Below are 71,658 nucleotides of genomic sequence, written 5' to 3' on the forward strand. Positions count from 1 at the left end.
TGTTTAGTATGATCAGGGCGTGAGTTAGGTGGGTTGTCTATGTTCCTTTTTCTATGATTTGGGATTTCTGTGTTTGGACTGGTATGATTCTCAATCAGAGGCAGCTGTCAATCGTTGTCCCTGATTGAGAACCATACTTAGGTAGCCTGTTTGCACCATACGGGAGGACTGTTTCGTTTGTTTCATTCTTTCACTTTGTTATTTTGTAGTGTTCAGTTTAATAAACTAAAATGGACACTTACCACGCTGCATATTGGTCCGATCTCTCCTACTCCTCCTTGTCAGAAGAAGAGGACGAGCGTTACAGATTCTAGTAATTTCTTATGAATGTTGAAAATTCTTGAAGAAAGAAAATCTTAAGCATAGTGTACGGAGCGCCGGCTCATTCCATCCCCTGGATGCTGCTACTGTCTGGAAGGTGAGTTATCATGGTCCAGTCGTACTGACAAAGTTGTTGTGAAGATGGGGAGAGGTATATATGTTATTTAAAATAAAAAAAAGGTTATTTGTTTTTGACACAAAGATCAACTGTATTAGTTGTTCAGGCTCTGATCTTGTCCCATCTTGGTACCTGTCCAGTAATGTGTTCAGGTCTGGTCACCCTGCCATAGTTGGAATAGGTGCCCACCGCCCTCTATGCCCTCCAGTGGATGATCGAAGATACCTCTGAACAGAGCCATGAACCCCTCATCCGAAGCCAGCTCCTCCTCTCCTCTTTCCCAGACAGCCGTAGCCCACTCCAATGCCCGCCTAGTCAGCAGAGAAATAACCGTGGCAACCTTGGACCTCTTGGTGGTGGGAGCTCCCATCTGGTGCGCAAATTTGAGGGAGCACTAGAGTAGGAAGCCACGGCATTTAGATGGAGTTCCGTCATATTTGTCTGGTAGGGACATCACTGACATAGGCAGACGGCTGAATGGACTGGTGTGCTAGCTCGCTGGATCGAATGGTGGTAGAGTATCCTCCGCCAGTTGAAGGCAACGCCTCTCGGTATGTTCGAGACGTTGAAGAATGCGTAGGACCTCCTCCATAGCCGTCCCCAGTTGCGCCAGCTGGTCATGGTGCTGACGAAGTAGGTATCCCTGTTTGTTGACCATCTGGGAGATGTCCTGATTCAATGCTGCTTCCATTTGGTGAGGCAGTATTCTGTAACGGAGTCGCTGGGAGTCAAGAAGCAGGTGCAGGGGGTGAGTGTTAATAATACAAGAAACATGGAACGATACATATCAAGAGTAGTGTTTGGACAGGAAACACATAACCAGTACTGCCTGGGGAATGAACATAGTGACAGACATAGGGGAGGTAATCAGTGAAGTGATGGAGTTCAGGTGAGTCTCATGAGGTGCGCATAATGATGGTGCTAGGTGTGCGTAATGATGGTCGATGTTGAGCGCCGGAGAGGGGGAGTAGACGTGACAGTATACCAGGACTCATTTGTTGAAGATGTTAAAAAAATGTATGTTGGTCTGATTTGTATTAAAATTGAGAAATGTGACTAAACTGAAATTATATTACCAAAACAAGAAAAATGACATATAAAAAAACTTTGGAACACCTTAAATTATATTATGGGATGAAAACCCAATTCATCTCCATCGTTTAATGAAGTTGATGAGTCATTCATAACGAAACCTTTTGATATAGACAATCATTTCTATGACTATTTCACCCGGTAAAGTGGGCAAACCGAGAAGTGAAATGACATCATATGTGTGTAATGAAGATCTAATAATGAAAGTTTGTGTGGAAGAGGTGGAAAAACAGTTGTTATCCATCAATAATGATAAGCCACCAGGTATAGACAACCTAGATGGGAAACGGTGTTGCCACCCGCATTTGCCATGTCTTGAACCAAAGCCTGTGTGTCCACAGGCGTGGAAGGACGCTAAAGTAATTCCACAGCCTAAAAATAGTAAAGCACTCTTTGCTGGCTCTAACAGCTAATTGCTTCTTAGTAAATTGATGGAGCGAATTGTGTTTAACTTTGAACAAATACAATTATATTTTTTTAAAGAACTAGTTAACTACTGACCTTCAGCATGCATGTACAGAAGGGGACTTTAACTGCACTTAACTCAGACGACTGATGATTGGCTAAAAGAAGTGGATCATATGATTACAGTTGGAGCTGTATTGTTCGATTTCCGTGCAGCCTTTGATGTTATTGATCATAATTTGTTATTGACAAAACAAGTTGAAGAAGCTGAGGTCCTGGGAGGAACATTGGATGGTCAGTTATCCTGGTCCAGTCGTACTGACAAAGTTGTTGTGAAGATGGGGAGAGGTATGTCTGTTATTTAAAAGAAGAAACAAAAAAAGGTTATTTATTTTTGACACAAAGATCAACTATACTAGTTGTTCAGGCTCTGATCTTGTCCCATCTTGATGCCTGTCCAGTAATGTGTTCAGGTGCAGAAAAGACACACCTAGCTAAGATGGAACTGGCTCAAAACCAAGCAGCACGCCTTCCCATTAACTGCACACACAGAACTGGCATCAACAACATGCATCATAGTCTTTCATGGCTGAGGGTTGAGGAGAAATGGACTACTTCCCTTCTAGTCTTTTTAAGAAACATTTGTCTGTTGAAAATGCCTAACCACTTGTCTAATCTATTTGCATACACTTCAAACAGACATACATACCCCACCAGCCATACCACTGTGTGTCTCTTCACGGTAACCAATAAAAAAAAACAGATTTAATGCGTCGCTCAGTTATGTATAGAACCATGTCATCATGGAATGCTCTGCCACCAGAGGTTACTCAGGCAACAAAATAAGCTTTAAAAAAAACAGATAAGAAACTATTGTATCACCAACGCCTCTCCTCTTTCTAAATATCTACTTTAACTGTACTGTACATAAGAATATGAAGATGTATATGAATCGTGTGTAAATAGTATTTTTGTTGTCTCTTGGTGTCTTTGCTACATATCTCTTATTAACATTTGTATTTTGAATTGAATGTAATGTAATATCTTATGTAGTTCTTGTCTATTACTGTTCTGTACTTTGTCATGTATTTGTACATTTTATGTGGACCCCAGGAAGTGTATCTGCTGCATGTGTGGTAGCTAATGGGGATCCTAATAAACTAAACATGTCATGCTAATTTAAACAAGCAAAGCAGGTTTAGCTCCTCACCCTCGCATACAGTGTTGGAACAAACTGAAACATCAGAATCACATTTAATCCTTTCATCACTAGAGCTCTAAGCACTCAGAACAAAGAACAAGTTGCATAACCTGGACGAATGATTTCTTAAAATAGCCTTCAGCGAGGTTGTGTCCCAAAATGGCACCCTATTCCTTATGTGCCCGGGTCAAAAATAGTGCACTATATAGGGAATAGGGTGCCATTTGGCATGCCTGCTCTCTGTTGAGAGGGGCAGACGAGAAGTATCACCTACACTTTAAAAAAATGCTCATTTAAAAACAATGTGGGTTATTAGGTAACCCAGCGCTGGGTAAATATTGGAAAGATCACACGCTGAGTTTTTTTGACCCAGCCAGTTGGGTTGTTTGGATTAACCAAACATGGGTTAATTTAACCATCAGTTGGGCCTTTATTCACTTTCATACTGGGTTGATCCAGCAGCTGGGTATTATTAAATATAATCCACAGGTTATTTTCAAGATGCTTGGCATATTAGGACTGTGGCTTTCAGATAGTTATTTTTGGCCACTCGTGAGAGTTAATGTCATTGCTGCTCATGTTAAGATTGTACATTGCAATGTTCCATTTTCCATGAATATTTTTGCACGTTACATGTTTTAATATAAAATTCATAACATTATTTACATATTGTAACAAAGTGGTAACTTTCCCAACATTTGGGAAATGCATAGGCTCTTGAGGAATCCATACACTTGTGTAAGCCTCATTAAAGCCTCATTCAACCTTAACATGTGATGACAATACAACTGAACAGATGAACCGGAATGACATTTACTTATCAATGACCCAGGATGAACAACTCAACCTTGCTATATTTTAAGAAAACAACCCAACTAAGTGACCCAATGTCTGCAACTCAGCAGTTGGGTCTTCCAAACAACCCAGCATTTTTTAGAGTGTAGTAGGTCTTATTTACAGTGACTGCACACTGACACACACACACACACTCACACACACATAAACACACACACACATACGCACCCCTTGACTTATTCCAGATTTTGTTGTGTTCCAGCCTGAATTCAAAATGGATTAAATAGATTTTTATTTTCTAACCCATCTACACACAATATCCCATAACGAAAAAGTGAAGACATGTTTTAAAAAACATTTATTGAAAATGAAATAAAGAAATATCTTATTTACATAATTATTCACACCCCTGAGTGAATACTTGGTAGCAGCACCTTTAACAGCGATTACAGCAGTGAATCTGTCTGGGTATGTCTCTACAAGCTTTCCACACCTGGATTGTGCAACATTTGCCCATTATTATTTTCTAATTTCTTCGAGCTCTGTCAAATTGGTTGTTGATTATTGCTAGACAACCACTGACATATATTTTCAAGCAGATGTAAGTCACAACTGTAGCTTGGCCACTCAGGAACATTCACTGTCTTCTGGGTAAGCAACTCCAGTGGCCTTGCTTTTTTAGGTTATTGTCCTACTGAAAGGTGAATTAATCTGCCAGTGTCTGGGATTTTGCCTGTGCTTAGCTCCATTCAGTTTCTTTTTGATCCTGAAAAACTCCCAAGTCCTTAACAATTACAAGCATATCGATAACATGATGCAGCCACCACTATGCTTGAAAATATGGAGAGTGGTACTCAGTAATGTGTTGTATTGGATTTGCCCCAAACATAACATTTGTATTCAGGGCAAAAAGTGAAGTGCAGAGCTTCTTTAGTGCCTTATTCCAAACAGGATGCATGTTTTCAAATAGTTGTATTCGGTACAGGCTTCCTTCTTTTCCCTCTATCAATTAGGTTAGTATTGTGGAGTAACTACAATGTTGCTGATCCATCTTCAGTTTTATCCTATCACAGCCATTTAACTCTGCAACTGTTTTAAAGACACCATTGGCCTCATGGTGAAATGCCTGAGCGGTTTTGTTCCTCTCCGGCAACTGAGTAAGGAAGGACGCTTTTATCGTTGTAGTCACTCGGTGTATTGATACACCATCCAAAGGGTATTACGGGGTATTGTGTGTAGATGGGTGAGAGAAAAAATATAACACAATATGGAATCGTTTAAAAAAAAACATGATTTTTTTCAGAATCTCTCACCATCTCTTACTCAAGACATACAGTACATAGTAGACATACAGTACACACATCCGACCTGGGTTAACTATAGGTTTAACTATGCTTTATGGAAAAGTAACTATTTTACCCGGGGAACAAATAGCTACTTTGGAGGTGACTACAACTATACAGATCCCCAGAAATGATTACTTTTTAAAACTATTTGAATACAGATCCCCAAAAAGGATTACTTTTTAAAAACTATTTGAATACAGATCTCAGAAAGTAACTACTTTTCAAAACTATTTGAATACAGATCTCAGAAAGTAACTACATCTTCCTGAGGACATGCAAACTAACGTGATTTTTCACCTTGGCTGTAGTTGATTCAAGAAGGCAGTTTTGGAATATTTAGTTTCTATTTGACACTTAATATCCATATTTTGGTACTGTTTGCATTCTCAGTAACAATAATTATTTTTTTTATCCCAGGCCCCCGTCCCCGCAGGAGGCCTTTTGCCTTTTGGTAGGCAACTGACTTGCCTAGTTAAACAAAGGTTAAATTAAAAATCATAAATAAAAAAACATTAAACTGTTATTGTGCCTGTAATAAAACTGTAAATAGTTTTGAACCAAGGTTTTATTAGCATGTTGTTACATGATACTTTGGAAATTGCATTTTAATTGCATAACAATGAGCGGGGCGATTTTGTAACTTCTGTACACAATAGGAATAATGACTGTTCCTTAATCCACTTATGTAATAACTTGGTTGTTATGCAATTACAAAGTCCTCTATAACTACAATGTTGTTATTGTAATAATCACAAAGTTGCTATACATGTACAGTATAAGAACTTTATGTCAAGCGTTACTGTATATTACCTTATGTCTCACTCATTATGAAAATATATTTGTTAGTCATTTTGAAGCTGCGTAAATGGTCTACTCTAATGTCGAGGGGATTCCATGACCCTCATGTATTTAATTCTAGGCTATAGGCTATATTAAGACTCACATCTTAAAGCCCTCAAAACCATGTGCTTACGCTCATATATTTAGACTAATTCAACTAACTGTTGTAGTTTTTGGTTCTTCATAAAATATTTGGCAGCCATCAAATAAATATAGCGATTTTTATTTCTTATACTTGTTCCTGTCATCAGCCGTAGCTGATGGTAGCCCAGTATATAAACTATATTCGACAACCTCAAGGATTTGAAACGTTTTTTTTTTTTTCAAATAAACTGAAAAAGACAACTATTTTCTGCTCAGATCTGATAGACAAACACACACACACACACACACAGCGTATAATCAAGGATACAAAGAGCAGCACGTCAGCAAATCCAAAGATACCAGCTGGAAACATAAGAAATGCATTCAAAGTGTGCATGGTGTGTTGTGTGTCTGCGTGTGCATGGTGTGTGTAGTCTGTGTGTGCAATGACAAGGTCATAGTGGAATTTCATCACCCTGAAGTCAGAAAAATTCACTCCACAAGAGGTGCAAGTGAACATGCTACACTTAGACTCAGGTTGCACCTTGAGGAAGACCTATGAGTGAGAGGGAGAGACAGTGTAGTACTACGTTTGCTGTGTGTTTTGGGGGGATATGGTGGTGTACTGTACGGAGCAGAGGTGGGTCGAGGAACAGCTGATTGCTTGAATATGGGGGAGGAGGGTTTGGGTATATGGAACAGGCTGAACTGAAGGAAGAAAAAACAAGCTCAGGAAATAGTGGTGGAGAGAAGAGGAGAAGGCTAGTGCGGTAAAGGGGCGGTCCTACTGTACTCAAATGAAGGGATATGTATATGTACCCAATATCTTGCTCACTGCTGAGTCAAACCAAAGCAGCAAGGATACAGCTCGTGTCTGAAGACCAGAAAGGACATTTTTATTGAGGGTCGATTTTGGGATAGGAAGACACAGCCGTGTGGTTTTCAACCAGTTTTGTTTGTGAGTAAAAAAAAAAGAAGGATGCTTTAGTCGGGTCTCTCGAGCTCTCGCCTGGAAACAAGGAAGCAGTGAACGCTATTGTTTTGTGACAGGAGGTTTCTTTCGCAGTATGTCACTGGAACACGCAATTCTTGTTCACTAAATGTACTATTGAATACGTGTAACTTGTTTGCTTAGACGTCAAATAGTGAAAATATATCATAGCACAATGAAATCACAAATGTGCTAGTCGCATTACCGGTCAAACGAGATAGAAAGCTATCTCATCTAATGTTTTGTTGTGGTTGCCCGCAGCGCAAACTAGGCATATGTGTTTTTATTTTACAAAATTCGTTAGTGCGCAAGCAGCGCACGAGTGCCACATTATAACAACAAATACATTGGTATTCTGGACAACAGAAACATGATGATGATACAGAGCTAAAAACAAAGTTTACATAAAGTGTAAGTGCACTGACTTTTTGTATATATAAATTAACCATTTGTGTAGTGCGGTGCCCATAACATCTGAAATCTCCATTCGATTTTTTAAGGGTTGAATAGCTATATCAGTATACAGCAACAAGTCAAAATAACGTGTATCCGATCATCTACGACAACTTTGGGTGAAGTGTGTTGTGCTGTCTTACCAAAGCTCAAATTGAGCCCCTGCGTCCAAGCGCTCTTTAGCTGTCAACTGAGAGCGACCGCAGGCACAGCTGCAGCAGCAAGTGCCAACGAGGACTGAACAACTCTTATCGACAAAATGACTGACGGACCAAGGCAACGAGGATGTTCAGCGGCGTCTGGCGGGGATGCTGGCCCCGAGTCCGGGAAAGAGTCCGGAGAAGGAGGGGTGACTCTGAAGAAAGAGATCGGTCTTGTGAGCGCGTGCGGAATTATTGTTGGTAAGTAAAAATAAAAAAAATGGGTATAGATAATGTCCTAATTTTGATGTATATTTGCAAAGGTTTGATTGTGTGTGAATTATGAATAGGCCTAGTATAAAATGTAACTGACCACTGCTGCTCAGGTTTGCTGAGAGTTGGTTTGCAGTCGGGTTTATATAGTGAGTTCACAAAGACTAGAACAAGGTTTGGGTTAAGTAGCATAAGGTCACCTACTCTATTACTAGTTATGGATCACTTTCAACTTAAAATGTAGGCTTTTAAGCTTCTAATTAAGGCTAATTATCATTGATGCCTATTGCATCACTTCAGCAGTTGACAGTCATTCTTAATCTCTCTGTGAGGTGGTTTGAAAATCTCTTTGATCTTCAGCGCAAACCGAAACTGTCATGACATTATCCCCATCATTACTGTAAATGAAGATGACTGAACTGACCTTTTTTGTAAATGCAAGTTATTTACACCCATGTTACCAGTAGAATTGGAAACCCGATGTAACCAGCGAACTACTCTATGTATAATTTCTAAATCTGAACACTAAATCTGATCACCAGAGCTACAGTGCTACGGAAAGTATTAAGACACCTTGGCTTTTTTCCACATTTTGTTAGGTTACAGCCTTATTCTAAAATCTATTTAACATATTTTCCTCATCAATCTACACACACTACCCCATAATGACAACGTTTTTTTTTAGAAATGTTTGCTAATTAATTTATTTTTTTTAATTAAAAAACGGAAACATTACATTTACATACAGTACAGTCAACAGTTTGGACACACCTACTCATTCAAGGGTTTTTCTTTATTTGTAATTTACTACATTGTAGAATACTAGTGAAGACATCAACACTATGAAATAACACATATGGAATCATGTAGTAACCAAAAAAGTGTTAAATTATTCAAAATGAATCTTCAAAGTAGGTACCCTTTCTCCTTGATGACAGCTTTGGACACTCTTGGCATTCTCTCAACCAGCTTCACCTGGAATGCTTTTCCAATAGTCTTGAAGAAGTTCCCACATATGCTGAGGACTTGTTGGCTGCATTTCCTTCACTCTGGGAATCCAACTCATCCCAAACCATCTCAATTGGTTTGAGGTCAGGTGATTCTGGAGGCCAGGTCATCTGATGCAGCACTCCATCACTCTCCTTCTTGGTCAAATAGCCCTTAAACAGCCAGGAGGTGTGTTGGTTCATTGTCCTGTTGAAAATCACATGATAGTCCCACTGAGTGCAAACCAGATGGGATGGCGTATCGCTGCAGAATGCTGTGGTAGCCATGCTGGTTAAGTGTGCCTTGAATTCAAAATAAATCACAGACAGTGTCACCAGCAAAGCACCCCGCACACCATCACACCTCCTCCTTCATGCTTCACGGTGGGAACCACACATGCAGAGATCATCCATTCACCTACTCAGCATCTCACATAGACACGGCGGTTGGAACCAAAAATCTCAAATTTAGACTGTTCAGACCAAAGGACAGATTTCCACCTGTCTAATGTCCATTGCTCGTGTTTCTTGGCCCAAGCAAGTATCTTCTTCTTATTGGTGTCCTTTAGTAGTGGCTTCTTTTCAGCAATTCAACCATGTTTCACGCAGTCTCCTCTAAACAGTTGATGTTGAGATGTGTCTGTTACTTAAACTCCGTGAAGTATTTACTTCGGCTGCAATTTCTGAGGCTGGCAACTCTAATGAACTTATTCTCTGCAGCAGAGGTAACTCTGGGTCTTCCTTTTCTGTGGCGGTCCTCATGAGAGCCAGTTTCATCATAGAGCATAATGGGTTTTGCGACTGCACTTGAAGAAACTTTAAAAGTTCTTGACATTTTGACTGACCTTCATATCTTAAAGTAATGATGGACTGTCATTTCTCTTTGCTTAGTTGAGCTCTTCTTGCCATAATATGGACTTGGTCTTTTACCAAATAGGGCTATCTTCTGTATACCACCCCTACCTTGTCACAACACAACTGATTGGCTCAAACGCTTTAAGAAGGAAAAAAATTCCACAAATTAACTTATAACAAGGCACACCTGTTAATTGAAATGCATTCCAGGTGACTACCTCATGAAGGTTCAATTCTTGGGCCGACTCTTTTCTCTGTATATATCAATGATGTCGCTCTTGCTGCTGGTGATTCTCTGATCCACCTCTACGCAGACAACACCATTCTGTAGACATCTGGCCCTTCTTTGGACATTGTGCTAAAAACCTCTAAATGAGCTTCAACGCCTTACAACACTCCTTCCGTGGCCTCCAACTGCTTTTAAATGCAAGTAAAACTAAGTGCAGGCTCTTCAACCGATTGCTGCCCGCACCCTCCCGCCCGACTAGCATCACTACTTTACGCTACTGCTACTCTCTGTTCATCATATAGGCATAGTCACTTTACCATATCTACATGTACATACTACCTCAGTCACCCCGACTAACCGGTGTCTGAATGTAGCTTCGCTACTTTTATAGCCTCGCTACTGTATATAGCCTCGCTACTGTTATTTTTCACTGTCTTTTTACTGTTGTTTTTATTTCTTTAAATCAAATCAAATCAAATGTATTTATATAGCCCTTCGTAAATCATCTGATATCTCAAAGTGCTGTACAGAAACCCAGCCTAAAACCTCAAACAGCAAGCAATGCAGGTGTAGAAACATGGTGGCTAGGAAAAACTCCCTAGAAAGGCCAAAACCTAGGAAGAAACCTAGAGAGGAACCAGGCTATGTGGGGTGGCCAGTCCTCTTCTGGCTGTGCCGGGTGGAGATTATAACAGAACATGGCCAAGATGTTCAAATGTTCATAAATGACCAGCATGGTCAAATAATAATAATCACAGGCAGAACAGTTGAAACTGGAGCAGCAGCACGGCCAGGTGGACTGGGGACCGCAAGGAGTCATCATGCCCTGTAGTCTTGAGGCATGGTCCTAGGGCTCAGGTCCCCCGAGAGAGAGAAAAAAAGAGAGAAAGAGAGAATTAGAGAGAGCATACTTAAATTCACACAGGACACCGGATAGGACAGGAGAAGTACTCCAGATATAACAAACTGACCCTAGCCCCCCGACACATAAACTACTGCAGCATAAATACTGGAGGCTGAGACAGGAGGGGTCAGGAGACACTGTCTCCAAAAGCTTTCAATTAGGATTTTAGCTGCAGATTTGAATACAACATTCTAGGTATTGGGAGGCACAGTAACTGTACACTAGTGGAAAGGTATTAATTATGGCCAACTTGTTTGAACATTAACAAAATAATTGTGTTAATTAAGACTTACCTATTGTTCACATAATACCTTTTTTGCACTATTGGTTAGAGCCTGTAAGTAAGCATTTCACTGTAAGGTCTACACCTGTTGTATTCGGCGCAAGTGACAAATAAACTTTGATTTGATTTGACTACCCTGGACGGTTCTGACCTAGAGTATGTGGACTATAAATATCTATAATATGTGAACTATAAATATCTAGGTGTCTGGTTAGACTGTAAACTCTCCTTCCAGACTCATATTAAGCATCTCCAATCCAAAATGTAATCTAGAATCGGCTTCCTATTCCGCAACAAAGCCTCCTTCACTCATGCCGCCAAACATACCCTCGTAATACTGACTACCCTACCGATCCTTGACTTCGGCGATGTCATTTACAAAATATCCCCCAACACTATACTCAGCAAACTGGATGTAATCTATCACAGTGCCATCCGTTTTATCACCAAGCCCCATATACTACCCACCACTGCGACCTCTATGCTCTCGTTGGCTGGCCCTCACTACATATCCGTCGCCAAACCCACTGGCTCCAGGTCATCTATAAGTCTTTGCTAGGTAAAGCTTCGCCTTATCTCAGCTCACTGGTCACCATAGCAACACCCACCTGTAGCAAGCACTCCAGCAGGTATATTGCACTGGTCGTCTTTTGCACCCCAGTATCTCTACTTGCACATCATTATCTGCACATATATCACTCCAGTATTAATGCTACATTTGAATTATTTTCGCCTCTATGGCCTATTTGTTGCCTTACCTCCCTACTCTTCTACATTTTTACACACTGCACATAGATATTTATTTTTTTCTTTTATTTTGTGTTATTGACTGTACGTTTGTTGATGTGTAACTCTGTGTTGTAGTTTTTGTAGCTTTGCTTTATCTTGGGCAGGTCGCAGTTGTAAATGAGAACTTGTTCTCAACTGGCCTACCTGGTTAAATAAAGGTGAAATCATTTTATTTTTTATTTTTATTTACACCATAGCAAAAGGTTTTGCAACATAATACAAAAAGGGCCGTTTCTTATTGGATAGGTTCAGACAGTGCCCTCCCTGTTTTCGTCTGTTCGTTTGGTGCCAAATGAAAATGACCCTGATCTCTCCTCCTATCTCACGTGAGAGGCCTTATCGTCAGATCACTGAACTCAAACTGCCATGTTCAAACTCTTCCCTTTGTTCTCTGTCTGCTTCGCTGAGTTTCCTCAAAGTGGGCTGAGGGAGTTCTTTATGACTTTAAGGTACACCTATTTTCCTTCAAGTCCACCTCCACCCCCTTCTTCAGCACCCCCTCTCCCATCCTCCACGCAAAGCTGGGATCAGAAGTGAACTTTTGCAGATTTGGAGGAACTAAGATTCCCAAGGTGATACTGCTGTTTCATTAGCTGAGCTGGCTTAGCTTTTGTAGCCTGTGAGGCCTCTATGGCTTCTATTCATAGCGTTTATGGTAGTGCGCTATATGGTTGGTTATAAGTAGTGCACTATATCAGTATAGGTAGTGCACTGTGGGTGTCATTTCAGACATAGTTAGGGTGACAGTAAGGGAAATCATCATCATCTCTATGGTGAGGTTGGTGTGTTTTGGACTGGGATGAAAGGGGAAGGAAACGGGCAGGTGGGTGAGGACTGAGGAGAGTGAGGTGGGTGAGGTGGGTGAGGAGGGTGAAGACTGGGGTGGGTGAGGAGGGTGTGTGTGTGTGTGTGTGTGTGTCCTCGGAGAGGTTGGACAGTGTCCAAGCAGTAGTTGGCCCCGATCCTAAACTCAACCATTAATGGGGAAAATGCAAAACTACCAACAAGCTCTCACTACAGAACTAGACGTTCATCCATGTTCTCCAAACGTAAAATTTGAAAGCGTTTTTTGTTGTTGTTCCTGCTGCTCTGATTGTTCTATTTCTCCGAACATCAAATGTAGAAGTTAAGGGTAAAGTTCAGGCAGTCATTCCAAATGTTTAAAGCAAGGGTTAAGGTTTTGGATAGGGTAAAATAAAAATAGAGAACAGTGTCCACGACCGAACACGCAACCTTCTGATCCAGAGTCATGGGATGACGCGACGCCCGTCCACAACACCCTAGCAAAACCCAAGCCCAATTGATGGTGATAGTGCTCACTGTTGCCACTAGTGGCCGATTTCGAAGGCATTTCCTGAAGTCCTCATGGTTAGACATCCAACTTTGACACCAATCATCAGCGATCTCCCCGAAACTACACTGTAGTAGTACACTGCTGCTGACACTCAATGTATCATTACATTTCATGTGCAAAAGCCTGAGTAGGCACTACACTACACAGCACATTGTTCCTGAAAAGGGGATCAGAAAGCTGAAGTAGTCAATGGTTGCATCCCAAATGGGACCCTATTCCAAATGAAGTAGTGCACTATGTAGGGAATAGGGTGCATTTGGGATGCAACCATTGTCCGAGTAAGTAAGCCTCGTCCATGACTTGAACGGCTTTGTCTGAGCTTTAGGCCTACTACCGTAGCTTCGTTTTAAGGCCAGTGATGTTTTGGCTATATTCTCCTGGAGATTCCACACGTTGGGTTTGGCTCTTACCTGCTCTGGTGCTTCCAGAGATGATCCACCCTTTTCAAAACGTGTGCGGTTGCACACTCCCCGTCATAGATTTAACAATGGCGGAAACTACCTCCAGACAACGTTTGCACCAATCCTACACTTTTAAATCCATCACTGGAGTGTGCAAGTGCCCACTTTGGAGAAGGGTGGAGAATCGCAGCCCTGGCATCAGAGGTAGGACGAGAGGAGGGAAAGAGGGAAGAGGAGAGAGGAAAAACCACCCGTTCTGAAGCATTGTGTCAGAGTTTGTTTCTTTCTCGTACAGTTCACACAAAGGGGACCAGGGGGAAAGTGAGAACAGGAAGCAGGAAGTGGAAGCAGGTAGACAGAGAGAACAAGAAATGTGTGTGGGTGCGTATGTGTGTGAGTGAGTGTGTGTGTGCATGGTTGTGTGTGCATCAGGGGTGTTCCTTTCCGGTACAATTCACACAAAGGGGAAGCAGGGCGAAAGTGAGAACAGGAAGCGTAAGTGTCCGTGCGCGTGTGTGAATCGTTGTGTGTGTGTAAGCGTGTATGCATGTGTGTTCCACTTCAGTCAGCACCCTTCACGCTCACACACATACACACACACAGTCTGAATAAGGAAACTAGAAGCTCATCCCACAGATAAGGTGTACCATAGTTTAGCCAGTCTAAACCAGTCTCTTTTACACTGCTCTCACCAGCTCACCAGTGACAATACAACCTAACCCAGTCTCCTCATTGTCTTGTCATCAGTGTTACACACAAAGTTGCTGAACTGATGCATTATAAAGCAGACACAGTCACTGCTCATACAGCAGAGTACCAAAGACCACGGGAGTCAGCTTTCTTGGAGCAGTCACTAGCTTTTGTCGAGGTTGAGATTTATTGTGCTTTTACCTTTCACCCACTAAGGTAACCTTGCTAAGGAATAATACAGGAGAGGGGTTTAGGCTAGACGCTGCACATGTGATATGTACATACAGTACCAGTCAAAAGTTTGGACACACCTACTCATTCAAGGGTTTTTCTTCATTTTGACTATTTTCTACATTGTAGAATAGTAGTGAAGACGCCAACACTATGAAATAACACATAAGGAATCATGTAGTAACCAAAAAAAGTGTTAAACATATCAAAATATATTTTATATTTGTGATTCTTTAATGTAGCCACCTTGATGAAAGCTTTGGTCAAAGCTTTGGCATTCTCTCAACCAGCTTCACCTGGAATGCTTTTCCAGTTCCAATGAGTTCCCACATATGCTGAGCAATTGTTGGCTACTTTTCTGTCACTGCTGTCTAACTCATCCCAAACCTTCTCAGTTGGGTTGCGGTCAGGTGATTGTGGAGGCCAGGTCATCTGATGCAGCACTCCAACACTCTCCTTCTTGGTCAAATAGCCCTTACACAACCTGGAGGTGTGTTGGGTCATTGTCCTGTTGAAAAATAAATGATAGTCCCACAAACACGCAAAACAGATGGGATGGCGTAGTGCTGCAGAATGCTGTGGTAGCCATTCTGGTTAAGTGTGCCTTGAATTCTAAATAAATCACAGACAGTGTCACCAGCAAAGCACCATTACACCATCACACCTCCTCAATGCTTCACGGTGGGAACCACAAATACAGAGATCATCCGTTCACTTGCTCTGCGTCTCACAAAGACTCGGCGGGGTCGGAATCAAAAATCTCAAATTTGGACTCATCATACCAAAGGACAGATTTACAACGATCTAATGTCCACTGCTCGTGTTTCTTGGCCCAAGCAAGTCTCTTCTTCTTATTGGTGTCATGAAGGCCTGATTCACGCTGTCTCCTCTGAACAGTTGATGTTGAGATGTGTCTGTTACTGGAACTCTGTGAAGCATTTATTTGGTTTGCAATTTCTGAGGCTGGTAACTTTAATGAACTTGTCCTCTGCAGCAGAGGTAACTCTGGGTCTTCCTTTCCTGTGGCGGTCCTCATGAGGGACAGTTTCATCACAGCTCTTGATGGTTTTTGTGACTGCAATTTAACCTTTATTTTAATTGAACCTTTATTTAACTAGGCAAATCAGTTAAGAAGACATTCTTATTTACAATGACGGGCTACTCCGGCCAAACCCTAACGCTGCTGGGAAAATTGTGCACCACCCTATGGAACTCCCAATCAAGGACAATTGTCATACAGCCTGGAATCAAACCAGGGTCTGTAGTGACGCCGCTAGCACTGAGATGCAGTGCCTTTAGACCGCTGCAACACTCGGGAGCCCACTTGAAGAAACTTTCAAAGTTCTTGACATTTTCTAGATTGACTGAATTTCATGTCATAAACTGCTGTTTCTCTTTGCTTATTTGAGCTGTTCTTGCCGTAATATGGACTTGGTCTTTTACCAAATAGGGCTATATTCTGTATACCACCCCAACCATGTCACAGCACAACTGACTGGCTCAAACGCTTTAAGAAGGTAAGAAATTCCACAAATTAACTTTTAACAAGGCACAATCAATCAAATGTATTTATAAAGCCCTCATGACTACCTCATGAAGCTGGTTGAGAGAATGACAAGAGTGTGCAAAGCTTTCATCAAGGCAAAAGGGTGGCTACATTGAAGAATCTAAAATCTTAAATACATTTAGATTTGTTTAACACTTTTTTTGGTTACTACATGATTCCATGTGTGTTATTTCAAAGTTTGTAGAAAATAGTAAAAAAATCTATAAAAACCCTTGAATGAGTAGGTGTGTCCAAACTTTTGACTGGTACTGCACGTGTAGAGAAATGTTGAAGTGAAAGAGAACATATGTGTGTTAAAACACGCGCGCGTACACACACACACACACACAGAGACACGCAACCCCTTGTCAAACTACACCACTAGCACATTTAAATCTCAAACAGATCTGTATCAATATCTTTGACTTTGAACTTTAAATTCTCCACACTCAGATCCGACTGCAAGCTCTAACATATAACCTTTGGCCCTGAAGCCCTATTGGCTGTCAATGTTTATGAGCCAATCAGTCAGCTTTCTGATTCACAACCCCTGACCTCTGATCCCTACTGCTTTGTCAGATCTTTGATGGGGCGCGAGTAGTGAACCTGTCTGAACCAGAAACACACATGCATACAGGCACACACGCAGTCTCTTTCATGTTTCCTTGCTCTATAAACTGACTGACAGTCTGATGCTTATAGAGGTTGTCAGGGCATTGTTCTGATGTTCAGATGTAGTGTTGGCTCCTCCCTAGTACACACTCATACACACGGGCCTCTCGTTCCTCATTGTACTCTGTAACCCCCCCCTCTCTCTCTCTCTCTCTCTCTCTCTCTCTCTCTCTCTCTCCCTCAGTCTCTCTCTCCATGACTCCTCATCCTCAGTGCTAACTCAGCACATTGCGTTCCCACTCTGTCTGCTGGAGGGTCTGCTCATTGCTTTTAAAACAAAATTTTCTCTCTCTCTGTCTCTCTGTTTATCTCTCTATGTCTCGCTGTCTCTCTCTCGCTCTCTGTCTGTCTCTCTCCTTCGTCCAATTTTCTCTCTGACACCATTCTTTTTCCCTCTCATCCATTTTGCACTACACCAATGTTAATCTCCCATTGTTCTGTTTTTCTCTCCTCCTCTTTCCACACACTCTCATTAGAACTGAGAGGCGGAGCAATGAGGGGCCTTAACGGCCTCTGGTGCAAAGCTTATTCTTCCCCATGGGTATGGTAACACAGTATTCCCACTGGGCACAGATGTCAATTCAATGTATATTCCACATTGGTTTAACAATGTTGATTCAACCAGTGTGTGCCCAGTGGGTGGTCTCTCAGTGATATAGGAATACCTTCCTAATATTTAGTTGCACCCCCAGAGTTCTTGGCACAAACCAGTGCGCCTGACACCTACTACCACACCCCATTCAAAGGCACTTAAATCTTTTGTCTTGCCCATTCACCCTCTGAATGGCACACCTATATAATCCATTTCTCAACTGTCTCATGGCTTAAAAATCATTCTTTAACCGGTCTCCTCCCCTTTGTCTACACTGATTGAAGTGGATTTATCAAATCAAATCAAATTTTATTTGTCACACGCGCCGAATACAAGTGTAGACCTTACCATGAACTCCTTACTTACAAGCCCTTAACCAACAGTGCAGTTCAAGAAGAGTTAAGAAAATATTGACCAAATAAACTAAAGTTAAAAATAATAAAAGGTAACACAAAGGGGTCTCCCGTGTGGCGCAGTGGTTAAGGGCGCTGTACTGCAGCGCCAGCTGTGCCATCAGAGACTCTGGGTTCACGCCCAGGCTCCGTCGAAACCGGCCGCAACCGGGAGGTCCGTGGGGCGACACACAATTGGCCTAGCGTCGCCCGGGTTAGGGAGGGCTTGGCCAGTAGGGATGTCACTGTCTCATCGCGACTCCTGTGGCGGGCCGGGCGCAGTGCGCACTAACCAACAGTGTTTCCTCCAACACATTGGTGCGGCTGGCTTCCGGGTTGGCTGCGCGCTGTGTTAAGAAGCAGTGCGGCTTGGTTGGGTCATTAACAGCGAGGACGCATGACTTTCAACCTTCGTCTCTCCCAAGCTCGTACGGGAATTGTAGCGATGAGACAAGATAGTAGCTACTAAAACAACTGAAAAAGGGGTAAAAAAAAATTAAAACATATATTTTTTTATTTTAAAGTAACACAATAATATAACAATAACGAGGCTATATACATTAACAGCGAGTAGCAGCAGTAATTAACAGCGAGTAGCAGCAGTGATTTATTGTTCAGCAGTCTTATGGTTTGGGGGTAGAAGCTGTTCAGAAGCCTCTAGGTCCACCTAGACTTGGCACTCCGGTACTGCTTACCATGCGGTGGCAGAGAGAACAGTCTATGACTTGGGTGACTGGAGTCTCTGACAATTTTATGGGCTTTCCTCTGACACCGCCTATTATATAGGTCCTGGATGGCAGGAAGCTTGGCCCCAGTGATGTACTGGGCCGTACCTCTGTAGCGTCTTAAGGTCAGATGCCAAGCAGTTGCCATACCAGGCGGTGATCCGACCAGTGGTGCTCTCAATGCTCTCGATGGTGCAGCTGTAGAACTTTTTGAGGATCTGGGGACCCATGCCAAATCTTTTCAGTCTCCTGAGGGGGAAAAGTTTATGTCTTGCCCTCTTCATGACTATATTGGTGTGTTTGGACCATGATAGTTTGTTGGTGATGTGGACACCAAGGATCTTGAAACTCTCTACCCACTTTACTACAGCCCCGTCGATGTTAATGGGGGCCTGTTTGGCCCGCCTTTTCCTCTTGTCCACAATCTGCTCCTTTGTCTTGCTCACATTGATGGAGAGGTTGTTGTCTTGGCACCACACTGCCAGTTCTTTGACCTCATCCCTATAGGCTGTCTCATCGTTGTCAGTGATCAGGCCTACCACTGTTGTGTCGTCAGCAAACTTAATGATGGTGTTGGAGTCGTGTTTGGCCACGCAGTCGTGGGTGAACAGAGAGTACAGGAGAGGACTAAGTACACACCCCTGAGGTGCCCCATTGTTGAGGATCAGAGTGGCAGATGTGTTGTTGCCTACCCTTACCACCTGGGGGCGAACAGTCAGGAAGTCCAGGATCCAGTTGCAGAGGGAGGTGTTTAGTCCCAGGGTCCTTAGCTTAGTGATGAGCTTCATGGGCACTATGGTGTTGAACGCTGAGCTGTAGTCAATGAACAGCATTCTAACATAGGTGTTCCTTTTGTCCAGTTGGGAAAGGGAAGTGTGGAGTATGATTGAGATTGCGTCATCTGTGGATCTGTTGGGGCAGTAAGTGAATTGGAGTGGTACTAGGGTATCCGGGAGGATTCTGTTGATGTGAGCCATGACCAGCCTTTCAAAGCATTTCATGGCTACCGACGTGAGTGCTATGGGGTGGTAATCATTTAGGCAGGTTACCTTCGTGGTCTGCTTGAAACATGTAGGTATTACAGACTCGATCAGGGAGAGGTTGAATGTCAGTGAAGACACTTGCCAGTTGGTCTGTGCATGCTTTGAGGACATGTCCTGGTAATTTGTCTGGCCCTGCGGCTTTGTGAATGTTGACCTGTTTAAAGGTCTTGCTCACATCAGCTACCGAAAGCGTTATCACACCGTCATCCAGAACAGCTGGTGCTCTCGTGCATGCTTCAGTGTTGCTTACCTCAAAGCGAGTATAAAATGCATTTAGCTCATCTGGTAGGCTCACGTCGCTGGGCAGCTCGTGTGTGTGTTTCCCTTTGTCATCCGTAATAGTTTTCAAGCCCTGCCACATCCGACAATTGTCAGAGCCGGTGTAGTAGGATTCAATCTTAATCCTGTATTGATGCTTGTCTTGTTAGATGGTCCGTCTGAGGGCATAGCGGGATTTCTTATATATGTCCGGATTAGTGTCCCGCTCCTTGAAAGCGGAAGCTCTAGCCTTTAGCTGGATGCAGATGTTGCCTGTAATCCATGGCTTCTGGTTGGGATATGTACGTAGGTCACTGTGGGGACGACATCGTTGTTGCACTTATTGATGAAGCCGATGACTGAGGTGGTATACTCATCAATGCCATTGGTCTGTGCTAGCAAAACAGTCCTGTAGCGAAACATCCTCGTCATCTGACTATTTCCGTATTGAGCGAGTCACAGGTATTTCCTGCTTTAGTTTTTGCTTGTAAGCAAGAATCAGGAGGATAGAATTATCGTCATATTTGCCAAATGGAGGGTGGGGGAGAACTTTGTATGCATCTCTGTGTGTTTGAGTAAAGATGGTCTAGAGTTTTTTTCACCTCTGGTTGCACATGTGACATACAGGTAAAAATGTAGTAAAACTGATTTAAGTTTGCCTGCATTGAAGTCCCCGGTCACTAGGAGCGCCGCTTCTGGATGAGCATTTTCTTGTTTTGCTTATGGCCTTATAGAGTTGGTTGAGTGCGGTCTTAGTGCCAGTATCGGTCTATGGTGGCAAATAGACAGCTACGAATAATATAGATGAGAACTCTCTTGGTAGATAGTGTGGTCTACAGCTTATCATAAGGTACTCTACCTCAGGTGAGCAATACCTCGAGACTTCTTTAATATTAGACATCGCGCACCAGCTGTTATTGACAAAAAGACACACACACCCCCCCACCCCTCGTCTTCCTTCGTCTTTTCTTCACGCAAATGACGGGGATTTGGGCCTGTTCCGGGGAGAGCAGTATATCCTTCTCGTTGGACTCGTTAAAGGAAAAAGCTTCTTCCAGTTCGTGGTTAGTAACTGATGTCCAGAAGTTATTTTCGGTCATAAGAGATGGTGGTAGCAACATTATGTACAAAATAAGTAAAAACTAACAAAATAGTACAGGGGGTTAGGAGCATGTAAAACGTCAGCCATCGTTAAGGGATCATAGCTTTCACCTGGATTCACCTGGTCAGTCTATGTCATGGGAGGAGCAGGTGTTCCAAATGTTTTGTATATTCAGTGTAGATTACACTCATGGTTGGAATAGGGATTCTGTAGGAGATGGAACTGTGCTTTTGTTGCATATATTGATTAGAATCCCTCTCCATTGTGTTCACTCTGTTCCACTCCCCCCAATTGAGCTCCTGATTGCATTCTGTGACAGATGCTGGTGTCCCGTCGATAACGGTCTCCTCATCATGAGCTGGTGGAACAGATTTTTTTATTTAATTCATTTAACATTTATTTAGCCAAGCAAGTCAGATGTTCTCTCACTTAAAATGTTCCAACCCCCCTTCAGCTCTTCCAGCTTATGAATGGCACTGGTGTCACACTAATAATCGTTCCCCTTTCTCTTCAGTGTTTCAAATAACTGTTTGTGTCACATGAATAACCATCCCCCTCTTCTTCTCTCTATCCCAGGTAATATCATCGGCTCTGGGATCTTTGTCAGCCCTAAGGGCGTGATGGAGAATGCTAGCTCAGTGGGTCTGGCGCTGATCGTGTGGATTGTCACCGGCATAATCACGGCCATCGGAGCGCTGTGCTACGCCGAGCTGGGTGTCACCATCCCCAAGTCAGGGGGAGACTATTCATACGTCAAGGACATCTTCGGAGGACTGGCAGGGTGAGTGACTAGAGCTGTGGTGTTTGGTGACCTTTAATCCACAGCATACAGTACCAGTCAAAAGTTTGGACACACCTACTCATTCCAGGGTTTTAATTTATTTTTACTATTTTCTACATTGTAGAATAATAGTGAAGACATCAAAAATATATTTTAGATACTTCAAAGTAGCCACCCTTTGCCTTGATGACAGCTTTGCACACTCTTGGCATTTTCTCAACCAGCTTCATGAGGTAGTCACCTGGAAAGCATTTCAATTAACAGGTGTGCCTTGTTATAAGTTAATTTGTGGAATTTCTTTCCTTCTTAATGTGTTTGAGCCAATCAGTTGTTTTGTAACAAGTTAGGATTGGTATACAGAAGGTAAAAGACCAAGTCCATATTGTGGCAAGAACAGCTCAAATGAGCAAAGAGAAACGACAGTCCATTATTACTTTAAGACATGAAGGTCAGTCAATCCGGAAAATGTCAAGAACTTTGAAAGTTTCTTCCAATGCAGTCGCAAAAACCATCAAGCGCTACGATGAAACTGTCTCTCATAAGGACCACCACAAGAAAGGAAGAGAATTACCTCGGCAGCAGAGGACAAGTTCATTAGAGTTACCAGCCTCAGAAATTGCAGCCCAAATAAATGCTTCACAAAGTTCAAGTAACAGACACATCTCAACATCAACTGTTCAGAGGAGACTGCGTGAATCAGACCTTCATGGTTCAGAAGAGACTTGCTTGGGCCAAGAAACACGAACAATGGACATTAGACCAGTGGAAAAATGTCCTTTGGTCTGATGAGTCCAAATTTGAGATGTTTGGTTCCAACTACCGTGTCAATGTGAGACGCAGAGTAGGTGAATGTATGATCTCTGCATGTGTGGTTCCTACCGTGAAGCATGGAGGAGGAGGTCTCTCTCTCTCTCTCTCTCTCTCTCTCTCTCTCTCTCTCTCTCTCTCTCTCTCTCTCTCTCTCTCTCTCTCTGTGTCACTCACTCACTCACCCTCTTATCTTCTCTGACAACTTCTACCCAGAACATATCATCAAACCTTTGTACACATTGATTGAAGACTGTCTGTGTGTTCATAGTGTTCTCCCAGACGGTAAACACACTCAGATTAAGTTTTGACCTTGTCTTGTAACAGTCTCATGGATACATGGGTATTTTCAGATAGGAATCCACCCAGACAAAACAGCACCTCAGACTATTGTTAGTGTCCCATTATAGACATCAATACATCAATGAGAAATTTACAATGAAATATGATATTCTACCCAGAACCAACTGATATTCTCTGTTTGAAGGCTTTGTTTGGTATGTTAGAAATGGTCTCGAACTGTTTCCTCCAGGTGCCTCAGATGTTTTGGTTTGAAGTTTTTCGGGTCGCATACTGTTTCCCTGTTTCCTTCTCTCTGTGATACCAAGCTACAATCAAGGAGTGTTTGTTTGGATGGTGTACTGTATAGGAGTAGGAGGAGGAGGGTGTCGATAAGGACACCCCCGTGTTCCCGGGGGGAGTGGACTCTTCCACGGAGACTCTCCACAGGTCTCCATAGGGGTTTGTGGAAGTGCCCACTCACCCCAGCGGTGCAGGGCCAAGCATTCCAGGGGCCAGACTTGGTGGTGGTGGTGACATACAGTCGTGATGACACGCTATTCGCAGTGTTAGCAAATAAAGTCCTTTACTGATGGCTCAGCTTTGGGGCTTTTCTTTAATCTTACAGACTTATTGCTTTGTGAACATTTGTTAACACACACACACACACACACACACACACACACACACACACACACACACACACACACACACATATAGAAACACAGACATACATTAGCTCAACACTCGCTCACACACACGCATAAACACACACACACATTCTTTGTGAGGGACAACCAGGCTAACAAGGTGGACGCAGCGACGCGTAATGCTCTCTCCATAAGCTTGTGGAGAATTTGTGGAAAAACCATGTCCTAATGTGGCCTCCTCTCTAGTCAGCTAAATCTCAACTCCCCATTGCCCCCTCCCTAACACACACACACACACACACACACACACACACACACACACACACACACACACACACACACACACACATTCTAAGTGAATAACCTGTATTCTTCTAAGTGTAGACTCTGCCCCATTAATACAATTATGTTACCACACTCTGACCTGAAGCTAGTGTGTGTGTGTGTGTGTGTGTGTGTGTGTGTGTGTGTGTGTGTGTGTGTGTGTGCGTACGTACGTACATACGTACGTACGTCAGTGTCTAAATGCCGTTCATAACCCTAATTGACCCCTCTCCCTCCATCTCTCCCTCCCTCCTTCTCCTCTAGGTTCCTGCGTCTGTGGATCGCGGTGCTGGTGATCTACCCCACCAACCAGGCAGTCATCGCCCTCACCTTCTCCAACTACGTCCTACAGCCCCTCTTCCCAACCTGCTTCCCCCCGGAGAACGGACTGCGCCTGCTGGCCGCCGTCTGCCTACGTGAGTACCCTATATCCTGGAGGGAGAGGGAGATGGTGGGGAGGGAGGGAGGGACTTTCAGCTGTGCAACAATTACTGAAAGTCTGAAAAACTCTTTAAACTTTGACAACTTTAATGAGTTATCCTGTAGACACACTTTTGTCAACTCTCTGCATGCTAAAGATTCTTTGTTTGTGTTGTAGTAGCGCCACTTGGTGTTTTGGCCATGACCCGAGTTCTCTGACCATGGGTAAAGTCACACATGGATGTGAAAGAGAGAGAGATAGAAGAGTGGAAAGGGCGGGAAAAGGACATAAGAAAGAAAGAGGAATGAAACATCAACAGACTGTTCTTTCACAAATCTAAGAATATGGGATAGGTGCCAGCAGTAGCTACACCTGGTTTACGCCTTATAGCTTTCAACCATCCAATCATAGCAGATCTGTGAATGAGCGTGAAGGGCAAAAAGAAGGGAACGACTTTGTGAGGTTCTGTCTGTCCTTTTCTCTCTCTATCTCTCTCTCTCTCTCTCTCTCTCTCTCTCTCTCTCTCTCTCTCTCTCTCTCTCTCTCTCTCTCTCTCTCTCACTTCCTCCTTCTGCCCTTTTTTCTCTTCACCCAGGGTCAAAAAGCATGTAAGGAAGAGAGTGGGTAAAAGAAGGTAGCAAAGTGGGAGAGTGTTTTCAGACAAACGGATAGTTGTGTTTGCTCCACTCTGAGAGTCGTAGTGCCGGAACCCTCTGAAAACTTCACACACGTTGCCCAAATACCACAAGCAGTGCTCAGACAGTCAGAGAGAGACAGCTACACCTTTCTAAACAAGGCGTTTTGCAGCTATTTTTTTTGCAGACTTTTCTTTATATCTGAAAGGTGTTGTATTTTTATTTCCTCCAACTGACCTAGTAATCGTTGCAGTATTATGTTTAAAATTCCCGCCAACCCCTCAGTATAAATGTCCCCTTTCATCTTACCGGCTTTGGCATGCATTAAATCATGAACATTCTATTGTTGTTCTCCTATTTCAAACTTGTAGCTCATTTAAATAGCAGTCTGGTCCAAGTAGCAACATTACCTGCTCTATTTTGTGCACACAAAAAAAACATCCGTTTAAGAATGGATTTAGGATAGCTGAATCTAGCAAGCCAGGCAACTAAAAGCCACTTTATAGAAATGTCTTTGGTTTGTTGCTAACGTTAGATTCTTAGGTGCCCAATTGTTTTAATAGGTTACATATCGTGAATCCTATGTGGGAAAAGTAAGAGAGAGGGAGAGAGAGAGGGAGAGAGAGAGGGAAAGAGAGAGAGGGAGAGAGCGGGACGGGGAGAAAGAGAGAGAGAGACAGAAAGATGGGGAGAGAGAGAGAGATGGGGAGTGAGAGAGAGAGAGAGAGAGAGAGAGAGAGTCATAGCGACAAAGGGAACAGAGAGAGGGAACAGCTTTTTTGTGAAAAGCAAACAACCTCCCAAATATCCTTTGTCTTCTGTCTGTTAAATCTTTCAAAAAACCCCTAAGAACGGTTTAATAATCATCTTCAAATCAGTGTTTTCTAAGAAGATCTTATCAATAGATCTTTGCACTTGGATCAATTGTTACTTGAGCGACTGATTAACAGTTTGGGAAACTGGTCTTTAGTGTCACCATTCACGTCTACAGTACCCACTTTATATGTCATGTACCTGTATCTATCTTGTTGCCCATGTTGCCCATAGAGCAGTGTACTCTGATAGCTGAACCCTTATTACAATTCCTCTTTTTCATCCCCCTCTTCCCTCTCTCCCTTTTTCTGCCCTTCCTCCATCTCTGTTTTTTTGTTGTTGTTTCTTACTGCCCCTGAACGTACAGTACACTCTGGATCTGTGACTGGCTGACTGTGTCTTGGGGAGGGTGGGTGTCCGAGATGTTCTGTAGGTTTGTGTTCTACAAGAGGTTTCATGTGTCTAAGAAGAGTCGTGAGAGTCCAGACGTCCTTGTTGTCTGTTTTCTATCACAGATGCCCTAGAAAATCAATATACAATCTATAGCAAGTATGGGGATGTTTTTTGTGAGGGTGTTATGTGTTTCCAGTACCTGAATGGTGCTGTGCAATCACCTCTTCTGACTATACACAAAAAAACTAAAAACTACAATACAGTATATATATATATTAACTGCCCCCCCCCCCCCCACTCCTGTTTTTGTAAACATACAACCACTAACCATTCATTGGTCACTGGGGACTCGTGCTGCAGCCACACAGTCTCACCGGGTTCAGAAACGTGCCACCAGCCAGCTCCTCCCCTCTCTCTGTCTCCGTGGCCTGGAGTTGGTGCCTTGTTATGGAGTTCCTCAGATCCCAGTGTGTACTCAGCTTACAAACAGCTGAGAATGGCTCGGGTTCTCAGAACGCGGACGGTTTCCCAGGTGTTAACCAGTATATGTTCCTCTTAGCCTGACCACATGTAGAACAGAGAGGAGTGGGATTCATGCTGTTTTGAAAATGAGAGTATGAGACAGCCCACAGTAGGGCTGATTAAAATGTGCCCCTGCCCTGCAGCACAGGTGCTGCCAAGTGGATATGACTGCACTGTCAGGGGCATTTTGCAGAAATGTCACCAATGTTTTCCATTACGTATGTTATTGTTACTGTAATGACTGCTAACGCACTTGTCGCTTGGCAGAGAGAGCACATCTGTACGGTTCGTTCTTCGTTACGTATAGTTGTTGTTTAAATGTAGATATGGGGTTCGACACACACACACACACACACACACACACACACACACACACACACACACACAGCTCAACTCATATGTGGTTGTCTGTATTTCCTGTTTACCGAATCAGAGAGCAGAAACAGCACAGTCTTACTCCCCATAGCGCACACTGGCTCTCCCACACACCACTACCACTGTTGTGTCTACAGTGTGTTGCAGCTGTTATTTTGTTAGCCTGATTCAAGATTTGTACTTTATGTGCTTTTTACGCTCCATTGTACAACAATATTCAGAGGAGTTGGATAAAGCACACACAGATCTGGGACCAGACTAACTATGTGTTACCGGCTGACAACATGCCCACAGATCAGGCCAAACAGCCCCATACCCCCTTTCCTCTCACTACCCCCTCGACTTCCCCCAAACCTCTAAACATCATACACTCTTTCACAACTATCAACTACTAACAAGCCCCTCCTCTCTTCCCCTGTTCCTCTCCTTCTCTCCATCTGTGCCTGGCAGAGCGGGTTAACCAACAGATTTTTCACCTAGTCGGCTGGGGGAGTTTGAACTAGCGGCCTTTCAGTTACTGGCCTAGCGCTCTTAAACCGCTAGGCTACCTGCTGCCCCTATCGTTACCATCACGTCTAACATTACCCGAGTAAGTAGGTCTCCTTACCCTTGCAAAAGTAAGGAAGCAGCTCTGCCAGAACAGCCCATACATCTCCTGTTTCTGTAGCGTAGTGCAGCTTGATGTACAAGTACACCACCTGGACAGGACGTAAATTCCATTGCGGGGACCATGGTGACATGTACTGTACTGCAGCACGAGAAAGGTGGAGGTGGGACAGAGTGCAGGACAGACACACTGAACCCCAGTCAGTGTCTGTGGATGAACTCAGACCCATGAGCCTTTGGCGTGTGGTACGAACTAGGGGGGGCGGGGGGGGTGGGTTCGTTGTGATAGTTCCTAGTTCGTTGTGATAGTACAGCCCCACTGGGCACACACTGGTTGAATCCACGTGGTTTGCACGTCATTTCAATGACGGTAGCAAAGGTAGCTGCGTGTGTCACCTTTTGTGACACGTCACGACCAGTTGTAGCTCAATGTGTGTTACTGCAACTCCCGTCGCACACACACACACACCTTCTTCTCCCTCCTTCCGATTCTCTATCCATCCGCTACTACTGTTTCTGTTTCTCAGTCTCTCTCTCGCTCCCTCTATTCCTCTCTCCTTACGTCACCGTTTATAGTACTATGACCACTAGCTATTGTCCGTGCACTCACACCGATCGCTGTTGGAAACCCTTAAAAAAAAAACACAACAGAAGGGAAATGTAGTGTAGTCGTGTACTTCTCCCTTTGTGCATTGTTAGCAACAGATCTCTGCTGAGCTGATGAGAATTCTATGGTGAGAATTCCTCCAGTCTACTATGTTTATTGTACTGGGATTCGCCATTGTGTTCCTGTGTTATTCTGGCCTGGCTAGTGTAGTGTAGCAGAGAGCAGTGGAGGACATGAATGAACGGCGCACAACGCCCAGCGTGAATTGTATTGTGTTGATCTCTGTTGTGTAATATTTCTTGTAGTTCAATTTAATTCAAGCTTTATTGACAATTGAACCTTTCAGTTGAATATAATTCCAAGCTTTATTGACAATTGAATTCAGTTTAATTCAACAAGCTTTCGTGGCATTATAAGTCCCTATCTTATATTGCCACAGCAAAAACGCACAATGATTAAAAACACATTTAATCAATTATAACACTCTTTCTTATCACTCTCTCTCTCTCTCTCTCTCTCTCTCCACCCCCCCCCCCCCCCCTCTCTCTCTTTCAGTTTTGTTGACGTGGGTGAACTGCTCCAGTGTGCGATGGGCCACCAGAGTCCAGGACATCTTCACAGCCGGCAAGCTGCTGGCCCTGGCTCTCATCATTATCATGGGCATCGTGCAGATCTGCAAGGGTAGGACTAGGCACCGTGTGTGTGTGTGTGTGTGTGTGTGTGTGTGTGTGTGTGTGTGTGTGTGTGTGTGTGTGTGTGTGTGTGTGTGTGTGTGTATCACACTCCATACCACAGAGTCTGCCCATCTCTCTCATCTCTATCTCGGTCCAGAGACACCACAAAGACACCAAACCCCACTGACATCCCATCACTGGGTCACTGTGGACTCAAAGTCTGGGTCGCTGTGGACTCAAAGTCTGGGTCCCAAATGACACCCTAATCCACATATAGTGCACTTCTTTTCACCACAGCCCTATGGGCCCTGATCGAAAGTAGTGCACTACATAGAGAATAGGGTGCTGTTTGCGACACAGACATAGCTTCCCGATTCACAGAGATAAGAGGTTACAGTTCTGGGGCCTCTGATAAAACTCACAGAGCTAATAGAGTTTTAAGGTGGTTTTCATCCCAGTCGTGTCTGTGGGTTAGTTAGCATAACACTAATGAGGGTCAGTTATGAGAAAGACAGACAGAGAAAACAGTGAGAATAGGGCTGTAGGCACAGAGAGAGGAGAGAGGGATTCTGAGTGTTGGTGTAAGAATACAATGGGTGAGAGTATGGGAGAATCACCAACCAGAGAGAGATGGGGACAAAGAGAGAGTAAGAGTAAAAACTGAGGGAGAGAGGTGGGGAAGAGGCAGACAATGACAGAGAAAGAAGGAGAGGAAGAAAGAGGGAGGCAGGAAGAGAGATTAAGGATGCATGACCTGTTCGTATTGGCATGACAACGAAAAGATGAGACTAGGAGGAAAGGACAGAGATAGACGGGGTCGGAAGTAGACATGGTGTGCAAGCCAATAGTGCGTACTCTGTCTGTCTGTCTGTCACACACACAAACACACACACATGCACACACTGCATCCTTATTGTTATGTCCTATGTGTGAACTGGCAGCCCCCTTGTCAATCTGCATTGCTATAACAGAGGCAGTAGTAGTGAACCAATTTCACAAAGCTTAAATCTCTACACATCCCCCAAAAAATCCTCATTCAATTTTTTTTCATTTTTATAAATACATATTTCACAAAAATACAAAATCTAGGCCTACACCACTCTAAAATCTAGGCCTACACCACCATAAAATCCTCATTCTAAACCCCATTCGTTCGCTCTTCTTCCCCTCTGTTCCTCTCTACTCCTCCAGGGGAGTACTTTTGGCTGGAGCCAGCCAATGCCTTTGATCCCTTCCAGGAGTACGACGTGGGGCTGATAGCCCTGGCCTTCCTACAAGGCTCCTTCGCCTACGGAGGATGGAACTTCCTCAACTACGTCACTGAGGAGCTGGTTGACCCCTATGTGTAAAGCCCTACTACAATTAGTCCACGCGTGTGTCCCAAATTCTATATTTTGATATTATATTTGAGAACTGGACTGATCCCTATTGAATGAGACCTACATGTCTTTAATGAAGGGTCTACCTTTTTGGTCTACCTTTTCCCCATCCGTCTCTCAATTCTGAACTGGACTGATACCTATTATCTACATGTCTCTAATGAATGATATACCTTCCCCCATCCCTTCTCCCCATCCCTCCATTCCTCTCTCTATTCTAGGAATCTTCCACGTGCCATCTTCATCTCCATCCCCTTGGTGACGTTTGTGTACGTGTTTGCCAACATCGCTTACGTCACCGCCATGAGTCCTCAGGAGCTGCTGGCCTCCAACGCTGTTGCTGTAGTGAGTAGCTCCACCCACCGTCCTGCCAGGATCAGGAAGCAGCCCTGGGTTTATTCACGTTCAATCTCAGTATTAACAAAGGCCTCTGGCGCCCCCTTGTCGGTCACAGAGAGTTAATGGTCCTTAAATTCAGATTCAACTTTGAATTCTGCTTAGTGGAGTGGCATATCTGTACCATATTATCAATCAACTGATGCTGCAATTTTAACTTTTAAGTGTATAAGTATCAAACCTTGTGGTGTAGCTATGTAGCAGTTCATTGAATGTGTAATTGTGTGTTTCACCATATTCTCTTGTCCCCTCTCTTCCTCCCTATATTCCTCCGTCTATTCCTTCCTTCCTTCCTTCCTTTCTCCCTCCAGACGTTTGGTGAGAAGCTGCTAGGCGTGATGTCATGGATCATGCCCATCTCTGTTGCTCTGTCCACCTTCGGAGGGGTCAACGGGTCCCTCTTCACCTCGTCACGGTATTCTCCTCCACATTATTTATCTGCCTCCTGTATCTCTGTTTTTCTTTATCTATCTCCATATACAGTACCAGTCAAATGTTTGGACACACCTACTCATTCCAAGATTTTTCTTAATATTTTACTATTTTCTACATTGTAGAATAATAGTGAAGACATCAAAACTATGAAATAACACATATGGAATCATGTAGTAACTAAAAAAGTGTTAAAACAAACAAAAAATATATTTAAAATTTGAGATTATTCAAAGTAACCACCCTTTGCCTTGATGACAGCTTTGCACACTTTGGGCATTCTCTTAACCAGCTTCATGATGTAGTCACCTGGAATGCATTTAAATTAACAGGTGTGCCTTGTTATAAGTACATTTGTAGAATGTATTTCCTTAATGCGTTTGAGCCAATCAATTTCAAGAACTTTGAAAGTGTCTTGAAGTGCAGTCGCAAAAACCATCCAGCGCTATGATGAAACTGGCTCTCATCCTCTGCTGTATCCCAAATAAATGCTTCACAGTTCAAGTAACAGACACATCTCAACATCAACTGTTCAGAGGAGACTGCGTGAATCAGGCCTTCATGGTCGAATTGCTGCAAAGAAACCACTACTAAAGGACACCAATAAGAAGAAGAGACTGGCTTTGGCCAAGAAACTAGCGCAATGGACATTAGACTGACCTTTGGTCTGATCAGTCCAAATTTAAAATTTGTCTTTGTGAGACGCAGAGTAGGTGAACGGATGATCTCTGCATGTGTGGTTCCCATCATGAAGCATGGAGGAGGAGGTGTGATGGTGTGGGGGTGCTTTGCTGGTGACACTGTCAGCGATTTATTTAGAATTCAAAGCACACTTAACCAACATGGCTACCACAACATTCTGCAGCGATACGCCATCCCATCAGGTTTGCACTTAGTGGGACTATCATTTGTTTTTCAACAGGACAATGACCCAACACAGCTACAGGCTGTGTAAAGGCTATTTGATCAAGAAGGAGAGTGATGGAGTGCTACATCAGATGGCCTGGCCTCCACAATCACCCGACATCAACACAATTGAGATGGTTTGGGATGAGTTGGACCGCAGAGTGGAGGAAAAGCAGCCAACAAGTGCTCAGCATATGTGGGAATTTCTTCAAGATTATTGGAAAAGCATTCCTCATGAAGCTGGTTGAGAGAATGCCAAGAGTGTGCGAAGCTGTCATCAAGGCAAAGGGTGGCTACTTTGAAGAATCTCAAATATAAAATATATTTTGATTTGTTTAACATGATGATGAATACATTTTGTTTTTGTTGGTTACTACATGATTCCTTATGTGTTATTTCATAGTTTTGATGTCTTCACTATTATTCTACAATGTAGAAAATAGTAAAAATGAAGAAAAACCCTTTAATGAGTAGGTGTGTCCAAACTTTTGACTGGTACTGTATATCTTTCTCTGTGAACTGTCTTGTTTTTTTTTTATCGGTGTACTTATTCCACCCACATCAACCGTTCCTTGCTCCGTATTGTTGCACTGCGTTAGATTGTATTAGTAGTTAACCCGTCTCTCACTCGCTCTCACTCTCTTTCTCTCTTTCTCTCGAACAGGTTGTTCTTTGCTGGAGCCAGAGAGGGCCACCTCCCCAGTCTCCTGGCCATGATCCACGTGAAGCGTTGTACCCCCATCCCTGCTCTGCTCTTCACTGTGAGTGCTACATCCTTTCTGTCTCTCTCTCTCTCTCCATCTCTCTTCCCCTCTCTCTTTCTTTCTCTCTATGTATTTACCTTTGACACAGGTGTCTGTGTCTGCACAGTACACTATACAGTGGCAAGAAAAAGTATGTGAACCCTTTGGAATTAGCTGGATTTCTGCATACATTTTACATCAACATTTTATCTGATCTTCATCTAAGTCACAACAATAGACACGGCGTGCTTAAACTAATAACACACAAATTATTTTGTTTTTCTTGTCTATATTGAATACATCATTTAAACAAAATAAGATTAAGAATTGTTGCCTTGCATAAAGCTAAGTCAGTCCACGGCAAGACAAAGTGTCTATAAATGGAGAAATTTCGGCACTGTTGCTACTCTCCCTAGGAGTGGCCGTCCTGCAAAGATGACTGCAAGAGCACAGCGCAGAATGCTCAATGAGGTTGAGAAGAATCATAGAGTGTCAGCTAAAGACTTACAGAAATCTCTGGAAGATGCTAACATCTCTGTTGACGAGTCTAAAATATGTGAAACACTAAACAAGAAAGGTGTATATGGAAGGACACCATGGAAGAAGGCACTGCTGTCCAACAAAGTTTGCAAAAGAGAGCACCTGGATGTTCCACAGTGGTACTGGCAAAATATTCTGTGGACAGATGAAACTAAAGTTGTGTAGTTTGGAAGGAACACACGACACTATATGTGGAGAGAAAAAAGGCTCAGCACACCAACATTAAAACCTCATCCCAACTAAACTATGATGGAGGGAGCGTCATGGTTTGGGATGCTTTGCTGACTCAGGGCCTGGACACCTTACAACTGAAAAATGAATTCCCAAATTTCTCCTGACCGTTGTGCAGGTCTGATCCGCAACTACAGAAAACGTTTGGTTGAGGTTATTGCTGCAAAAGAAGGGTCAACCTGTTATTAAATCCAGGGGTTAACATACTTTTTCCAACTTGCACTGTGAATATTTACACAGTGTATTCAATAAAGACATTAACATGTATAATTGTTTGTGTGTTATTAGTTTAAGCAGACTGTGTTTGTCTATTGTTATGACTTAGATGAAGATCAGATAACATTTTATGACCAATTTATGTAGAAATCCAGGTAATTCTAAAGGGTTCACATACTTTTTCTTCCCACTGTATATACAAAAGTATGTGGAAGAGTGTTATAGCAGCAAAGGGAGGAGTAACTCCATATTAATGCCCATGATATTGGAATGAGATGTTCGACGAGCATGTGTCCACATTCTTTTGGTCATGTAGTGTACCTTATATTTTCATATACTGTACCCATATTGACCCATTCTCTCCCTCTCTCCCTCCCTCCCCCAGTGTCTGTCCACCCTGTTGATGCTGTGCACCAGTGACATGTACACCCTCATTAACTACGTGGGCTTCATCAACTACCTCTTCTACGGGGTCACTGTTGCCGGGCAGATCGTGCTGCGCATCAAGGCACCCGACATGCACCGACCAATCAGGGTGAATTTCAAAGAAGACATTTTCTTGGCACTGGGTTCTTGAGGCTATACTTACTAAACGTTTCCAACAAATCTTCATTTAGGATACACTTTATATATACTTTTTAATTGGACGTCCCACTTTAAATCTTTGTCATACATCTCTCTTTATATGATTGTTTAGTACACTAACGTAAACTCATGTAAACTCGTACATCGCCTCGGTCCGTACAATTGCCCTTATTTTAGCTCCCCAAAAACGTAATACTTCCAGATCAACTGTACTGTCAATACCATTGTAAAGCACAATTTCTCCCCTTTCCAACAGAATCAATTACATGACCTAAATGCTGCCCGTTTCTGCATAATTCAAGCAGGCAATGAGCCCCGTCAGGTCTTTTTAAAAATGGCGGGTGGGGAAGAGAAACTAATGCGTGATAGTGAGAAGGAGAGATGTTAAGAGTTGAGAGAGATTGTAAGACAGAAATAGATGCAATATGCGTGCTGTACGTTACGACATGACACGTCAAGATGTAACGGAGGGTCAGTTTTTTCAACTTTTCTCCAATACTATAGCGCCATTACCATGTCAATCAACGCTTGAATAGAAACCTAGTTCACACCCCCGATTTTGACGTCAACACAGTCGCTACAGTCCCATTAGTTTTCTTTGTCGCCTCGTTTGAATGTTGCAGTTGCAGCACATTTGTACGGAATGGGGTGAGTTTACGTTACTCCTCTTACACCATTTAAGCTAGAAATTACATTCAAACTTTAAAATGTGTAGACTAGTCTGGATTAAGTTGCTTGCATACAACTTTTTGATAATATTTGTACTTTTTAACCTATTACGCTTTTTGTCCTTAAAAAAATGTAATCCTCTACTTGAATGGGATTTCTAAAACCTTCTAAAAATCCCATTGTTATAAACTTCCGTGACTTCAAACATTCTATTCACTGTCAACGCTGTAATTTTTGACACAAATCAGCTACATGACCACTTTCCCCATTGTCTCATGTTAGATAGCGTGACGACCGTCTGCACTGATCTGTCTGATAACGCGCACTCACAGGATAGCTAAAAACAAATTTGGCTGTTCTGACGTTCGAAAATGTTACCAAGGTGACATCGTCCACTGAACCACCTTTCCTAGCTAGGTAGTGTAGTGAAGATGTAGCTAATGCACAAATATGTTTTCAATATATCCGTTCTGCCGTAATAGTGCGCCCAGTTCTACAGCACAGCTGACTGTCCTCTGCGACATTATCATTGCGTTGGACAAATGTTATAAAGTAGCGAAGGCACAGTGCCAGCTGTCAGTCAGATACTGTACGTGCTGATTTCTGATTACAGTCAAATAACTTTGGTGCCGTTCAACTTCATCAACATGCTGGCAAACAAGCTACCTAAAGGCCATTCAAACAAGCTTGCACTGGGCTGCTAGCTGGAGCAAGTTTGCTCAGATGATGAGTTTGCCGTAGTAGCCAGTGCGTCATAGCTACTGCGATTTTTTTAAATTTAGGAACTAGTGTTAGATCGATGAGCAAAAATCTAGATTTTTTTTTAGAGACGAGTTCCACGTCCTACAAGACAGATCAGTTGAGGGACGAGTGTCGCATAGGGGTGTCACATTATGACATCCTGGTCTACTTCTCTACTTCATGTCCCACAAGTTTACTTAATGTAAAAGTACCATCTAGTTTGTTTCACAGTGTTTAATTCCCTTTTGAAAGTATGGGCTAATTTTATAGCTAGTGCAAAGATTTTGGTAAATCTGACCGTAGGTATTTGAGGGCCTATTCTCATTGTGTTTTTGCATTATGACTCCACCGATCTCTCTCTCTCTCTCTCTCTCTCTCTCTCTCTCTCTCTCTCTCTCTCTCTCTCTCTCTCTCTCTCTCTCTCTCTCTCTCTCTCTCTCCCTCTCCCTCCCTTACCCTCACCCACTCCCTCTCTCTCTCCCCCTCCAGATCAGTCTGGTATGGCCGGTCATCTACCTATTGTTCTGGGCCTTCCTGCTCATCTTCTCGCTGTACTCTGAGCCCATTGTGTGTGGCCTCGGCATGGCTATCATGCTGACTGGAGTGCCGGTCTACTTCCTGGGTGTCTACTGGGACAACAAGCCTGAATGCTTCAACAGCTTCGTTGGTACGGCAACTTTATTTCTTTATTTAACCTCTATTTAACCAGGCAAGTCAATTAAGAATAACTTTGTATTTACAATAAACTGGAACTTCCTTCAGATGAATTCAACTTTATTCAACCTTTAAAATCGTTGTTGTTTTTATTAACTCAACTGTCTCTAGTCACTTGAAGTTATGTTACGTATGTTGATTCACAGCGTGTCACTACTAATCTCAGTAGCCACAACCAAATCGGCAATGTTAAGGCTGTTATGATAGACTATGTGTCCGAAATATGTGTTGCCTACTGCTTACTAAAACAACACACTGTGTACTAATCAACCTGCGTATCATTTAGTATGTACTGTGTAGTAATCACACGGAGGTCTCAAAAGACGATTCTCTGCCTCATTAGTGTGCAGAGAATTCTGCTAGATGAAAAGCCAAAATGAGTATGACATCCTGGCATACTAGATTTTCAAAATTCCACTTACCATAAAACATTCTATTCCCAAACCCAAAATGCCTACTATTTAGAGCGCAAGTCTGGGTATTCAGACAAGGCCACAGTTACTTATCTAACTATCTAACCCTGTGTATTTTCCTGTTACATGTGCCAAGGCTCTATTGTACTGTGTTTATGATGTGATACTTATAAACTTATTTTTCTTTCTCTCTATATCAACTTTGCATTCACTAAACATACGTTTGCGGTCTTTTGTCATCCTCTTGTTTCCCTCTATTTCTACTATGGATCCACTGACTAGTTTTGGAGTCTACTCTAGTGTCCTAACCGCTCCTCTTCTCTCTCTTCAGCCAAGATGACCTACCTGGGCCAGAAGTTCTGTGTGGTGGTGTATCCAGGGGAAACGAAGGGAGCAGGGAACGGGGAGGAGGGCGAGGAGCTGAAGGAGTCCCAGGCTCCTCTCTCGCAAGACGATGGGGAGACACAAAAGTCTGCAGACTGCTAAACACACACCTTTACTAGCCCCCCCCCCCCCCCCACACACACCACCACCACCCACCAACTCCTCAACACACACACACACACACACACACACACACACACACACACACAGACACAGAGAAACACACTCTCATTGAGGTAGAGTCAGAGTTTCAGGTATATCATTATGGCAGAGAGGAGTTAACACTCATAGACTCGGAAATACTCTTAGTGACACACACTGTTTTTATGTGTTCACCCATCTGATTGTATCTTTGTTTCAATCACCAATGTTGTGCCAAATAGAGGAGAGGAGGAGGATACCTATATAGACCTAAATCCGGTCATTACATTTCAGTGTGCCACCTTTCAACGCTGCTTATTGCAGAAGACATATCCAACCTGACATCCTCACAGATACACCCTCATCTTTTCATCCTCTAATCCTTTCATTTACCCCCTTAACTACTCTTTTTTTTCCATCCTCCTCATCTTCCTCCACACACTCCCTGAACACTCCATGAGTGAGAGAGCGCTGGCCATTTTAAAGTACTCGTACTGTACTGTGGCAGATTCATCATCAGCATTGCTTTTGTGTTTTGTTTATTTTTTGCCACCTTTTGAATAGAATTTGCCTTGTCTTACTGAACACGCACCAACGCTGTATTCCTTTATCAAAACCATCAAATTCAGATGAATTATTTGAATGTTCTGTTTCAAATACACTAAATACTGTCTTTGATTCCAAAATGTTTTTTATAATTGTTGTAACTGTTTATATCACGTGTCATTGTTATTATATTTGTTTTTTTATGTTCTATATCAATAACTTTTCGGTCTTCTTTTTCTTTTTTTTTTTGCAACAGTGAAGGTATACTTTTAAGAGCCTGTGAGGGATCTGGTTCGGTGCCTTAGGTATTGGTATGTAATTGTTATCATTGACAGGTTATTGTATCCAGAGATTTTTTAAGAGATTTTTTTTTTTTTAATCATGTTGATGAAAAAAACAAAGAAATGGCCATTTTGAATATTCCAGGTTGACTCAGTGTGTTTACTGCATACCTGAGGAAGATTTCATTAAAGGCAGACAATCAACTCTACAAATGAACAGTCTGATGATTTAAAAGACGAGAAGCACAGACTAACAAGCCGACTACAGTTCTTACACCTATAGAGACACGGACACACACACTCGCATGCACACAAACACACACTCATATGTCAACGCCCTGGGAGGAAATTGTCAGAAGTTGAATTGTATGTGTAGCTAAGCTTACTGCAGGGTAAATCAACAGCAGTGGCGTGCTGGTGTTGATGTAAATGTCTATTATTAATGTCTATCAGTAATGAGAGAATTCAGTATTTTTGTAGATGAATACACATCTACACATCTACTCTTCAAAGTAGTTTGATAGTGCTTTATTTGGTGACGTTTGAATTAATATAACTAATCATGTTTTATCCCCAAAAGAATAACTGGATAATATTACATGAATGTAAAGTTACGTTTGTTGTTAAAGTGACATCAGGGATTTAAATACACCCCCTATATGAACGAGAAATGTTCTGTTTGTTTGTTGTCAGGTGACTCTGTAATATACAGTATACATACACTACCGGTCAAAAGTCTTAGATCACCTACTCATTCAAGGGTTTTTCTTTATTTTCACTATTTCCTACATTGTATAATAGTGAAGACATCAAAACTATGAAATAACACATATGGAATCATGTAGTAACCAAAAAAGTGTTAAACAAATGAGATTCTTCTAATAGCCTTGATGACATCTTTGCACACGCTTGGCATTCACTCAACCAGCTTCACCTGGAATGCTTTTCCAACAGTCTTGATGGAGTTCCCACATATGCTGAGCACTTGTTGGCTGCTTTTTCTTCACTCTGCGGTCGGACTCATCCCAAACCATCTCAATTTGGTTGAGGTCGGGGGATTGTGGAGGCCAGGTCATCTGATGCAGCACTCCATCACTTTCCTTCTTGGTAAAATAGCCCTTACACAGTCTGGAGGTGTGTTGGGTCATTGTTCTGTTGAAAAACAAATGATAGTCCCACTTTGCCTAAACCAGATGGGATGGCGTATCGCTGCAGAATGCTGTGGTAGCCATTCTGGGTAAGTGTGAATTCTAAATAAATCACAGACAGTGTCACCAGCAAAGCACCCCCACACCATAACACCTCATCCATGCTTTACAGTGGGAATTACACTTGCGGAAATCGTCTGTTCACCCACACCGCATTGCTCGTGTTTCTTGGCCCAACCAAGTCTCTTCTTCTTACTGGTGTCCTTTAGTAGTGGTTTCTTTGCAGCAATTCGACCATGAAGACCTGATTCACATAGTCCTCTGAACAGTTGATGTTGAGATGTGTCTGTTACTTGAACTCTGTGAAGCATTTATTTGGGCTGCAATTTCTGAGGCTGGTAACTCTAATGAACTTGTCCTCTGCGGCAGAGGTAACTCTGGGTCTTCCATTCCTGTGGCGGTCCTCATGAGATCCAGTTTCATCATAGCGCTTGATGGTTTTTGAGACTGCACTTGAAGAAACTTTCAAAGTTCCTGAAATATTCCGTATCGACTGACCTTCATGTCTTAAAGTAATGATGAACTCTCATTTCTCTTTTTTTTGCCATAATATGGACTATCCAAATAGTAAAAGTGGTAAAAGTGCCATAATATGGACTTTTACCAAATAGGTCTATCTTCTATATACCCTCCTACACAACTGATTGGCTCAAACACACTAAGAGGGAAAGAAATTCCACAAATAAACTTTTAAGAAGGCACACCTGCTAATCAATCAATCAAATGTATTTATAAAGCCCTTATTACATCAGCCGATGTCACAAAGTGCTGTACAGAAACCCAGCCTAAAACCACTAGGAAAAACTCCCTAGAAAGGCCAGAACCTAGGAAGAAACCTAGAGAGGAACCAGGCTCTGAGGTGTGACCAGTCCTCTCCTGACTGTGCCTGGTGGAGATTATATCAGAACATGGACAAGATGTTCAAACGTTCATAGATGACCAGCAGGGTCAAATAATAATAATCACAGTGGTTGTAGAGGGTGCAACAGGTCAGCACCTCAGAAGTAAATCTCAGTTGGATTTTCATAGCCGATCATTCAGAGTTAGAGACAGAAGGTGCGGTAGAGAGAGAGAGTCGAAAACAGCAGGTCTGAGACAAGGTAGCACGTCCAGTGAACAGGTCAGGGTTTTATAGCTGCAGGCAGAACAGTTAAAACTGGAGCACCAGCACGACCAGGTGGACTGGGTACAGCAAGGAGTCATCAGGCTCAGATCCTCTGAGAGAAAAGAGAGAAAGAGAGAAAGAGAGAGACAGAAAGATGCATTCCAGGTGACTACCTCATGAAGAGAGAATGCCAAGAGTGTGCAAAGCTGTCATCAAGGCAAAGGGTGGCTATTGGCTACATTTTTGGTTACTACATGATTCAATATGTGTTATTTCATAGTTTTGATGTCCTCACTATTATTCTACAATGTAGAAAATAGTAAAAATAAAGAAAAACCCTTGAATGAGTAGGTGTTCTAAATCTTTTGACCGGTAGTGTATACTATGGATGGTGGTGTGGCCCAGTATACCAACAATGGCCTTGCTATTTGACCTTTGAAACACACATACACACACTGTTCTTCTTCAGATTTTATAACCAGCCTTCTCAGTACATTCACACTGCCTTCTCCACACTGCCAAAAACCAATGAACACTCAAGAGTTTACCGGTTTCCATAGAGGGCTGGCTTTATGTTAATGACCACCACCTTTGTCTTAAGACCTCTTACCAGTGAAGTGAAGAAGTCATTCCTTTAGTCTAGATGTCTTAATCTTTCATAAATGTATACACATTCCTCTGAAATCACATTAACGTTATTTCCGATGGTCATTTACTGATCATGCAGATACAAAAATAATGTAATGGATGCAGTTGTATTAATAATGTACAATAATAATACAGATTTGGATCGTAGACACATACTTTACAGTATTAAGTCATTGAAACCAATATACATCTATACATGCAGTTTATGATAAGTCAACCAGTTTGTATAGAGACAGTTTGCCCTCTGCAGTGCTAGCACAAGTCAAAAGTCATGGTATGGGTTGGTGTCTGTTGTCCTTGTGAAGGTTTAATAATCACAGCGTTTGTTCAGGGTCAAAGGTCGAGTTCCAGGGCGACTATTATTGCTGATGTTGCATTGCATCAATCAATGGTTATGTGTCACGTCATCAACTGGGCAGTCAGGCATCAGATTGCTATATTATATAATGTGGTTAGCTGATGTGTTAAACACCTACCCAGGCGTTGTGAGATCTGGCATGCATCTGCAATGTAGTCTGCCTGGAAATTCAACATATACTGTAGCTCAGACTGGGTGTCTGAAAGTTGTGTGATATGGATGTGTTTTGTGCCTATATATCACTAGATGTCACATTAACTATATATTCTACTGTACGTACTGTATGGGAACTCACCACAGGAAAAACATTTTGTTTTTTAAAATGGGTAATGTATCCTCTTTATCGACATAACTGTGCATTATTAATCCACTACCATCAGCTCAGTCGCCTCAGAAACAATAGGGCTTTACTCTTACAACAGAAGGACATTGCGATGCATGTGCACAGGGTTGACGGCTTCATATACAGTCATGGTAACCCAATGTTAAACCCAATGTGTATCATTTGTGTATTACTGAGGAAGAATCCCACAGGTATAGCACTTAAATATCCCCATTTTGCTATTTCCTTCAGTAGAATATTCATCTTTTCAACTACTATGCGTTACCAATGAGAAATCGTTGTAGCAACATTGTAGTATCAGACCTACTGTTCTGCTTACGTTGTAGTATCAGACCTTCTGTTCTGCTTGGTCAATATTAGCCTGGTCTTAGATCTGTATATGCAACCATGACTATCACTGTGGTAGCGTACAATGAATGGCTAAAGCATGTAGACTACAGATAGAACCAGGCTACTCAATCACTGCCTCATCTACACTGATGAGCTTTTTAATAACACCAAGTAATTGCCTCCCTTGACACAGACCAAACAGAGAACTGCAGGCCTTCAATGGTGGTTCAGGAATATAGAGTAGAAGCCTTGGTATGTGTAGTACTGCAACATAGAAATAAAATAGGTAGATTCTATTTTTATGTATTGCAAAACACACCTCAGTAAATCATTGCCCACATTGCCCACCTTCTTGTCTTTTGCTAGCCTGGTTAAACCACACTATGCCTATCTATGTGTTGATGGAGATGGACGCGCTAAAAGCCATGCAATACATGATGTGAGGTCTCACTACGTTTTTGTTCCAAGCAATATGATTGTGAGCCCCATACTTAATCCTCCTGGCACCATTGGGAGCCAAATAGACAGATAGTTCAAATAAATTAAGCTATTTAAAAAAAATACTTTTCTGCTGCAAATTATTTTTGAGTCCAACCATCTCCCTTACACATAGAGCCAGGAAATGTTCTTGACCACATGATAACTGTTTAACTTTCTACCAACCTCCTGTCTCTTATGGATTATTTTTGTGAGTTTCAGCATGAATGTACATATAGTAACAAGAGATAAATAAATATATACTGAAGTATATTCATTGTTGATGACTGGCGTGGCATTTGTATTTTTCCTACAGAACGTACCTTTCAGTTCTATAACATTAAACACATCATTAATGACACTGGTAACTGATGTTTTTTTTATTGACAAACTAAACCATTACATTAATCTACTTAAAATAATATTAATTTCTCACTTTCATGCACTGTAAACGTAACATCGGCATCATCAGTTTGATGAACTCAAAAGAGGGAGGGACAGGAGCGAGTGCTGACACGGTGATAAGCCCAAAGGACAAAACCTTCTCTTTACAGATATGAAGCAGGGCTCTCATATTTTAATATTAATGACACATGAGTGATTGTAACAGGGTAATATGTCTCCAAGAAGGTCTAGGGTGGCCTGTCCCAAGGGGAGAGGGCTGAAGTTGCCCATAATCACTGATCTATGGTCAGTTCAGCATTTATAGCCCATAATGGTTATGGTTTGGATTTGAGGAGGTTTAAGCTGATCATAGATCTGTGCCTAAGGGCAACATCTACTGGGGCCAAGGCGGGTGTGGTGGTTACAAGGCAAGCAGGAGGCTCGTGGGACAGTGGAGGACCTCCCCTCCTCTTAGAGCAAGGACCAGATGTAGTACGGAGCCTCCCTGGATCTTGTAGTCTGCAGCTGTCTTCTCATCGTTCCTGAGGAAAATAATCTGATATTAGGAAGAGAGGGACAATTTCATTCTCATCCACAAACTGTTATTTTTGTGTGTGTTGTTATCTGACCACTGACTAGAGAGAATGTCTGTGGACGTGTACTCTTCCTAGGAAGATGGGTTGCCTCCTACATTAACAATGGTCCAGTGCTGTTGCCCTAGGTCTGGAACTCCCAAGACTAATGCGGCGCAATCACTTGAACAGAGAATATATAAGCTAAGGTTTCTTTTACACATGATTAATTCCACGATGTTGCCTCCGTGCCTTACATTTGTTTCCCACTGTAGATCAACCTCTGCTGCTGAGGCGGAATCCCCTCTTTCTCCTCCACTCGCTCTTTAATCCTCTCCACCTGACAAGAGACGAGCCAGAGAATACACACACTGAATACATAATATCACTGTATGGTTTCACTGAGGGCTGTGGCATGCGCACACACACACACACACACACACACACACACACACACACTGATAAGGAACAATGGGAATAGTGGAAAAAATTCTAGCACATACCTTGTCTGTGGGCTCTATGTCAATCTCAATTTCTTTCCCAGTGAGTGTCTGAGAGACAGACATTGATCAAATAGTTAGTCATGTTAAGAGGATGCCTTCATAACCAGCACACGTCAGTTAATTACTTATGATCCAAGTTATTTGATTCTTATTTTATGGACCCATGTAGCTAGCTAGCTACTGACTGTGTGCACTGAGCAGCTGAATTAAAACATAAACTAGCCAAATTGCTTTTGTGGCTGCATATACTGTATGTGTCTGACGTTCTCTTACCTTGACTTTAATCAACATTTTGACTTATTTTGTTTTCTAAACACAATTATATTATAACTGAATTGGTATCTGTGTAATATCAGATAAATGTGGTATCCTGCTTAGCTACAACATGAGACATTTCTACACCAATCTTTCTTTGTCGCAAATAATTCAATTGAAGTTCCTGTGTTTCTCAGAAATAGGTCCCACTATTCTCCGTGCTCACAACGAAAGAGTTCCGCGATGTGCTTAGTAAGCTACGGTGTTACGTTTTCTCCGTCAAAAAGTTGTGTTAGATTAAATATGTTTATTTAAATAGTTTAGTTACTGTTCGAAAAATCCCTAGAGGTAGCCCCATAACTACTGTTAAAAAAAATACATTTTCGTAGACCTTTTTAAAAACGTACGTAAATGAGTCTTAGGAATTACGTAAATTAGTCTTTATTTGTAGTCTTTTCTCAACCTCCACTACACCAAAAATATCACAGATAGCCGAATAGTAGAACTACAATAATGGCTTTACAGTAAAGACCCGTCCTCTTAAACATTCATGCCTCGCATTTGTAGCGGAAACAGTGCTGGTGAAATAAGATATCTTTCTCAGACATTTCATAACGGTAAGAAGTTTATGCCTCATTTCGTAGAGAAGAATATGGTTACTTATATAATTACATCTAACCGTACAGATACAGGGAATTTAACCTAATTTGGCGGTTTTTATTCAATATTAGCTAACCTTGAATTTTGACAGGGCCATCGAAATGACAGCAGGATAGCCTGTATTGACTAGATTTTTTCGAGTAGCTACGTTACATGTCGACACCTGCTCGTCGAAAATCTCATTCCAAAATCATGGGCATTAATATGGAGTTGGTCCCCCCTTTGCTGCTATAACAGCCTCCACTCTTCTGGGAAGTCTTTCACTGCTGCAGGGACATGCTTCCATTCAGCCACAAGAGCATTAGTGAGGTTGGGCGATTAGGCCTGGCTTGCAGTTGGCATTCCAATTCATCCCAAAGATGTTTGATGGGGTTGAGGTCAGGGCTCTGTGCAGGCCAGTCAAGTTCTTCCACACCGATCTCAACAAACCATTTCTGTATGACCTCGCTTTGTACACGGGGGCATTGCCATGCAGAAACAGGAAAGGGCCTTCCCCAAACTGTTGCCACAAAGTTGGAAGCACAGAATCATCTAGAATGTCATTGTAAGCTGTAGCGTTAGATGGCGCCGAAGAACATGGAAGACGTTTTACATTCTCCCAACCAATTGTGCAATTTAAAAAAAACAACTTTTGTGTAACTTATTTCGTAACTTATTGTGTACATAATATTGCTGCTACCGTCTCTTATGACCGAAAATAACTTCTGCAGATCAGAAAAGCCATTACTCACCGCGGACTGGAAGAAACGTTTTCCTTTAACGAGTCCGACGAGAAGGATATCCTGCTTTCACTAGAACAGGCCCAGATCCAAGCCTTTTGGGTGAGGAAAAGACACGGGAAAAGAGGACGCAGATTGGAGATCCTTCTGACAATCCGGAGGCGAGCGAGCAAACTCCCAATGCCTTCCATTCTCCTTGCTAACGTGCAATAGTTGGAAAATAAAATTCATGACCTACTATTAAGATTATCCTGCCAAAGGGACATTAAAAACTGAAACATCTTATGTTTCACCAAGATGTGGCTGAATGAAGAAACTGACAATTTAGAGCTGGTGGGATTTTCCATGCACCGGCAGAACAGAGACGGTACCTCTGGTAAGACGAGGAGTGGGGGTGTGTGTATTTTTGTCAATAACAGCTGGTGCATGATGTCTAATGTTAAAGAAGTCTTGAGGTATTGCTCGCATGAGGAAGAGTACCTTATGATAAGCTGTCGACCACACTATCTAACAAGAGAGTTCTCATCTGTATTATTCGTAGCTGTCTATTTCCCACCACAAAGCGAAGCTGGCACTTAGACCGCTCTCAACCAACTATAAGGCCATAAGCAAAGAAGAAAATGCTCACCCAGAATCGGCACTCCTAGCCGGGGACTTTACTGCAGGCAAACATAAATAATTTTTAACACATTTTTCCCAGCATGTCATGTGCAATCAGGAAAGAAAAAAAAAGCACCAGCTGTTCTGGGTGACTGTGTGATAACGCTCTCGGTAGCCGATGTGAACAAAACTTTTAAACAGGTCAACATTCACAAAGCCGCTGGGCAAGACATATTACCAGGACGTGTACTCAATACATATGCGGACCAACTGGCAAGTGTCTTCACTGACATTTTCAACCTCTCCCTGACCGAGTCTGAAATACCTACATGTTTCAAGCAGACCACCATACTCCCTGTGCCCAAGGAAGTGATGGTAACCTGCCTGAATGATTACTGCCCCGTGGCACTCACGTCGGTAGCCATGAAGTGCTTTGAAAGGCTGGTCATGGCTCACATCAACAGCATCCTCCCAGACACCCTAGACCCACTTCACATACCGCCCCAACAGATCCACAGATGACGCAATCTCAATCGCACTCCACATTGCCCTTTCTCAATTGGACAAAAGGAACACCTATGTGAGAATGCTGTTCATTGACTACAACTCAGCGTTCAACACCAAAGTGCCCGCGAAGCTCATCACTAAGCTAAGGACTCTGGGACTAAACACCTCCCCCTGCAACTGGATCCTGGACTTCCTGACAGGACTCCCCCTGGTGGTAAGAGTAGGCAACAACACGTCTGCCACGCTAATCCTTAAACCTGTTAAGTCTACCCCCTCCTTTTTCGAACATTCTGTTAAAAATCGCGCAACTTTTCAGCGTCCTGCTACTCATGCCAGGAATATAGTATATGCATATGATTAGTATGTGTAGATAGAAAACACTCTGAAGTTTCTAAAACTGGTTAAATCACGGCTGTGACTATAACAGATCGTGTGTTTCATTGAAAAGCGCAAGAAAAACTGCTCTCTGAAAGCTAAAAATTATTTCCATGCGTCACTTTCATGGGTTGTTAAAAGGGCACAAAATGTATTATCGACCTGCATGCAATTCCTACAGATTCCACACGATGTCGCCATTATCGTCATTTTCAATGGAGTTTTTTCTTGGTAAATCCAACTAACTGGATTCCGTTTCTTCCGGTCTCCACCAGGATGTTTTGAATGTGCACATTGGCAGCCATTGATTTGCAGACGAGGAGCTATTGAATATACATCGCCCTGTAATCATTTTGATAGATTATAAACGTTTACTAATACCTAAAGTTGGATTACAAAAGTATTTCGAAGTGTTTTGTGAAAGTTTATCGTCGACTTTTTTAATTTAAAAAAATGACGCAGCGTTTAAAAACGATGTTTTTTTCTGAATGACACAGCTTCCATAGAAAGCTATTTTGGGTATATATGGACCGATTTAAACGAAAAAAAGACCCAATAGTGATGTTTATGGGGCATATAGGAGTGCCAAGAAAGAAGCTCGTCAAAGGTAATGAATGTTTTATATTTTATTTCTGCGTTTTGTGTAGCGCCGGATAAGCAAAGTCTTTGTTTACGTCGCATTCAGGCATTTTGAGGTGTTGCATGCTATCAGATAATAGCTTCTCATGCTTTCGCCGAAAAGCATTTTAAAAATCTGACTTGTTGGCTAGGTTCACAACGAGTGTAGCTTTAATTCAATACCCTGCATGTGAATTTTGATTAAGGTTTGAGTTTTAACGAGTACATTTAGCATTTAGCGTAGCGCATTTGCATTTCCAGGGGTCTACTTGAGACATCTGCGTCTCAAGTAGGAGCAAGAAGTTCACTGGGGCCCCACAGGGGTGTGTACTTAGTCCCCTCCTGTATTCCCTGTTCACCCACGACCGCGTGGCCAAACACGACTCCAACACCATCATTAAGTTTGCTGACGACACAACAGTGGTAGGCCTGATCTCCGACAACGATGAGACAGTCTATAGGGAGGAGGTCAGAGAACTGGCAGTGTGGTTTGATTTGATTTGAAGATTTCCCTTCACTGGAACTAAGAGGCCTAGCTCGAACAATGAAAAACAACCCCAGACCATTATTCCTCCTCCACCAAACGTTACAGTTAGCACTGTAGGTGTAGGTGGTGTTCTCCTGGCATCCGTCAAACCCCAGATTCGTCCATCGGACTGCCAGATAGTGAAGCGTGATTCATCACTCCAGAGAACGCGTTTCCACTGCTTCAGAGTCCAATAGTGGCGCGCTTTACACCACCCCAGCTGCCGCTTGGCATTGTGCGTGGTGATCTTAGGCTTGTGTCTAGCTGCTCGGCCATGGAAACCCATTTCATGAAGCTCCCATCTAACAGTTATTGTGCTGATGTTGTTTCCAGAGGCAGTTTGGAACACAGTAGTGAGTGTTGCAACCAAGGACAGATGATCTTTACGCGCTTCAGCACTCGGCAGTCCCGTTCTGTGAGCTTATGTGGCCTACCACTTTGCGGCCGAGCCGTTGTTGCTCCTAGACGTTTCCACTTCACAATAACAGCACTTACAGTTGACCGGGCAGCTTTAGCAGGGCAGAAATTTGACGAACTGACTTGTTTGAAAGGTGGCATCCTATGACGGTGCCACTTTGAAACTTTCTATAGTAATTTGAAACTTTCTATAGTAATTAACTGAAATTCATTAGTCACAAGCGATATCTCAATTGGCCCATTATGGATATTCTGTTCATTTGATAGTGAGGATTATAAAATGACTTTAAACATTTTAAAGGATGTATTGTTTTTCTTGCCCCACTGTCACTAAAATGAACAGACCCTCAATGGGATTTTATGCAAAAATGTGCTTACTCTGCTGTTTTCTGTGACCTATTTGTAAGGCACACATTGTTTATCACATTCTCCCTTGTTTTTCCTTATGTTTGATTGGAATTTGTATCATCATACAAGTGTATGAATTAATACAAATATTGTGCGTGCATTTGTGCGTTAAGTTTGAGTGAGTGCGTGTGTATGGGAGGGTTGTGGAGTGGTAAGTGATTACATGTAAGTTGTAGGAACGTATGTTTTTGGTTTGACATTGTTTCTGGGAGCAAGTCCATACGTTTCCTGACTGGTAAAACTGATTTACTAATTTATTTAAATGCACTGAGAACAGAAGTGAAAATGTAGCCTGTTCTGGGAACGTTTATTTTTAGGTTGCAGTGAGGTTCTGAAAACGTTTTACTATGGTTCCTTGAAAGTTTTCCTGGGAGGTTTTATTAACGCTCTGAAAACAAAAATTATAGTTTTTTTTTAGGTTTTTGTTTTTCTTAACTTTTACTGAATTCCATGTTTTTTTTACGCATGAAAAGCTGTTCATTTTAGTCTATTCAAACCACGTGTCAAACTCATTCCATGGAGGGCCGAGTGCCTGCGGGTTTTCGCTTCAGCCTTGTACTTGATTGATGAATTAAGGTCACTAACTAGTAGGGAACTCCCCTCACCTGGTAGTTTAGGTCTTAATTGAAAGGAAAAAACAAAAACCTGCAGACACATGGCTCTCCATGGAATGAGTTTGACGCTGCTGATTATTTTAACTACAACCATGAGGAAACCTGTAGGAAATATTATGCTGAAGTGCGGAAATTCCCACATATATTTTTTCTTAACATTCTCTAAACTAGCCTATTTGAGAACATACCCAATGTCAAACCAGTTGGAGAACGTTCCTAGAACGTGTTTGAACTTTTAGGAAACGTTCTGTTAAAGCAGCCTAATGAAATACCAAGAAAATAATGTTTCTTGTCAAGTTCGTTAAATGTGCTGAGAATGTTCCAAAGCCAAGCAACTATCCTGCACCATTCCCAGGAAGTTGTGAGAAGGTTGTATGCAAAATAACCATAGGACGACCTTACAGTACACTCACCAAGCTCTAAGAAACACATGGTTCTCATAATGTTAGCTGAGATGTAATCTGACTACCCAATTTTTTAAAAACATTGAATCAGTTACATTACATGCCAAAATATTGTAATCAGATTACAGATACTTTTGAAAAACTAGATGATTACTTCTTGGATTATTGTTTTATTCACTTAGGATATCTGACCACAAGTCAGAGACCGCTATGATGACACGCCAGATGTGTTTGATGGATTATTTTTGTCTTCTGCTAATACCTTTTAAGGGGAAAGTAATCCAAAAGTAACTGAAAGTAATTACGGATTTGGGTAATCCAGAAAATACGTTACTTATTCAAATTTAGGACAGGTAACTAGTAACTGTAACGGATTACATTTAGAAAGTAACCAACACAACCTTGTGTTGGTGTGACAGCCTGTTATATTCTGTTGTTCATTTTGTCAACCTCATTGCAGACAGAGCAGAAAAAGATACAACGTGTCCATACTACAGATAACCAGCAGTAGAAATGCCTCGCATTGAGAATGACATCAAGTTGGACTTCAAGGATGTACTTCTCCGTCCGAAACGAAGCACACTCAAGTCCCGTAGTGAGGTGCATAACTCATTTGTCCTATTTTGTACTGTTTATGTATTGTTCTGTTGTATTCAAATACCCATTTGTACCAGACAAATACTGCGTATCGCTCTTCAATAAAAATTAAGTATTTTTCTCTAATTATAACACGTCTGTCTGTCCCTCCGTACGTATGTCTGTCTTTGTCTTTTTGCCTGCCTGCTTTTCTGCCTGTCTGCCTGCTTTTCTGCCTGTCTGCCTTTCTGTCTGTCCTCTTCCAGGTGGACCTGATGAGAAGTTACACCTTCAGGAACTCCAAGGGAAGCTACAGAGGAATCCCCATTGTTGCAGCCAACATGGACACTGTCGGCACCTTCGAGATGGCTCTGGCTTTGTCCAAGGTATAGACATAGAGAAATACATAGTGTGTGTATATACATCATTGGGTATAGATAGCAAAGGGTATAGATAGCAAAAAGCAATCATCAGCCTCCTCCCTCAGTCCAACCTTCTAATACTAAACAACCTCTACTCCCACAAATATCCCCTCCTGGCTCCCATAGAAAGCAAAATACAAATACAGTACAGTGCCTTCAGAAAGTATTCAGACACCTTTTTTCCACATTTTGTTACGTTACAGTCTTGTTGTAAAATGTATTAAATTGTTTTTTTCCCCCTCATCAATCCACACACAATACCCCATAATAACAAAGCAAAAACATGTTTTTAGAAATATTTACTAATTTATTAAAAATAAAAAACTGAAATATCACATTTACATAAGTGTTCAGACCCTTTACTCAGTACTTTGTTGAAGCACCTTTGGCAGCAATTACACCATTGAGTCTTCTTGGGTATGATGCTACAAGCTTGGCACACCTGTATTTGGGGAGTTTCTCCCATTCTTCTCCGCAGATCCTCTCAATCTCTGTCAGGTTGGATAGGGAGCGTCGCTGCAGAGCTATTTTCAGGTCTCTCCAGGGATGTTCAATCGGGTTCAAGTCCGGACTCTGGCTGGGCCACTCAAAGACTTTCAGAGACTTGCCCCGAAGCCACTCCTGCATTGTCTTGGCTGTGTGCTTAGGGTCGTTGTAATGTTGGAAGGTGAACCGTCACCCCAGTCTGATGTCTTGAGCACTCTGGAGCAGGTTTTTAATCAAGGATCTCTCTGTACTCGCTCAGTTCATATTTTCCTCGATCCTAACTAGTCTCCCAGTCCCTGCCACTGAAGAACATCACTGCAGCATGATGCTGCCATTACCATGCTTCACCATAGGGATATTGCCAGGTTTCCTCCAGACGTGACGCTTGGCATTCAGGCCAAAGAGTTCAATCTTGGTTTCATCAGACCAGATAATCTTGTTTCTCATAGTCTGAGAGTCTTTAGGTGCCTTTTGGCAAACTCCAAGCGGGCTGTCATGTATGTGCCTTTTACTGAGGAGTGGCTTCTGCCTGGCAACTCTACCATAAAGGCCTGATTGGTGGAGTGCTGCAGAGATGGTTGTCCTTCTGGAAGGTTCTCCCATTTCCACAGAGGAAATCTAGAGCTCTGTCAGAGTGACCATCGTGTTCTTGGTCACCTCCCTGACCAAGGCCCTTCTCCCTCGATTGCTCAGTTTGGCAGGGCGGCCAGCTCTAGGAAGAGTCTTGGTGGTTCCAAACTTCTTCCATTTAAGAATGATGGAGGCCACTGTGTTCTTGGGGATCTTCAATGCTGCGTAAATGTTTTGGTACCCTTCCCCAGATCTGTGCCTCGACACAATCCTGTCTCAGAGTTCTACGGACAATTCCCTCGACCACATGGCTTGGTTTTTGCACTGTCAATTGTGGGATCTTCTATAGACAGGTGTGTGCATTTCCAAATTATGTCCAATCAATTGAACTTACCACAGGTGGACTCCAGTCAAGTTGTAGAAACATCTCAAGTATGATCAATGGAAACAGGATGCAGAGTTCAATTTAGAGTTTTATAGCTCTGAATGCTTATGTAAATAAAGTATTTCTGTTCCTTATTTTATATACATTTGCAAACATTTCTAAAAACCTGTTTTCACCTTGTCATTATGTGATATTGTGTGTAGATCAGTTTTTTTTTTCATCAATTTTTTGAATTTTTTGTAATGTAACAAAATGTGGAAAAAGTCAAGGGGTCTGAATACATTCTGAAGTCTCTGTACACATAGGTTTTATAACTTTAAAGGTGTTTGTAAAGTAAGTGTTCTTGTCTCTCTTTCTCCCCCACAGTTCACACTCTTCACTGCCATTCACAAGCACTATTCAGTAGATGACTGGAAGGAGTTTGCAACAAAGAATCCAGAATGTGTACCGGTACGTTGAAACAATATCAGTTGCAATCCAATGTATGACTCCTTGTAATAACTGTATGACAAGACTCCTCTTGTTTTTGAAATGATGTGTTAATTTGGTCTCTCTATCTCTTTCTCTCGCTCTCTGACTCTCTCGCTCCCTCTCTCTTAGAGTATGGCAGTCAGCACAGGGACAGGCGAAGGGGACTTTGACAGGCTGGGTGAGATCACAGCCGCTGTGCCTCAGCTCCAGTACATCTGTGTGGATGTGGCCAATGGCTACTCTGAGCACTTTGTCCACTTTGTTAAAGACGTGCGTCAGAAGTACCCGACACACACCATCATGGTCAGTGACTCCTCTACGCTGTCTTTTCCATTGGGGGAACTCTAGTTAGGCCTTTTGGAGTGTTTTTACAGTGATGACGTTAATGATAGTTGATACGTCTCAAATCACACTATTCCCGAGGGCTCTTGTTGAAGAAGTGCACTCAGGGTGTCAATTGAATCCATATAGGACTAGTCAAAAGTAGTGCACTATATAGTAGTATTTAAAGTGATTGTGTTGTCTTTGCCACAGGCGGGGAATGTGGTTACCGGGGAGATGGTGGAGGAGCTGATCCTCGCTGGCGCTGACATCATCAAAGTGGGCATCGGACCAGGTGATGTCATAAACTGGGGACTATCACATTGCTGTTTTTTCTGGATCGTCGTATTGGATTGAAGCCTTAGTGTGATCATACTGATAAACACCTAACTTTCTGTCTGTATGTATGTCTGTCTGTAGGCTCTGTGTGCACCACCCGTAAGAAAACAGGGGTGGGTTATCCCCAGCTGAGCGCTGTGATAGAGTGTGCAGATGCTGCCCACGGCCTGGGCGGACACATCATCTCTGTAAGCCTCCATTATTATTATACACCTATAGTTATACACTCACATCCTTTTGGCTCAACAGTCTTTATAAAACGTTTATACACCCTGAACATCATTATACACACATACATGGCATTTGGAAAGTATTCAGACCCCTTCACTTTTTCCACGTTTTGTTACATTACAGCCTTATTCTAAAATATATATTTTTTAAAGTATAATCTCATCAATCTACACACAATACCCTATAATGACGAAGTGAAAACAGGTTTTTAGAAATTTTTGCTAATTTATAAAAGATCAAAAACAGAAATACCTTATTCATATAATTATTCAGAACCCTTTGCTATGAGACTCAAAATGAGTTTAGGTGCGTCCTGTTTACTTTGATCATATTTGAGATGTTTCTACAACTTCATTGTAGAACTTCATTCAGTCCACGTGGGGTAAATTAAGTTGATTAGACATGATTTGGAAAGGCACACACCTGTCTATAGAAGGTCCCACAGTTGACAGTGCATGTCAGAGCAAAAACCAAGTCATGAGGTCGAAGGAGTTGTCCGTAGAGGTCCGAGACAGGTTTGTGTCGAGGCACAGATCTGGGGAAGGTTACCAAAAAATGTCTGCATCATTGAAGATCCCCAAGAACACAGTGGCTTCCATCATTCTTAAATGGAAGAAGTTTGGAACCACCACTCTTCCTAGAGCTGGCCGCCCGGCCAAACTGAGCAATCTGGGGAGAAGGACATTGGTCAGGGAGGTGACCAAGAACCAGATGGTCACTCTGACAGAGCTCTAGAGTTCCTCTGTGGAAATGGGAGAACCTTCCAGAAGGACAACCGTCTCTGCAGCACTCCACCAATCAGGCCTTTATGGTAGAGTGGCCAGACAAAAGCCACTTCTCAGTAAAAGGCACATGACAGCCCGCTTGGAGTTTGCCAAAAGGCACCTAAAGGACTCTGACTATGAGAAACAAGATTCTCCGTTCTGATGAAACCAAGATTGAACTCTTTGGCCTGAATGCCAAGCGTCACGTTTTGAGGAAATCTGGCACCATCCCTATGGTGAAGCATGGTGGTGGCAGAATCATATTGTGGGGATGTTTTTCAGGGGCAGGGACTGAGATACTAGTCAGGATCGAGGGAAAGATGAACAGAGCAAAGAACAGAGAGATCCTTTATGAAAAGCTGCTCCAGAGCACTCAGGACCTCAGACTGGGGCAAAGGTTCACCTTCTAACAGGTCTTGGATGTGTGCTTAGGGTTGTTGTCAACGCAAGAGTGGCTTCGGGACAAGTCTCTAAATGTCCTTGAGTGGCCCAGCCAGAGCCCGGACTTGAACCCGATCGAACATCTCTGGAGAGACCTGAAAATAGCTGTGCAGCGACGCTCCCCATCCAAACTGACAGAGCTTGAGAGGATCTGCAGAGAATAATGGGATAAACTTCCCAAATACAGGTGTGCCAAGTTTGTAACGTCATACCCAAGAAGACTCGAGGCTGTAATCGCTGCCAAAGTGCTTTAACAAAGTACTGAGTAAAGGGTCTGAATACTTATATAAAGGTGATATTTCAATTTGTTTTTGGAACATATACATTTAAAAAAAAAAATCTAAAGACCTGTTTTTGCATATGGGCTATTGTGTGTAGATTGATGAGGATTTTTAACAAATCCATTTTAGAATAAGGCTGTAACGTAACAAAATGTGGAAAAAGTCAAGGGGTCTGAATACTTTCTGAATGAACTGTACATTCAAAGTATTGGGACAGTGACACGTCTTTTTGTGTTGATTTGTACTCCAGCACTTTGGATTCTAAAATTATACAGTGACAATGGGGTTAAAGTGCAGACTGTCTGCTTTAATTTGAGGGTATTTCCATCCATATCTGGTGAACCGTGTAGAAATTACAGCATTTTTTTGAACATAGTCACTCCATTTTAGGGGACCTAAAGTATTGGGTCAGTTTCACTTATAGTGTAGTCAAACGTTTTGTATTTTGTCTCATATTCCAAGCAGAATACATCGAGATTGTGACTCTACAAACTTGTTGGATGCATTTGCTGTTTGTTTTGTTTGTGTTTTCGATTATATTTGTGCCCAATACAAATGAATGGTAAATAATGTATTGTGTCATTTTGGAGTCACTTTTATTGTAAATAAGAATAGAATATGTTTCTATCACATCTACAATGAATGTGGACGCTATGACTCGTCATTATTCACAATTCATTCAGGACTATCCGTAATCACTGTAGCATCCACATTAATGTGCAAGTGTTTAAAACATTATATTCTTATTTATAAACAAGGCGTGTCCCTGTACATACAAAGATTGTTCCGTATGCAGAGACTTTGTCTGAAAATGTGCACAATCTTATTATTCCCTATTTTCTTTTTCTCTCATAAAGGATGGTGGATGCACTTGCCCTGGTGACGTTTCCAAGGCTTTTGGTGAGTTTTGTAACAGTCAAATTCGATTTTTCAGCTCACAGAGCACACAGAACTTACTTTAATCAGCCTTCAACCATGTACAGAGACTCTACAACAGAGTACTATGTGTCTGACCCCGGCTGGATTTGCTCTGCATTTTGATTGGCTGTGTGCTGTGGTTGTTTGTGACTCACAGGTGCCGGGGCGGACTTTGTGATGCTGGGTGGGATGCTGGCCGGCCACTCAGAGAGCGGGGGCGAGGTCATCGAGAAGAGCGGGAAGAAGTACAAGCTGTTCTACGGCATGAGCTCCGACACGGCCATGAAGAGACACGCCGGGGGTGTGGCCGAGTACAGGTCAGAGATGCTACTGGCAGCAAAGCAGGAAATTAGCAGTTTTTAACTTTGTAGCACACTTTAGGGAAAGAATAAGTAGTAAGTCAGTATTGGACAAGTAAGCCTTGTCTGAGTCAGAACGGCCCACAGGGGCATGCCAGGAACCTATCTCCTGTTTCTGTAGCATGAGGCAGCTTGATGGACAAGTACACCCCCTTGACAGGACTCTAATCTGGGGAAGCATAAGAGATCGCAAAACCGTTCCTTCTTCTTCCCCCAGGGCATCTGAAGGGAAGACTGTAGAGGTAGTCTACAAGGGTCCCGTGGACGTGACCATACGGGATGTCCTGGGTGGGGTCCGCTCCACCTGTACCTACGTGGGCGCAGGGAAGCTCAAGGAGCTCAGCCGCAGGACCACCTTCATCAGGGTCACCCAGCAGCTCAACACCGTCTTTGGGAATGATAACTAGGCGAGGCCCAGGCTGGTTCACACACACACATACACACACCATACCGTTGATAGTAAGAATCAGTCATTTGAGAAACTTAAACCTAGGATAAATGTTTGGTTGCCAAAACCAAAACCTTTTTAGATAATACTATCAAACAATCCCTTATCTAAGAGTCATATTTAAGCAAAAGGCATTAGGGGGTGTGGTATATGGCCAATATACCATGGCCAAGGGCTGTTCTTACACACGACGCAACGCGTAGTGCCTGTATACATCCCTTAGCCGTGGTATATTGGCCATATACCACAAACCCTCAAGGTGCCTTATTGCTATTATAAACTGATTACCAACATAATTAGAGCAGTAAAAATAAACATTTTGTCATACCAATCAGCATTCAGGGCTCGAATCCACCCAGTTCATAATTCAACTTTAAACATACTTGACTTATTCTAAACTGCCATAAATGTACATTTCTTGGTAATAAGTGAACTGAGGGCACTTCAGGACGTATTTCCAGGTTTTTCTTTTGTCATCTTGCTCAATCATTCCCATTCCGCTCTGGGGGCGGTGAGTACAGGCTTCTCTCTATGTCCAATATTATCTACCATGTCCTATCATTTCACATGATCTTGCGCTCTCTCTCTCTCTCTCTCTCTCTCTCTTTACCTCTCAATCCCCCATTTTCCTAACACTTCTATGCACATCCCTGTTTTTCAAGACATCTCATCACCATGCTGTTTTGAAAACCATATGCCATAAATTAATATACAGTATTTCACTGTATGAAGTATGTACTATATTGAGATTGCAAGTGTTAAAAACATCTGCTTTTATTATTTTAGATAGTCAACAAATTCAAGTGTCAAGTGGACGGGCTACATACAGTGAAGAGATTCAGATGTTCATAATAATGACCAATACTGCTGATTTTAAAATATTTTAGATTATTTTATCCTTTTCAAAATAACTTAAATATATATTGCACTTAAAGATTTGCAATGATGTAGTATTCCAGTCGTTTCCCCATAGCAAGTTAGTTTTTCTGCTATTCTCATGAGGACCAAATATTAAGGCGAGGAGGAAATAGATACTGAATGAAAATACTAAACAGGGGTTTCGTGTGCTGTACAGCTACAGCAGCAACCCGGTCAGTCAAATTACACACTGCATGTTGACAGGAAACTGTTGTGGAATACAAAATGTAGGGTTGCAAAATTCCTGTAACTTTCCCCAAATTCCCAGGTTTTCCAGAAGTCCTGAGTGGAACTTGGAAGATTCCCAGAATATGGCAGAAAAAGCAGGAAATCCAGCAAACCCCCCAACCAGGATTTCTGGAGAACTTGGGAATTTTGGGAAAGGAACCGGGATTTTGCAACCCTAATTCAAAGTATTGTAGCGACCTTAACACAACACCTAGCGACCTCGTCAAGAGGTTCGGACTTCTTAGCTTAATGGTTAAGGTGTTGGCTTGACAGTCACTGGACATGGTTCGAGTCCTTGTCAGGGCTCCCTCCTGAATTCGCTACAGTATGTTTTGATGGTAAGGAAGGCAGGACAGCTTTGATTGTTACCTCGATTTACTGTTCATTTCTCACTTTTGTCAATTAGACTATAGAATCTCCATGCAATCAGTATTCACATTATTACTTTACTGGATATTCAGTTACTTTGCTAGAATGTTGTCTATGCATTATTATTTTAAGGTGTGCAACTGACTAGTTTTCATTATGTCTGTATATTTACTTTACTTCATAGTGTTTTCCAGGATAATTCCTTTTCATATATTTTGGTTTTAGTCAAACATGTCATGCCGTTTTTAAGCCACATTTGTTGTTGTTTCAGTCTTGTCAGTTCTGACCAGTCGGATAAACACTCCAAACAGCCTACCCGACCGCTCGGGGTCGTCCGCATGGTCATAAAGCACACCATTGCCTGGTTTTGTATCATATTCCAATAATAAAACTGAAAATGCAATTTCAGAATGACATGTCCGCCCCCGTGAAAGTTGCGCCTCTGGTTCTGACCAATAAAGAGCATTCCATATGAGTTGTTTCGCCGTTTGTTTTAGAGCAATGGTCACCATCGACCGGTCCAGCTCCAAGGCATTCCTAGATCACCAAGCATTTAGGTAAAATAAAACAACGATAAAGCGCAGAAACACGCCATCGGGTCTAACGGTCGTCTCGCATCGAACAGCGCAAGATGTGCAAGCTGTCAAATCAAAGGCACTCTTTGACTCTTGATATAAAGTATTTTTTAACGAAAATTAAAACGTCCCAGTTTGTTACTTTGACGAGGTTGGAGTAATAACATGTTCAACTACTTAAGACATTGTCTCGAATCTAGAAATTAACAATTATTTAATTGTATTTATTTCATACAGTTAGCGGTAGGTGCACTTTATTCAGCAGTCCCAGAAAAAGGAAGGCAAAGTATTCCCATTTTGAATCATTTCATGTGTCTGAATATACAACCCCGCCTACAATGCAGGCCCAGAGAGCAAATCAAGTGCACCTATAGGACTACAACACTTTAGCTCAGATCACCTATCTGCACAGTTTCCTCAAGCCAGAGACTAAAAATAAGCCTGGAATGCACAGCAAAAATGTATACTGTGCGAGTTTAAAACCCCAACTACAGAGAGACTCAAGGAATACAGCAAAGAGCAGATGTTTTTATGAGTAAGGTCACGTTTAAGTTGTTATTCAGCACTGTCAACATGTTAAGCCATAAAATGCATGTTCTCCCTACTTCCACTCACGCTGCAACCATCACTGCAGCTGCAATGAAGGAGTATAGATGGCGAAGTGTTCCCGATAAGCTTGTGTTTATTATTACTAGAGGCTTGTCTTTTGTAATGTGAAGGACTGTTTCACTTTCTCTGGTCATAGGGGTAACAACATGAATTTGTGCATGAGGCAGAAATAGGTTTTGACATCAACTGGAAAACTGTCCCCTTTCCCCAGTGGAGGGAAGGTAGAGCGGAGGGACGGTGAGCGGTGAGAGGCAGCCTCACCGCTGCTCCTTCTCTCCCCTCAGACTGACCATCAGATGCAGGCCATCGGTCCAGTATAAAAAAAAAATGTCATTATTATGCTCACTCAGCTGTGCCTCACAAATAATACAACAAATGATCTATTACCAGTGTGATCATACACCTAACATGTTTAAATATGATTTCAAGATGGTCTGAGAAGAACAACATTAGCAGGGCAATGCAAGCATTGCCAATATGCAGTGAATGTATTGGGCCTATAGCCTACTGCACAAACCTCATTGCTACACAACTGTTTAATTGGTTTATGTTGCGTAGGCTTATGTTTTTTAAAAGTTATGTTGTATTTTGATTCAGAAAGTGATCTTGACTCAGAGAGCATTGTTTATTGTTAGTACATTGTTTATTGTTCATTTTAAGAGTACATCTTAACATGACAAAAATATCCACATAATATAGTATACAAAATACAGTACATAAATAAACTGTACTGTTTGATATATTGGCATACTGTCAAGAAAATGGCAATGTATTCCCCAGACCTGTTTGTAAATTAACCATTTCAAAATATCCCTACAGAAACATCATGAGGGCCCTCATGAAGACTACAGATTTTTTGTGGCCCCCACCCAAGTTGGCATCCCTGATTTAGGGATGGCTGCAAGATCACATAATGATAGTATTCTACATAACATACCCAAATATACTGTAGTAATAGCATAGTGTAACATTACTGGAAGACAAAAAACACCACCAAATTTCTTAGGAGGTTTTAGGATGATTGTGCACATGGTCACATGCTTCTCTCATGTGGCCAAAACTCAACAGCATCTCAAGAAGAGCTAAATCAGGGATGCCAACTTGGATAGGGGTGGGGGCCACAAAAAATCTGTAGTCTTCATGAGGGCCCTCAGTGGCTTGCGGGTCTGAGTACCCACATCCATACCAGCACATGCAGTCAAAGCCAGCCCTAGCCTTTTGAAGGCCCTAAGTGAATTATCATTCACGGTGGACAGTGGGAAATGTGAACGGACTCGAGGTTGGATGACCACCAAAATGTGCGTAAAGTAGTGGTAAAGAACGTGATTCGAATCTTCAGCTCCAATGTATCATTAACACAGAAACAGTCATAGGCCATGTTCGAGAGGCTCAAACCCGCAATGCATCATGGGTAAATTGTGACTGACCGATCTTCAAATAATGAGTCGTTTTGATGAAAGGTGCTTTGTAGAGCAGTCGACCTGCAGTCGTTTTGAACCACTTAAATATGGCCAATATTCTCTAAAACCCTGTCCATTTCTATAATTTATCTTCTTAAAATTGTATTTTAAACCTAATCCTAACCACACTGCTAACCTTATGTATAACACACATATTTTATACCTTTTTGTACCAAATTTAGACTTTGTGGCTGTGGAATTGGTCAGTGCCATCCTGAATTCTTGAGAAGTAGCTACACCATTGAAGTTGACATTTTAAATGGTTAAAGTAAGAGTTAGGTAAGGGTTATTGTTTAAGTCGTTTTTTTAAGTCTCTGTACTTTACTATTTATATTTTTGACAACTTTTACTTTTATTCCACAACATTCCTAAAGAAAATAATGTACTTTCTACTCCATAAATGTTCACTGACATCCAAAAGTACTCGTTACATTTCATATGCTTAGCAGGACAGGAAAATGCTCAAATTCGAGCACTTGTCAAGAGAACATCCCTGGTCATCCATACTGCCTCTGATCTGGCGGACTCACTAAACACAAGTGCTTCGTTTGTAAATTATGTCTGGGTGTTGGAGTGTGCCACTGGCTAGACATAAATTGAAATAACAAATACGTCGTGACGTCTGGTTTGCCTAATATAAGAAATGTTGGATGATTTATACTTTTACTTTTGATACTGAAGTAACGTTATATTTCAGCAATGACATTTAAAACCAAATACTTTTGAACTTTTACTCAACTAGTATTTTACTGTGACTTTCGTTTTTACGTGATTCATTTTCTATTAAAGGTACAGTATCTTTACTTTTACTCGTATGAAGATTGGGTACTTTTTCCACCACTGTATCTAGTGGAAACCGAGAGAAAGAGATCCAGGGCATAAATGAATGGAACTCATGTTAGATGTACAACATAGCCAACAGGGGGAGACAAAGTGCGAGTTTACATGTAAAACCTGAATCCATCCATCCTTTAATCAAAAATAATAATCGGTGGCATGTAGCTAGGGTTGACGCTTAAAGTTAGCTAGCTATGTGGTCATGGATACGGTGCCCATGTTATGAGAAACAACAGTGAAGCACAGCAAACTAACGTTAGCTAGCCATACTGCGAGTTCGTTTAATGGTATCTATTGGTAAGTACTGTTAGATACATATTTGTTGTTGGGATGATAACAGTCATGTGTAGCGCTAGTTAGCTAACTATGAATCCCAGTTAGCTATAGTAGCTAGCAAATAGTTAGCTAGCAAGCTAGCATTGTTGGTTAACAGTAGCGCGCTGACGCATGACACGCACACATGCACGGAATACATGACAATGACAAAAACACTTGGATGGAATTGTAGCTAGCTAATTTATCCAAAGCAGTTCTAACTATAGTAGCAAACTAGCTAGCCAACTTTGTTGTTTAAATTATGAAAATAATATACAAAAAAGGTAGGAGTTTTTCAATTATATATCCATTACCATAAGAGTGCTGTGATGACCAGAACAAAGCGGACAGCAGAGCTGGACAAGCATCCGGATCCAGCTGCTGCTGCTAAGCTCACAGAGAAGAGTGAGTTAGCTCCAGCCCTAACATCAGCTACCCCTATACCACAACCACGGTACCCAGCCTCCATCCCTAACCAAACTCCCTTCCCTCCCGTAGGCCCTGCTGACAGCAGCAAGGGGAGCACAGGGATCATGTCCCCCAAAAGTCAGGGGAGGGCAGGCACAGCATCCCCCTCCAATCTGGCTCCGGCTCCCTTCGGCCTCAACCAGAACCACGTGGTGTGTCTGCCTCTGGTCTCCGAGCACCTGAAGCTCCTGTGGGCGTGCTCAGACCAGACCCAGGAACTGGACGGTGTGACTTATCTCATAGAGGCCTTCAACGTGTTCCCATACCCGACCCTGGGGGAGACGGCATCGCTCGCCCAGAGCTGCTCTCTGCATCTGGACCAGGTATAGTCCCCTGTACAGTCCCCAGTCCTCTTGCCCTGATACATGGTTGTCCACTTCTAGTTGACTTCGACATAGCATGGGCAAACTACCAACACATGGTCCTTGCTCAGCTTCTTTCCTTTAGTCATTAGGAGTCAGCAGCACATTTCTTGTGAAAACAACCAATCTTATCCTGTCCTTATCTTAGGTCAGAGTGTGGTTCATGGTCCAGCGGCTCCGCTATGGGATCAGCTGGGATGCAGAAGAGATCTGTATGGCACGGTGCAAGATGTGCGGACCAAACCAGGCGAAGGACAAAAAAGAGAAAGAGGAGAAGGTATTGCCTCCCCTCAGTAAGGAGGATGATGGGAGAAACAGGATCGAACATTCACCTGTCTCCACCTCCAATCAGCTTAGCAGCCTGTCCTTCGAGTCCTCCTCACCCGTTCCTCGAAAAAGCCGTAAACACCACCTTGTTGTTGCACCCAATAACTCCAATCTGCAACACCCTTCTCCTCCACTCCCTCTGTGCTTAGTGGCGCCCCCCACAACCACAGGGCAAACCCTCGAAGCCCCCGACAAACCCCAGAGCCACTGTCAGGATTTTCACTCAGAGCTGTGGCGGAGCTTCAGCCGTAACACAAATCCTCCGAAGGAGGAGCTCCAGCGTCTGCAGGCCCTCACCAGGCTCCACATGAAGTACATCCGCAAGTGGTTCTGCAACCGGCGTTTCTTGCTCCACCACCGCGTCAAGGCCGACCCAGGGTCTGAAGAGAACGGCCAGTCACAGCCCAACGACCTCCTGTCGTCACAGACACAGCTTATTCAGCGTCTGACACAACCACCACCGCCAACTGACAGCAGGGTCAGACCATCACCAGCGAAGAAAAGGGTCTGTCAAGTAGATGATGTCGACTTCCTAAGCAGGAGCCGCAATGGTAACCCTGACCATGGCAACCCAGCTAACAACACCCACCAGATTAGGTCAAACTTGAAGGTGAAGGAAAAAGAGAAAGAACCAGCGGACGTACAGAAGAAGAAGACGGGAGCAGCAGACAAAGAGAAAACGGCCAGAGCTGGAGCTAAGAGATGGACAAAGAACGTCAAGAAGGAACTGAAGGAGGAGCGGAAAGCGGTGGGGATCACCAAATTCATCGATGACGACGGAGAAGAACAAGTTCTCAAAATGGGCCCGTGGCCGAAGAACAAGACAATAGCCCAGCTGGAGCTCCTGAGACACTTCTTCCTCACCTGCCAGTGGCCCACCAAAGGGGACTACACACAGCTGCAGCAGCAGACAGGCCTCTCGCGGAAGGCTCTCACCCAGTGGTTCGGAGACACCCGCTACTACGTTAAGAAGGGCATGGAACGCTGGATGAGTGGGGAAGAGCACCAGAAGGTCCTGGCGCAGATTAGGGGGAAGCAGAGGCAACAGCAGAGGGACTGGTTGATGACTGAGGAAACCGGTCCATCAGGTTCCTCCTCCGGGTCTTTTGCGTACCGTGACTCATAGTGCTAATGGGGAGGCTGGCAGGGAGGAGGATGGAGCTGGGACTTTGAGACCTATGAATGGCGTGAAGCTGGAGTGACCGCTGGGACAGACTTGGGGTACTCAATAGTATAAAAGGGCTTCTTCTCCTTTGTGCTCTCTCCTCTAGGAGCACTGATCCAGCATGGCCTAACAGGTGAAATTTTATTTGTTGAAACTTGAAATCTGAAACTCACCTGTCTGCAGTGATGGAAAAGGAAGCTGAGTATTGAGTCACACCCCTGCTGTAATGCTGGAGAGGCCTGGAGGGTGCTGAAAAGGGCTACATATTAGGAATTGTCACGAATGAGGCAGCATTCTGTTTTTATGTTACAAGTTGTTATGTTTATGATGTTCTAGTCTACTTTAGTTGTAGCACTATTGAAACTGGCACTTCCTGTTCAGTTATTCATTCAAATGGCAATTCATGTTTCAAGCTCCATCACAATTTTATGCTGGGAAGTTTCTATGACATTGCATTGATGTTCCTTGTTTGATATGTTCAGAGTGTAAAGAATTAGGGAAACTACCAGACCTGCGACAACCTGTCCTTGAGTGCGTCCCAATAATCTCTCCTTCCTCCTGAAGTGTGCACTTGCGCATTCATTTCTCCCCATAAAGTTAAAATCATTGGATTGATGTAGACATGGGCTAGGGGGGAGTCCATTAAGGGAAGTGAACAAGTGCACACTTTATGAGAAGAGAGATTATTGGGACATAGCATAAGGTGTGGCCTTATTGGTAGTAAGAAAGTAGATCATTTATTTTGATTTCACTAACTCCGCTGTAGCCTGCAGTATCAAAATCTCAGAGCTGGTATGTTGAGTCGTATCTGGTTCTTTGTGTGGTGAACAGGTTGCTTCCCTTTTGTGAATAAAAATAACTGTTCTCCTTGTTCTGCAATTGGGTATCTTTTATATTTTGGATCATGAACCTCTACCTTGTTGACAGGTGACCGTCTGAATGCAACAACTGAAAGCATTTATTGAACACAAGATGAGAGTGATTAGAATCTACAAAGAAAGTAAAAAATGTATGCCTACTCTTTTTTTTAAATTCAATTCCTTACTTTCATGGGAAATTCCCAAGAATTATAGAAATAGATACATCCTATTTTACAACACACCCATTTGAGTAATTGTCTTTCTACACATAGCTTCATCACAACCTTGCATCACACTATCATACACATGGTACAGTATTTAAAATTCAACAGACAAATAGGAATGTTGCGCTGCAGCAATTGGTATTACTACCAGTGCGGTTGTTGTGTTCAGCTTTAATAAACATCGGATCTCTTCTCTTCTTCATTGATCCTAGAGCAATACTTTATAGGGCCATGTCCTAACTTGAGCTCATGTTAAGATTGGACCTGTACATACTCAATTATAGCCTCAAAAGCCTTAATTACAGCCTCAACTGTCTCAGTTTCAGTACTCTGCAACCTCCGCCCTCTGGGGCTGCCAGAACTCTGCTCCCTCGATGAGCCGCTTGATCAGATTAGCTGAGGTGATCAACATGTGACCTGCTGCCTGGAGGAGAGTGGAGGCCACGCGGAGGGCCTCTCTGAGAGAGAAGGGGGAAAGAGAGAGTATTATAAAAATTACCATTGTTACAGACACATTACACCAGGGACAAGACTTCCTCCCATCCCGTTCCACTCTACTCTACTCTACTCTACTCTACTCACCTGAGGACTTTCTTGGGCCCCAGATATTTGAAGTCGGCGCTGATGGAGTACCGGCCTGAGAAGGTACCCTTCACGTTCAGGGAGCCAAACACATCCTTGGGGTTCTGCCGGTACAGGTCAAAGGTCACGCGGGCTATATCTTTTCCTGTCCGCGGCTGGTTGGGGTCTTGGGCTTTAGAGAGCGTTGTACCCTGTATGTTTAGCATAGGATATGGTGTGAGAGGGAGAGAAGCTCCAGGGTGAAGTTTCCCCTAAGTACAGATCTAGGATCAGGTTAGTGGGGGAAATGCAAAGCTGACCCAAGATCAGCACCCTACTTCAGAAGAGACGGTAGCATTGTTGGTTTAGAGCTCACAGCGCCCCTCTGTCTCTATATGTGTAGGCCATCTATCTGATGCTGTCAGGTCAAAAAGAGCATAAAATTGTTGCCGCCCGTAGCATTGAATGCAAGGGATGCCAGCTAGCGTTTGGCCTCCCTTGATATTTTTAAAAAAAAATTAGTCAATCAGCGTTGAGCTAAACCGAGTGAACTCAACTGTGAATGGTCCTGGCACAGAAAAAAAAAAATGTTTTGGGAAGCCAGTTTGGATTTGGCTTCACTCCAATCACATCGAGCGCAATAAGTCACTGACAAAAACAACTTTAATTGTTGCATCTCGTTGTGTTGTTGTCCTCCAGTGGCTAACTAGCTAAAATTGTCCCTTTCCTTAAATTAGCCATGGATGAAGACAGGGATTTGGACTTGTGGTTTTACTAAATTCTCCGTACTGGCCAATGATTATAATGGCGATTCTGATCCAACCATAAATGTATACAATGGGCCCCTGGCCTGAGAGGATGTAAGTTCAATATGTAGCTAGATGTAGAAGTCTAACGTTAAATAGCTAACATTGCCCATGAAAGGAAGTTAGGTTAGCCAGCAAGCATTTTAGCCAGGTAGCTTAGGAAAACAAAAAATACAAGCGTGTACTGTATGACATAGACCATGTTTTTTCTACTTGCACGAACGCACACACAGATACATACACACAGAAATCAGACCCATGGATAGCCACATATTTCGGTTACGCTGATTGGACTAAATACAGTTGTCACTGTATTAGACTAAGCATGATTCGATGATGTTGAAATTGAAATGGTGGTAACTCTCCACGGTTCTAAATCAATAGATATTTAGTAGTCTGAACATTTTGGAAACATAAACTTGCTTGACCATGCAAGGTCAAACAGTAGGTCACCTAACTGTTTGTTACATGTAATATGCTTTGTGGACTTCACCAGACAGAGGTTGCTCTCCGGTTTTGTGATGAAACAAAAGGTGTGGTTTAATTTATTCTGCCACTGTGTATTCGTATTGTCTAGGCCTTAGGCCTATATATCACGGTCGCGAGGCATATGAACTAGCAGGTTATAGAACAAACAACGCAATTATCACAACACGTGGGTTGTAATATGGCTTTTTTCTGGCTTGGCTTCCCCAGTGATTTTACCCATGCACTGCTACTGTTTGTTTCACGCTGGGGCCACCCATAGGTAAAATGTATGCACGCATGACTAAGTCGCTTTGGATAAAAGTATCTGCTAAATGGCATATATTATACATTATTAACCAGGAAAAACTCTGGGCCTTTAAGATTTTCCTGATCGGGTCATGTGGGAGAGAAAAACTCAGAACCCTACTTTTCTTTAATCATCTGACAAGGGTGTGCACACATGGGACATATTGTGCTAACAAAACACATTCAAGTTGAGATACCTATACTACCAGTCAAAAGTTTTAGGACACCTACTCATTCAAGGGTTTTCCTTCATTTTTACGATGTTCTACTTTGTAAAGTAGTAGTGAAGACATCAAAACTACGAAATAACACATATGGAATCATGTAGTAACCAAAAAAAGTTAAACAAATCCAAATATATTTTATATTTGAGATTCTTCAAATAGCCACACTTTGCCTTGACAGCTTTGCACACTTTTGGAATTCTCTCAACCAGCTTCATGAGGTACTCGCCTGGAATGCATTTAAATTAACAGGTGTGCCTTGTTAAAAGTTAATTTGTGGAATTTATTTCCTTCTTAATGCATTGGAGCCAATCAGTTGTGTTGTGACATGGTAGGGGGGGTATACAGAAGATAGTCCTATTTGGTAAAAGTCCAAATCCATATTATGGCAAGAACAGCGCAAATAAGCAAAGGGGAACGACAGTCCATCATTACTTTAAGACATGAAGGTCAGTCAATAGGGAATATGTCAAGAACTTTTAAAGTTTCTTCAAGTGCAGTCACAAAAACAATCAAGCGCTATAATGAAACTAGATCTCATGAGGACCGCCACAGGAATGGAAGACCCAGAGTTACCTCTGCTGCAGAGGATAAATTAATTTGAGTTACCAGCCTCAGATATTGCAACCCAAATAAATGCTTCAGAGTTCAAGTAACAGATACATCTCAACATCAACTGTTCAAAGTAGACTGTGTGAATCAGGCCTTCATGATCTAATTGCTGCATAGAAACCACTACTAAAGGACACCAATAATAAGAAGAGACTTACTTGGGCCAAGAAACATGGGCAATGGACATTAGACCGGTGGAAAATGGTCCTTTAGTTTGGAGTCCAAATTTGAGATTTTTTGTTCCAACCGCCATGTCTTTGTGGGACACGGTGTGGGTGAACGGATGATCTCCGCATGTGTATTTCCCACCGTGAAGCATGGAGGAGGAGGTGTGATGGTGTGTGGGTGCTTTGCTGGTGACATTGTCTGTGATTTATTTATAATTCAAGGCACACTTAACCAGCATGGCTGCCACAGCATTATGCAGCGATACGCCATCCCATCTGGTTTGGGCTTAGTGGGACTATCATTTGTTTTTCAACAGGACAATGACCCAAAACACACCTCTAGGCTGTGTAAGGACTATTTGACCTAGAAGGAGAGTGATGGAGTGCTGCATCGGATGACGTGACCTCCACAATCCCTCGACCTCAACTGAATTGAGATGGTTTGGGATGAGTCGGACCGCATAGTATAGGAAAAGCAGCCAACAAGTGCTCAGCATATGTGGGAATTCCTTCAAGACTGTTGAAAAAGCATTCCAGGTGAAGCTGGTTGAGAGAATGCCAAGAGTGTGCAAAGCTGTCATCAAGGAAAAGGGTAGCTGTTTGAAGAATCTCAAATATAAAATATATTTTGATTTGTTTAACACGTTTTTTGGTTACTACATGATTCCATGTGTTATTTCATAGTTTTGATGTCTTCACTGTTATTCTACAATGTAGAAAATAGTACAAATAAAGAATAACCCTTGAATGAGTAGTTGTTCTAAAACTTTTGACCGGTAGTGTAGATCAGGACACCCCTACCGGAGGAGTTTTCCATGTCTGTCCAGGTTCCAGGGCCATGAGGACTGTGTTGTCTGGCAAAGACATCAGTAAGTCTTCAGAGTCCACCACTGTCCCATCCTCCTCACACACCAGCACCACAGCCAGACTGGACAAACACAGCATCTTGGCCTGGCACACCTGGGGTAGCAACAAAGGTAGATATAGTCAGAGGACATACAGTCACAGTGTATTTTGAAGGCACAAATACATTCTTCTCTGGCAAGTGCTTCAGATCCCAGACCTGTCCTTATACAACTACAGTACAGAGCTTTTCCTGTTCAGGTCACATGGTCACTCATGGCCTTATAACAACAGGAAACCCTTTTTTAATTTATTTATTAATCATGTCCATCTCTCTCACCCTCTCTCTCAGCTCCTCCAGGGTTCCTGCTGTGATGCCCTTCCTGGTGCCCCTGTCATGTGAACACACCCTGAATGGTCTCTGATGGGCAGGGGCCGACGACCACACCCGCCTGGTCACAGACCTGTGGAGGAAGGGGAGTAAGAAGATGTTCACAAGGCCAGACACAGCCAGCTTAATGTAGAATTTGCCTTGCCTGGTCCCAGATCTGTTTAGGCGGTTTTATCAACACCTACGGTCATTGTCACGCAACCAGATCTCGGGGAAGGCTTGAAGTTGCCCTATTCTTGTATCAGATTACCACACACACCAATCCTAACCTGAACCATGAAGGGAATGTACAACCTGACTCTGTATCAGTGGTTAGGGACAACTTCTACCTAGTCCATAGATACAAGTGTATACATTTGTACTGCTCTATGGAAGATTGATTTGGTCTACAAATATTTCACTGAGAGATAGTAAGAGTAATAGAATGGCCGAGCAGCCACACACAAGCCTAAGATCACAATGCCAAGCGTTGGCTGGAGTGGTGTAAAGCTCGACACCATTGTACTTTGGAGCAGTGGAAACGCATTCTCTTCCAGTGATGAACCACGTCGCCATCTGGCAGTCCGACGGACAAATCTGGGTTCGGAGGATGCATGGAGGACGCTACCTGCCTCAATGCATAGTGCCAACTGTAAAGTTTGGTGGAGGAGGAATAATGGTCTTGGGCTGTTTTTCATGGTTCGGGCTAAGCCCCTTAGTTCTAATGAAGGGAAATCTTAACACTACAGCATACAATGGAATTCTAGAAGATTCTGTGCTTCCAATTTTGTGGCAACAGTTTGGGGAAGGCCCTTTCCTGTTTCAGCATGACAATGCCCCGGCACAAAGCAGGTCCATACAAAAATGGTTTGTCGAGATCGGTGTGGAAGTGCACAAAGCCCTGATCTCAACTCCAACAAACACCTTTGGGATGAATTGGAACGCCGACTACGAGCCAGGCCTAATCGCCCAACATCAGGGCCCGACCTCACTAATGCTCATAGCTGAATGGAAGGAAGTCCCCGTAGCAATTTTCCAACATCTAGTGGAAAGCCTTCCCAGAAGAGTGGAGGCTCTTATAGCAGCAAAGGGGGGACCAACTCCATATTAATGCCCATGATTTCAGAATGAGATGCTCCACAAGCAGGTGTCCACATACTTTTGGTCATGTAGTGTAGCTCTCGAAAACTCTAGGAGGCATTCTGCCTTCTCTTTACAGGTTTAAG

General features: G+C 42.6%; 4 protein-coding genes across 6 annotated transcripts in view; 2 read left to right on the top strand and 2 right to left on the bottom strand.

Annotated features, from left to right (window-relative positions):
- The first annotated feature begins 6,725 nt into the window (after positions 1-6,725).
- On the top strand, positions 6,726-38,528 carry LOC139378917 (solute carrier family 7 member 8a). 3 transcript variants are annotated; one of them, XM_071121526.1, is made up of 12 exons: positions 6,726-7,160; positions 7,694-8,047; positions 21,688-21,892; positions 24,217-24,368; positions 28,880-29,005; positions 30,190-30,343; positions 30,599-30,722; positions 31,085-31,188; positions 32,776-32,872; positions 34,227-34,376; positions 36,326-36,503; positions 37,295-38,528. In XM_071121526.1, the coding sequence occupies exons 2-12, from the start codon at positions 7,906-7,908 to the stop codon at positions 37,447-37,449; spliced, it is 1,587 nt and encodes a 528-aa protein (XP_070977627.1). In that variant the 5' UTR covers positions 6,726-7,160; positions 7,694-7,905; the 3' UTR covers positions 37,450-38,528. The 3 variants fall into 3 exon arrangements, with proteins under 3 accessions (XP_070977627.1, XP_070977625.1, XP_070977626.1); XM_071121525.1 differs by having other exon boundaries at positions 6,998-7,604; XM_071121524.1 differs by having other exon boundaries at positions 6,850-8,047.
- A 4,614-nt stretch (positions 38,529-43,142) lies between these two features.
- LOC139379406 (ubiquitin-like protein NEDD8) lies at positions 43,143-44,686 on the bottom strand. Its single transcript, XM_071122214.1, has 4 exons — positions 44,517-44,686; positions 44,244-44,291; positions 43,998-44,080; positions 43,143-43,710 (listed from the first exon to the last, which is right to left on the bottom strand). The coding sequence occupies exons 1-4, from the start codon at positions 44,532-44,534 to the stop codon at positions 43,590-43,592; spliced, it is 270 nt and encodes an 89-aa protein (XP_070978315.1). The 5' UTR covers positions 44,535-44,686; the 3' UTR covers positions 43,143-43,589.
- Positions 44,687-45,019: 333 nt separating this feature from the next.
- Positions 45,020-59,348, top strand: LOC139378914 (GMP reductase 2-like). The gene is made up of 10 exons (XM_071121516.1): positions 45,020-45,115; positions 50,807-50,946; positions 51,189-51,308; positions 53,152-53,235; positions 53,386-53,559; positions 53,791-53,872; positions 53,998-54,104; positions 56,491-56,533; positions 56,709-56,868; positions 57,128-59,348. The coding sequence occupies exons 2-10, from the start codon at positions 50,860-50,862 to the stop codon at positions 57,315-57,317; spliced, it is 1,047 nt and encodes a 348-aa protein (XP_070977617.1). The 5' UTR covers positions 45,020-45,115; positions 50,807-50,859; the 3' UTR covers positions 57,318-59,348.
- A 6,511-nt stretch (positions 59,349-65,859) lies between these two features.
- Positions 65,860-71,658, bottom strand: part of LOC139379408 (lipid transferase CIDEB-like) — a 9,303-nt gene continuing 3,504 nt past the window's right edge. The window contains exons 2-5 of the mRNA XM_071122215.1: positions 70,403-70,526; positions 70,021-70,179; positions 66,658-66,848; positions 65,860-66,533 (exon numbers count right to left, since the gene is read on the bottom strand). Of these exons, the coding sequence (XP_070978316.1) occupies positions 66,398-66,533; positions 66,658-66,848; positions 70,021-70,179; positions 70,403-70,526 (610 nt within the window). The 3' untranslated portion in view covers positions 65,860-66,397. The remainder of the gene's footprint in view (positions 66,534-66,657; positions 66,849-70,020; positions 70,180-70,402; positions 70,527-71,658) is intronic.

Source organism: Oncorhynchus clarkii, chromosome 21, assembly GCF_045791955.1.
Source record: "Oncorhynchus clarkii lewisi isolate Uvic-CL-2024 chromosome 21, UVic_Ocla_1.0, whole genome shotgun sequence".
In the NCBI taxonomy this organism is placed as follows: domain Eukaryota; kingdom Metazoa; phylum Chordata; class Actinopteri; order Salmoniformes; family Salmonidae; genus Oncorhynchus; species Oncorhynchus clarkii.

Bases quoted from the DNA above. Each gene is read 5' to 3' on its own strand.
- LOC139378917 (XM_071121526.1), top strand. From the start codon at position 7,906: ATGACTGACGGACCAAGGCAACGAGGATGTTCAGCGGCGTCTGGCGGG. The intron at 8,048-21,687 runs GTAAGTAAAAAT...TCTCTATCCCAG, and splicing joins CGCGTGCGGAATTATTGTTG to GTAATATCATCGGCTCTGGG. The intron at 31,189-32,775 runs GTATTCTCCTCC...TCTCTCGAACAG, and splicing joins TCCCTCTTCACCTCGTCACG to GTTGTTCTTTGCTGGAGCCA.
- LOC139379406 (XM_071122214.1), bottom strand. The intron at 44,081-44,243 runs GTATGTGCTAGA...GTCTCTTGTCAG, and splicing joins ACATAGAGCCCACAGACAAG to GTGGAGAGGATTAAAGAGCG. The intron at 43,711-43,997 runs GTAAGGCACGGA...TATTTTCCTCAG, and splicing joins ATCTACAGTGGGAAACAAAT to GAACGATGAGAAGACAGCTG.
- LOC139378914 (XM_071121516.1), top strand. From the start codon at position 50,860: ATGCCTCGCATTGAGAATGACATCAAGTTGGACTTCAAGGATGTACTT. The intron at 53,873-53,997 runs GTGATGTCATAA...GTCTGTCTGTAG, and splicing joins CAAAGTGGGCATCGGACCAG to GCTCTGTGTGCACCACCCGT. The intron at 56,869-57,127 runs GTCAGAGATGCT...TTCTTCCCCCAG, and splicing joins GGGGGTGTGGCCGAGTACAG to GGCATCTGAAGGGAAGACTG.